At 49.6% G+C, this 71,345-nt stretch overlaps 1 protein-coding gene and 1 pseudogene across 2 annotated transcripts; both read right to left on the reverse strand.

The window, feature by feature from the left end:
* Positions 1-15,208: 15,208 nt before the first annotated feature.
* SSUH2 (ssu-2 homolog) lies at positions 15,209-42,402 on the reverse strand. Of its 2 annotated transcripts, XM_045991871.1 has the most exons (12): positions 42,375-42,402; positions 32,508-32,606; positions 32,032-32,113; positions 30,146-30,275; positions 28,890-28,950; positions 27,753-27,877; positions 26,684-26,746; positions 25,065-25,150; positions 23,619-23,711; positions 22,932-23,037; positions 20,550-20,657; positions 15,209-16,035 (listed from the first exon to the last, which is right to left on the reverse strand). In XM_045991871.1, the coding sequence occupies exons 1-12, from the start codon at positions 42,400-42,402 to the stop codon at positions 15,889-15,891; spliced, it is 1,128 nt and encodes a 375-aa protein (XP_045847827.1). In that variant the 3' UTR covers positions 15,209-15,888. The 2 variants fall into 2 exon arrangements, with proteins under 2 accessions (XP_045847827.1, XP_045847828.1); XM_045991872.1 differs by lacking the exon at positions 42,375-42,402 and having other exon boundaries at positions 30,146-30,278; positions 32,508-32,556.
* A 23,013-nt stretch (positions 42,403-65,415) lies between these two features.
* Positions 65,416-66,115, reverse strand: LOC123933076 (annotated as a pseudogene).
* Between the last annotated feature and the right edge of the window lie 5,230 nt (positions 66,116-71,345).

A 71,345-nucleotide genomic window follows, 5' to 3' on the forward strand; every position in this document is an offset into this window, starting at 1 on the left:
ATCTACCATCAAAGTCCAAGCTCTTTTTTTTTTTAAAGATTTTACTTATTTATTTGACAGAGAGATCACAAGCAGGCAGAGAGACAGGCAGAGAGAGAGAGAGAGAGAGGGAAGCAGGCTCCCTGCTGAGCAGAGAGCCCGATGCGGGACTCGATCCCAGGACCCTGAGATCATGACCTGAGCCGGAGGCAGCAGCTTAACCCACTGAGCCACCCAGGTGCCCAAAGTCCAAGCTCTTAATCAAAGGAACTTTTCTGCCTTTGGTGCCAACACTGACATAGCTTATGCCTTTAGTATTTCCTTCCTGGTTTTCATTACTGCTTAACCAATCTTCTTGCCTCTATCTTCCCCTAGCCCCAACAAGAACCAAGCCATCCCTTGTTCAGTCTCCAGTTTTGTCTATATAACATTCAAACATGTCCAAGAGACTCCCTCTCTCTCAAAGCATCTCCACCACCTAGATAATAGAAACTTCTTGTACCTATTAGGGCTCATTAATGAAAAGCAACAGAAACAAATCTGAATAACTTAATGTATAAAAAAGGCAAGGGCAGAGAATTTATTTAAAAGACAAGAGCTAAGTCACTTAAGCATGGAGCTGAAGATATGATGAATATTCATCTCAAGTTTGTGGAATGGATAGATGAATGAGAAACTAAGTAAATGAACGGGGCAGGTTGCTTGGTTTCTAAGTAGAGCCGTCAAGAGCTATGGAATTGCTCCAAAAGCCCCTGGTGGATGGGGCTCTGGGCCACACACAACCCCTCCTCACTACTTCAATCTGTTTAGGAATTGAGAGGACTTGCATCAGACTTGAAGAGTTCTACTTTGACAAAATGACAAGTGAAATAAAGGACCAGCCTGGAACCTGGTGACTGACGCTCGAATCCTGACTCCAGGGCTCCCTGGGTGGGCATTCTTGCTACACACGCTGGCTCTCTCAGCCTTGGCTTCTGTATCTACAAGACAATCACTCCAGCAGCTCTGTGTTGCCCACACTCAGGGAGAACGTGATGCAGCGTGACGGCATACATGCTGGGTAAGACCACACACAAGCTCTGCAGATCGGGCTTCTTAATCATTCTGTGTGTGCGTGCTAATACCAAAATGAACTCTACCCAGCCACAGGACATGATGGGACCACAGTGGTAGTGATGGGAAGAGGGCCCTGTCAGGGGCAAGGCAGACCCAGGTTTTGGTGGTGTTTTTTTTTTAAGATTGATTTATGTATTTGACAGTGAGGGGGAAAGAGAGAGCACAAGCAGGGGGAGCAGCAGGCCGAGGGAGAGGGGGAAGCAGGCTCCCCGCTGAGCAGGGAGCCTGATGTGGGGCTCCATCCCAGGACCTTGGATTTATGACCTGAGCCGAAGGCAGCCGCTTAACTGACTGAGCCACCCAGGCGCCCCAACCCTACTAAATGCATTTCCAGCATTAGGGTAAGTTGGAGGAAGCTGAATATTAAAGATGAAGGATTTGTGATTCACCATCCAACAAGTAGAGGATACAATAAAATGTATATTGTGTACATGCGTGCATGTGCGTGTGTGCGTGTGCATGTATGTGCACAAGTGTGCATGAGCTCATCGGGAAGGCCCTAGAAATCTTTCCGACACTAACCACACAATGAAGAAACGGATCCAGAGAGGCTAAATACCAGCTCCTTGTACCGCCGCTGATTTTGTACCAACGGTCTCTCAAGGCCCATGTCTCCGGATCCACATCGAGTGCACGCCTAGTCTTCCACCAACTCCCCATACATAAACCTTTTCTAAATACATCCTGCCTGCTTCCCTCCAGGGGGTCCAGCTACTCAGGCAGTCTCCTAGAGGAGCCGCAGTGACCTCCATGGGAGGCAGAGGCAGAAGCCTTCTTCCACATGAGCCCAAAATACAGTGTTTTCCTTCTAAGTGGGCTGGCACCAACCCACCATCCACCTGCCAAAAATTGCCTGTACTCTTTGGGTTCAAGCCCAAGGTCATCCTATCACCTTCCAGGGAGCTCTGGATGTGGTCCCAGAGAGAAGAAACATCTGGAAAGTAGAACGTAGATATATATTACTCTTGGAACCACTCCACAGCCTCCCTATCGGGGGCTCACCTTTGAGACTAACAGGGGTGGAAGTGGGACGTGGGGTGGGACAGGGCCTTGAAATGAGGCTCTACCCAACCCCATACAGGCAGAGCTATGTTGACGCTTGTGCTCTCCTAGGTGACTGGTGGGAGAAGTGGGACCAGTACAGCTTCCGCAATCATCTGCATAGAACCAGAGTCTTTAAAAAGGTAGGTATGTATAATGTCACACACAAACTTTGCACTCACATTTTTACGTTCATCTCTGATTCATTCCTTCGATCAGAATTTTGAAAGTGGGATCAAGGCCTGAAGGGACAGAAACATACATATAAATATAATATATTGAACAATACACATTATATATGTGTGTGTGTATATATATATACCATTATTATATACATTATATCATTTTATATAATTATATATTGTATATGTATCATTACATATACGCATTATATATATCATATATATGTATCTATAATACATATATTATATATTTGTATATTTGTGTATATATACATATATATGTATATTTGTATATTATATATGTGTATATATATGTATATATGTATATTTGTATATTTGTATATATACATATATATATATTTGCTATAATAGCAAAAGAAATTGGAAAAGAAAAAAATTAAATGCTCGCTATCATTAAGAATAGTTACAAAAAACAAACTATGACAATCTGTATGATATAAAAAACAGAAAGTTTTTAAAATCATGTTTCTCCGTAATGTTGACTCGTATTGCTAGGAGAAGGAAGTAGAATGCAAAGTTAGAGGAACAGAATGACTACTATATTGCAGACAACAACCCGGAAGAAAATATGCTTAAGTAGCAACTGAGTTCTAAGTGCTAAGAAGAATCTGTTATTTCTATTTTATGGTGTAGTTTTCAAATGCCCTGTAATGAACTTGGGTTACAAAAGTGTAGCGACAACACTAGGGAGCATCTTTTCAACAGCCACACACAGATGCGTCCTAGTCGCCCTGCCCGCACCGTCGCGGAAATGCTCCAGCCCTGCCCCTGGTCCGTCTGGCCAACTCCACTCTGTATCCTCTGCTTGACGTTGTGAACTGATCTTCAACCAAACCCTGTTTCTGCTCCGGTACAGCTCTTTCAACACTGCCCTCTACTTGACCTTGACTTGGAACCTGGAGTCACTTACAGTCTCGGTTTTCACACCAAGGAAATGATCACACCAAGCCATTCTCAGATTCCCCACTCCCGGTGTCTCAAGATCCTGGATGTCCCCACCCTCAGTCAAAAGAGGGCCACACCCTGATGGCCCCAGGTGCACCAGCCTGGGTAAGTTCCTAGGGCCACCCTGATTCTTTTGGAACTCACGTTTGTTACTTCTGAGCCACCAGAGCTGCCGGGAGCTCCCCCAAAGCACCTGTTTGTGACAACCCGACGTCAGGGGTCCTTTGCCTGAGCGCACTGCTGCCTCAGCCTCTCGCCCAGGACACTGGACCCAACCCTCTCGGGCGTCCGTGAGAAACGCGCTCCCCCAGGTGGGTAGTCAGCGTCCTGGCGGGGAACAGCCAGCACAATCAAATCATGACAATTTAGAGAGTGTTTAATAGAAAAAATTCCACAAAGGTGTGGGCAGGGTATGGGTTCCCCTGAGTAGCAATAGCCAACTCAGGCATATGAAAGCGGGAGGTAGGAGAACCAACAGTCCCACATGTCACTCTCTTCATTCCCTCTGGTACCCTGACCAGACATAGCTCCTCATCAGCCAAACCCACAGCTCTCTATTGGCCAAACCCAAATGAAGCCAGAGAGCCAGAGAGCCTATCCCAGATGGCCTCCCAGAGCCAGAGAAGCAAAGAGAAGAGATTCAGCCCACCAAGCATTTGGAGACTTCTTAATAATTTCTACTGGCTCTGTGTATGTTCCCAGGAAAGGCTCCCATCCGTCAGCACCCTGAGTTTTCTTGCAAAGCCCCCACCCAACACCCCAGCATTCCTCAGTTCCTTCCCAGAGCTGCTGTTCTCCCCATCTGCCTGTCTGTTGACCATCCTCCGTCCCAGTGGTCAGCTTTCCAAACTAGCCACTCCCTCCCCAACTTCAAACTTCTCCCTCCTTAATTACGCAGGGCTGGTGGGGAGCTGTCCTGCTCGTTGTTGCAAGAGGTCATCACAGCATTCCTTCCTGGCCACACAGGGCCCTCCAGCCTGGCACATCAGTTTCTCAGCTCAGCTCACATTTTTGTCATTCCTCTTGTGCCCTCCGGCTCACTATTAGCTGCAAAACCTTATTGGAACAGTGTTGTGCACGCACGCGCGCGTGCACACACACACACACACAAAATCGTCCTCCCTAATTCATCTGGATAAACAAGTGTCTGTGCATGCAGATCTCATCCCTTCACGGATCCAGCTCTCTGCTGGAGCGTCTCTCTCCCAGAGCATCTCCAGCCCTCTGTTCCAGCGCAAAGCGAAGGAGGCTTTTCTGCAGCTGTATGGGCTGCTTCTGAGGGACTCTTTCTATGAGAAAATTCTCTCAGAGCTGAGCTGGAGGGATGAGAAAAAGGAGTCAATGCCGGGAGGATGTTCATGTCTGCATCACGGGATCTGGTCTGGTCCCCTGCAAGAGACAAAATTCCCTCCTGCTTACCAACCACCACAGACCCAAAGCCACCTGCCCAGTCTGCCCATCGCTGCCCAGAGCCAGCCAGCGCCGGCCCCAGGTGTCCAGCCTGTGCTCATTCGCTCCGTTGTTCTAAGAGAGGAGGCTGCATTTGGCACCATCTGAAGACAGCATAGGTCCCTTGGAAGCAACTGGATTTTTCTCTTCCTGAACCAGCTCCCAGCTATGAGATGGGGCAGTCCTTCATGGGCAGTGCACCGCGCGAGGGGCTCTCCCCTTGGCCACCCAGCTCCAGACTGAACCCAGGCTGCTATAGACAGTTCCAGCCCAGTCCCTACACCTTCCAAGGAAACTGCACAGCCAGGTTCCTATCACGTGTGGCACTGAACAGGTCCAAGCTCACCGTGTCAGGATGAAAGAGGTCGGGTGGGGAATGGCCCACATCGAGAGTGTGTACAAATGTTGCCCCGGTCATTTCTTATTTGGCTGCCCAGAGTCCCCGCCCCTTCTGGGAACAGCATCAGATTATCCTAAGGGAACCAGCCTTCTCTCCTTCTCTCCTGGATCCAGGCGGGTTTCATAGGGCTGGTGCCCTCCCCAGATCAAAGCTTGGCTCATCAGCTCATTTCATCACCAGGGCCACAGCCATCGGCACTAAGCTGGCCCAAATCGGGCCATCTGGCCACATTGGTCTCAGAACTGGAACACTTTCTGGAGCAACCAGGAAAGCCATGGGTTCTTGGCTGCAAGAATTGCTGAGAGAGTCAGCCTAAGCCCAGAACGAAGGTGGGCAGCATGCCACCCAACTGGACAAGAGATGGAGAGACACAGGTTCCCCATGGCACTGTTTGAACCTTTGGGTACACCCAGGCCCCCGACCAGAAAATCCCTGAGGCTGTCCGGTTCTGCAGGCCAACAGACTGTTTCCACCAGGGTGAACCAGGCTTCTGGTGCCCACAGCTAAGTGTTCCAGTCCCCACACATACACCCATGCTGTCTTTCTGCTGGACCTGGGTCACTCTGCTGGTGGTGTCAGCAACAACTCCCCTCCGCACCCTTTCCTCTTCTGTCTTTGAGTGTCCTGCTTTGGCCTGGGGGAGGCAGTAGGTGAGGGGTGAGCATCCCAGCTGAGCTACATGGTGGACAGATGGTAGCAAGACCTCCCAGACCTGGGAGAAGAGCCTGGAAGCTGAACCTAAGGATGGGCAGCGATCGGATGGTGGGACAGGAGGCTCGGGATGTCCAAACGTGGTCTGCACCATGGGAAGTGGGGCAGGTTTGGGTTCTAGGACACAGCTCCACGGGAGTCATTAGTTACAAGAGGGGACAGAGCCAGAATCAGTGGCAAAGGTGATCAGGGAAGACAGGCAAGGAAGGAAGGACCAGGCCCGTGTTAATATGAGCTTCCTAGGACACTTGAGCCTCTTCTGATTTTAAAGGAACACTCTTCAATTCCGCGCTGGAGATGGAGAAGCCAGAAGATCCTGACTCTGGTCCAACCTGCCGCATGACTTTGGGCAGGAAGTGCAACCTCTCTGAGCTTCAGTCTTCCCATCTTTGAAATGGGTCTTCCAAGAAATGGGCCTCAAAGGACTAAGTGCATCAGACTGAGACTGTAGGCAGGCGGGTGTTTCCTAAATCAGCAGGTAGGAGCTGAACTGGTTTTCAATATAACCAGAGGATAGTTTAAAGGAATCTTTGATGCCTAAAAAGGACGTAAGGTATTGAGCCCAAATATTTTGAATTTCAGGCATGACTTTGACCCTTACTCTTTAAGAAATCTGGAAGGAGGGCGCCTGGGTGGCTCAGTGGGTTAAGCTGCTGCCTTCGGCTCAGGTCATGATCTCAGGGTCCTGGGATCGAGTCCCGCATCGGGCTCTCTGCTCAGCAGGGAGCCTGCTTCCCTCTCTCTCTCTCTGCCTGCCTCTCTGTCTACTTGTGATCTCTCTCTGTCAAATAAATAAATAAAATCTTTAAAAAAAAAAAAAGAAATCTGGAAGGAGACATTTTGCTTTTTCACTCGTCTCTTTGAATATTTTTCAAATGAGAAAAGGAATTCCAGCTTTCCCCTAGATCCAGAGTGAGGACCAAATGAGTGCAAAACAACGTAGTAAAAGAAAATAACAAAACAATAAACTGCCCTTCAGTGAGAACTTACGGTGTGCCATGCATTAAGTCATTGAAGCCCCACAATGATCTCCACAAGGAAGGAACAGGAAAAACAATCCTGATCACGGACATTGAATTAATAATAGTAATCATGATGGAGCGGCTGCTAGACCCATTCTCGGGGCTTTCCAGGCATTACATACCCTTAGTGCTCAAACAGCTCCAGGAGGAGGAGCGACTACTACTACCCCATTCTGCAGATGGGCAGACTGAGTTCAGAGAAACTGATGAGCCAAGGTCTTCAGGCTAGGAAGAGTATAGTTGGGATTGATTCAAACGTAGGGGTAATTTTACAGTTTTTCATATATATGTCATGTGTGTGTACTACATATATCATATATCGCATGATGTATGAGTAACTCTAGCCCCGTGCCTTATTGGCAGCAAGAAGGACCACACAGGGCTCGGTGACTCCCTTCCCCCCCACCCTCCCGGACCATGACACATACAGGAAGCCAAGGGCAGGACAGCTACTTGCATTCCAAAACAAAATTCCTGCTTTTGGGTGTGGCTAAAGAGGTGACCTGGGACCAACCCACCTCGAGAAGAGGCCAAGTCGGCATTGGCCACAGAAAAAGTTGGGCCCCAAATTTCTATCCAAGAAGAACAATGCACTTCCTTTCAGCAGCTGCCAGGCCGGGGCCTCCCAAAAGCCGCAGCTGTTCCAGCCACCCATGGGCCGGCACACTGCTCTGCCCACCCGGCCTTGGGCTGTCAGCTGCTCGGCACACTTCACCCCTGGAGGACTGGCAGTCGCCCCCTCTTACACACACACACCAGCTCACCATCTATCCTAGCACACGGCCTTTACACCCAAGATGGATAGCCGGGCAGGAGGGCTCTGCCCTTCTCTCCTCTGTGACTTTGCAGAAGCGATTTAAACTCTCCAAGCCTCAGTCTGCTTATCTGTAAAATGCGGATAAAAACCATTCTTCCTTCACAAGAGCCTTAAGAAGATATAGGGCCAAACACACTTAAAATGGTAAGAACAGCACCTGGCCCTTAGTAAAGGCTTAATAAATGTTCTCCATGGTTATTACTTGTTTCATTCAGTGAAAAGGGGAAACAGGAATCAGAAGGAATCAGGATGCCTTCTCAAGGCCAGGTTAGAGGAACCCCACAGAGCTTGGTAGTATACTACAGTGGGAGGAGATGAGGGTTCTATTAGCACAATCAGGTCCAGATGTAGGGCTGGGTCTCCTGGACAGAGTCTGGAGGATTGCTAATTTGGCCGTGTGTCCCTAATAGGAGATGCCTGGATTTCGACTGAGTATGGGGGGCATCCAAGAGAAACAAGCAAGCAGTAGAGCATCTCTCCTTCCGATTTCCTCCGGGAACCCAGCACATCATGAGCGAGGGCAAAGTTCAGACTGAAAGACTGGCACCTGGGGACCAGGGAGTAGATAAGCACAAGATGACAGTGCTGTGCTGGGAGTTCCCAGGGAAGCCCTGGAGCCGGCAGCCTGTCCTCACCTTATCCCACTGAGACTCGCAAGCACCTGCTGAGAGAGCATTACCATCCCTATTTTACAGATACGGAAACTGAGGCCCCAAAAGTGACCTGAGGCCCCAGATGACTAAAGAAAGCTAAGCAGAAGCTATTGATTGATTCACTGTGCTGATAAATACATGGGAAGAAAATGCTTTGAGGTGATAATGCAGGGCTCAGCAGGCCCTGGAATCTTGGGGGCGTGGGGGGGATCACGGCTCTAGGAGACCTCAGGGAAGCTTGTGGGTACCAAAGGTAAGGAGGAAATCAATGAGGGAGAATGCACTTTAATAATGAGATAAGTCAGGGAGAGGGGATCCAGATTCTGCAGGTCAAATGTCATCTCTTCCCAGGGGCCTTTACTACTTCCCATGGGGCCAAAGCGATGTCCCCCATGTCTCCGCAGCCTCCAGGTCCCCTCCACTCTGCCCTGGCAGGTTCTGGGCTGGGGCTACAGCTGTGAACTGGATCCAGCTCTCTGATCCTTAAAGGAGCAAACTTCAGGGAGATAGGTGTCCCGGACAGGGCTCCCTCCAGAGCAGGTCCTGGGCCAAGGCCTGCAACGGAGATAGTTTAGTTGGAAGGCGATCCCAGCAACCAGGAGGAGTGTGGAGGAATGAGACAGAGCAGGTAGGAAGGCAGGGAGCACGCACTGTTGAGCAGCTACGGCTGGGACCACTCAGAGCACAGTCCCACTGGGGAGCACCAGAGGGCGATACAGACACACCTCAGAGCTGTTCCACCCTAGGGAGCTGGGGTATTTATCCTCCGATCCCCAAGCCCCCCCCCCCCCGCCCCGGGGGCATCCTCTCCCCAGCCACTGCCTAGCTCAATGAGACATCATCTGCCCGCCCGGGAACAGGGAGTGACTAAGCCACGAGTCTCTTACAGCTCTCACTGTTAAATCATCATCATGTCTGCCTCCCCTGCTAAACCAGCCGGATCATGGGCTCTGGAGTCAGACTGCCCATGTTCAAATCCTTGCTCCTCCCCTCAAAGTGGGACCTTGATTTATTCTTTTTAAGATTTTACTTGCTTATTTGAGAGAGAATGAGAGAGAAAACACAAGAGGGGGGAGAAGCAGACTCCCCGCTGAGCACAGAGCCCGACGCCAACTCCATCCCAAGACTCTGGGATCATGACCTGAGCCGAAGGCAGACGTTTAACTGACTGAGCCACCCAGGTGCCCCATGGGACCTTGATTGAATTTCTCCGGACCTAAGTTCCCTCCTCCTTCCAGTAGAGGTAATAAGAATACCTCCCTGGCAGGACTCATATGAGTTAACACATAGTAAGAACGGAGAACAGCGCCTGACACATGGGTGATGCTCCAGTAATGTTCACCATTATCTTGAGAACAGTCCTCAAGGCTCGCTCAGTGCCTGATTCCCCTTCATCTCCCCTGGGCCTGGCCTAGTTAGTGCCCAGCACAGCCCAGGTGTCAGTTCCTGTCTGTTGAATGAATGAGTGGATGAGGCAGTGAGTGAATGAATGAATTGGATTCAAGAGCTAATGTGTTGACCTGGACCATTAGCTTCCAGTTTGGCATCATCTCATGCCTGGCTTCCTAAATGTCAGTCATACGACGTCCGTCTGGAAGGAGCCTCTGAACATTATTTAGTATAAATATACTAAATGCATCTCTGAAGAACTTTCTGGAGATACCTTGATTTCCCTGAGGCCCGGGCCTTGCGAGCATCTCCATGGCCGGAAACTGCTGAGAACAATCTTCCTGGAGTTCTGATTTCACCAGACAAGGAGCTTACTGGCTGGAGAAACTGTTCTAAGGGTTCCTGCGTGTGCACCTGCTGCCCTCTGGTGGACAGGGTCGAGAGCAGCAGGAAGCCTTGGAAAGCATCAAAGTTGTCTTTTCCACCGGTAATAAGAAAGAGATATATGTGGTGTGCTTGTTTGCAAAGTACATTCACAGTCCGTGTCTCATGTGAACCTTCCAACAACTCTGAAGGTAAGTAGGGCAGGGACTTTCCCCATTTCACAGAAGAAACTGAGGTTTAGAGAAGGTAAGTCCACAGTAAGCTAACATGAAATTTAAGATGGAGAATTTTGGTTCCAAAGCCCAATCATTTTGACTCCAAAGGTCAGTTTCCTGTTCTGACTGTGATCTGGAATCATCCTGGGGCATTGGTTAAAGCTACAGGACCTCAGCCATCAATATCCTGAATATTTAGGGATGAGACTGGGAACCTGGATCTTTGACAAACTTTCTGGGGGACGCTGGTACAGTCAGGTCCCAACACTCAGACCAGCATTTGGAAACTGCTGCCCTGAATCAGAGGGTACAGCCTCAGATTCTGTACTTAGACACCCACTGCCTTAGTCTGGGAGGCTATCACAGAGCACCACAGACTGGGAGGCTTAGAAACAAAAGAAATTGTAATGTCTCCTATTTCTGGAGCCTGGAAGTCCAAGACCAAGGGGCTGGAAGACCAGCGTGCTTCTTAGCTCGTAGACAGCGGTCTTCTCACTATATCCCACCCATGGCGAAGGAGCTCCCTGTCTCTTCTGTAAGAGCACTCTCTGCCATTGATGAGGGCTCTACCCTTATGACCTAATTACCTCCCAAAGGCCATATCTCCAAACAGCATCACATTCAGGGGTTAGGGAACTTTTATGAATTTTGAGGGGATACAAATCTTCACTCAGTCGATAACACCCTCCTTCTGATCTACCCCCCAAGCAAAGGGTCTGATCTCTTCCTCCCAACAGTTGCCTCTTCCTGTATACGCTCATACTAACCTCTTACACCACTGAGGACTCACATGCCATACAAACTATATGCACAATTCATTTTGTCTCCCACAATCCTAGCGGTCAGTGCACAGTGCACCCATCTGACAGATGGGACCTCTGGGCAAGCAAAGGTCCACAAGCCCACAGGGGTGAACTGTAGCTGAGCCAGAATGGGAATCCCAGGCTGTGACCACAGAGGCCACACCATGTGGCTTTGTCAACGTTGTGCTATCTCCCTGACAGGAGCCCCACCCTGTGTCCCAGCCCGGTGAAAGTCATGCCTGACTCTCCCACCATGGGACAAAAACTATTGTTACTAAAATGATAGTGGCTAAATTTGGCCTAAAGTATCAGCTCCCTATATCCAAGTCACACCTTTCTTTTAACTGAAAATCTCAGTTAGCTGAATGGGGGGGGAAGCATAGAATCCTCCAGGCTTGAAGACATGAGGACAAGTAGCAACCCTTTCTTCTAGCTTGGGGACCAAGGTAGAAAGAGGAGACCCCTTAAATCTGGATGTCCCAGGACCCTTCTGCTCCAGAAAAAATACAGAAGAATTATCAACTGGCTAGAGTACCAGTAGACAGAATATTCGTAGTGCTTTTTTGTCTATCTACATTTTTTACTCCAAGAAATCATCAGAAAACAAGCTCCCATCAAGGGCTTAATTCTCTTAAAAAGAAAAAAAAGACAAAGTTTCCAGAAGTGTCCTGTGGTCTGTTAGAGATGCAGACCATCTCCCAGAACATCATGAGAGACTCTGGCCTGGCCATGTTCAAGTGGGTGTCAAGGCCTGGGAGACTCAAGGTGAGGAGGGAGCAGGCACCAGGGGCAGCTCTGGGTCCCGACTCACACCTCAGTCACAGCAACTCCACTTGATCTGTGAGCCGAGTTTAAATATCTGGGCCCCACGTAAGATCTTATCTGGGGGAGAAGGAAAGGGTGCCATAAAAAAGAAAAGGAAAAACGGATCTAACCAACTCTTCATGGTACGAAAAGTGAACTGAAGCCCAAGAGAGAAAAGGACTTACTCAGCACCACACAGCTGCTGGTGACTGGAATTAAATATTCTTTGTGTTACATCCATATCCTAAACCTTCTCTCAGTCACTGAGTCACACTTGGTAGTATTTACTAAGGGCATTTGGGGCAACCAGTGACGAGCAAAACCCCGTCCTGCCCAGGGGATCGCTGGGTGGACCAGCGTGGGGACGGATACAAGTCAAAGCCTGGAAAAGACACACTTGTAATTTCTGCTGAGGTCCCAGCTCCGAGAGGAGGGGTAGCAGGATCTGGCCTGAGCTGAGGGTGAGGAGAAACACCTCTGCGGAAGGGGTGGAGGAGCTGAGCTGAAGGGTGAAGGAAGGGGTAGCTGCGGGAAAGACCGCTCGCACAGTCCCTGTGACACCTGGAGAGGTCCCGTGACAAGCGGTAGAGTACTGCCCCCCAAAGGAGTTTCCTTTGGGGAGGACGCAGCCTCACCCAGCACTGAGCAGCTACTGCCACTGAGCTTGGCACACCTCGTCCCTTTCCAGACCACCCTGCAAAGCAAGCGGTGGCATCCCCATCTCCCTGGCAAGGAAGCAGGCTCCGCTATGTTAGCTTAGTGGCGAGTCCCATGGCTGAGAAGAGGCAGGGCCAGAGTTTCAATCGGAGGTATAGGACCCCAATCCCATGCCCTGTCCACGATCCCTGAGCCCTCAGGGTGCCCAGTTGGCACAGGGAACTCTGCCGGGAGCCGGCGGAGTCCAGCTGCAGCCGCTGGAAGGCTGTCCGCTGCTGAGCAACAGAACCACCCCCCCTTGGGCTGTCTGTCCTGACTGTGAGGGACACGGCTCTCTCTTCAGTCTCCACATCAAGGGCTGCACGGGACCTAGAAACTGAAGTTGGCCATGGGTTTAACCCCGTGAGGAAGGCCAGGTATTGGGAACTCCAGAAAAATGACAGGGAGCTGGAGTGAAGGGAGGAAAACCAGGCCAGGGGATGATGTCCTTCCTGCCTTCTAAGCTGTGTCCTCCCCATCTGGCAAACACACACACCTACACATCCACACACACATGTGCACACCCCCGTGCACACACACAATACACACATACCTATGCACACAGATGTACACACGCACGCATACACATGTGCACACAAACAGACGCACACATATACCCTCTCTTACTCCAGGACCGTATGCCTCCCCTGACATCAAGATCAGTTCAAATTCTTACTTTAATAGCCAAACTGCAGAGGAGGAGCAGTCCTACAGCCCCAGCAAAAACAGGGAGAGAGGTGCAGGGCTGAGGCAGGGAAAGAACCTAGCCCCAGTCCCACCTCTTTGGCTTAAGATGTCATTTGGGGCAAAGGATATAGAAAACTCCTGAGCACCATCCCTGAACAAACTCAGCACTTTCTGTCTGTGCCTCTAGTAGACAGGTGCCCAGCTTCCCAGGCCCCTTCTGACAGCTCCAGGCTGAGCCCAGCATGAGGGGAGGGGTACCATATGACCTAGGCTGGCCTACTGAGTCATTGCATTTGCTGATCAGGGATTGGTTCAAGAATGGGCATGTGACCCAGAATGAGCGACTGATAACCTTCCCTGGATCTCTGCAGGAGTTTTTTTGGCCAATTAGCTTGCAGCCCCCTCTTTCCAGGGGTCACTGAATTCATATGATGAAATTCCAGGATGCTGGTAGCTGTCATATTGTCAATGCAGAGGGCGGGAGGGCCAGGGAGTCCATGTTGGAATGAGATCCTTCAAATCCCTGGATCCAGCTGTACCTGAAGCTGATGAACTTTATTAAGGGATAAGAACTAATCAGGCACCGTTTCTCCTTGAGTCAGTTTGAGTCTCCATCACCTCTAATCACCAGCACTGATTTGGGCGGGTATCCTCATCTTCTAAAGCTAACTGACTCTCACGTCCATGCTTTCATTTCCCTCTGCATACGTTCCCTCCTACTATCCTGTAGTCTTAGCACAGAGCCTGCCAATCTCCGTGAAACCCTCACAAAGCCCAGCATGGCTCTGGCCCCCTGGCAGACTGACCATCAGTGACTAGTGAGGAGTAGGGCTAGTGTTCTCCTTTGGCAGAGCAATAAAGACAAAGCAAATCACTTGGGTCCGATGTTCTTTCAAAATGAAACAGAACTGAGACTGGAGCCACAGGCTGTCGTGGCCAGTGTTGGGGTCAGGGCTGTCCTCATGTTCTACTCTCTATCCCCCAGTGACTTCCACTGGGTTTATAGCTACACACTACCAGCCAACTCAGTCCTGGAATGATAGAAAGAGACAGAAATAGAAAATTAAGTCATATCCTGGCTGCAGCGAAGGCCATAAAAATAGGTAACACCACAAGGAAAAAACACATAAGAGTTACGCAATGGCTGTAGGATCCAGGATTTATCTGGGATTTCTGCCAAAACCGAAGGGACTAAGTAAGGGCCCTGGGGCCAGTGACCCCCTGGTGCTGAACGGGAAGTGTCCCTTTGGCTTTACTTTATTCCCACTGGATCTTCTCTCAGGGTTCACGCATCAACAGCAAGCACAGGTCAGCGGGCCACAACCTTAACACACTTGAGGCTCCTTTATTTTTATCCCAAAATGACCCAAAATGACCCATGTACATACCATGTTTTTAAAAACACCAAACAAACAAACACAAAAGCAATTTAATGCCCCAGCTGAAAGAGAACAGAGAAATGAGAAGAAAGTAACGTTGTAATGCACCGATTTCAAGTTGTGACAGCTGAGGCGGGACCGTGTGAGGGGCTGTAACGAAGTCGGCAGGGAATTACTACTTTGGACTTCAGGGAAGAGAGAGGACTGGAGCAATTCCTAACCATACAGGAAAATCAAAGACCAGAGCTGAGCGCGGTCAGCAGGCGGCGATGAGGTTCGGGGTAACAAGCTCTCCGTGATTGTCAGGGGCGGATCTGCGAGGTGTGGAAGACGTTGAAACAGGCTTCGCTGCACAGAGCGCTAGCCAGCCAGCTTTCCTGCTCTCCGTCCACCAAACGCCAGGAGTGTCCCTTCCAACCACCGCAACAACTCAAACCCATGCCTGCCATCTGTACAATGGCCCCGGACACTGGACGCAGCAGCATCCTGCTGGAGCCCCACTGAGGTGGGCTGTAAGGACACCAGGCTCAGAGGTGCTGGCTTCCTGGACTTAGAGAGCTTCAGGAGGAACAGGACGAAGGGAGTACCGTGGTACTCTCTCTCAGTTTCCCCGTCACCACCGTCCCCAGGGGCCAGAGGAACTGGGCAGGCAAGGACAGACCTTATCCTGCCCTCAGCTTCCCGCACGTGCAGAGAGTGGGGCATCAGCTAGGGTCAGCCGGCATGGGAGGTAAAGTCCGAGCCTGGAAGGTTGTCCTCCTGGTTCACGTCCCGTTTCACATCTCAATTTCTCCTTGTCTTCCATGCAGTCCCAAGGGAGCGGGACACCTGTCTAAATTCTGCTGCTCCTGTGAGCACGACCCCACCAGCAGTTTGGCCAGACTCGGTGGGTGGGTGGGGAACAGCAGGAACTGAACGGGATATGCGGAATCCCGGGGTGAGGGGGCGGAGCGTGGCCGGTGAGGATGTAACTGCTCATTTGCATATCATGGTCCACAATGTTCTAAAGAAATGTGCCTAGCTGAATTCTTGCAGGTTAAATGCATGATGGATCCCACCAGAGAAGCTCTGGAAAGACCAGGGGCTTGACAGATGATAAGCTGAGTGTCTAGAAGGACACCGCAGGGTTTGTACAGGATTGTCCTATGTGGCCAATGATGAGTAAACTCCCGGCTCTGGAGATGGCTGGGTCCCATCAGATGATGGTGCAGCCACAGCAGCACCGCTCAGGGTAATCGACCACGTGCACTCTGTGGTCTGTGCCGTAGATGTAGTAGACGTAAGTCTGTCCTCGGTACCAGTAATGCACTTCTGTGAGGGGGATCAGCTCAATGGTCTGGCGCTGGGGAAACAATTGCCCAAGAAAAAACTTCAGTGCTCTAGTCAAGTCACTTGCCTGTTCAAGAACCTTCAGTAGCTCCCTACTACCTGTGGGGTGAAGTTCACACTCTGGAGTTGGCATTTCGGCTCCCATGTGCCTTTCTAGGTGTATCTCCTACTACACTCCTTCATGCACACTAAGCTCTGCTCCAAACGGACTTTTCAGCCGTAGCCACCATCTGATGCTACGTTTCACGAAGTGGGGGCACAGTCATCCCCAGGGGAGTCCCGGGATGTATGGTAAGCCTCCAGGCAAATAGGACATCTTTCAGGAGCATTACTTTTTGGGGGCACCTGGGTGGTTCAGTGGGTTAAGCCTCTGCCTTCAGCTTAGGTCATGATCCCAGGGTCCTGGGATCGAGCCCCGCATCAGGCTCTCTGCTCAGCGGGGAGCCTGCTTCCCCCCCCCCTCTCCGCCTGCCTCTCTGCCTACTTGTGATCTCTCTCTGTCAAATAAATAAATAAAATCTTAAAAAAAAAAAAGAAGTGTTACTTTTTAGATGGGGAGGAAGGGCGGAGAAAGGTGGAAGATAAAGTCATTTTAACCATCTCTATATTAAAACAGCCATGGAGATATTAGGGAGTAGATTATACAATTTGAATTAAAATTTTAAAATAAAACAATGACACCAAATAAATTCCAAAATCTGGTGGTCCACTCCAGGCTTTTTTTCTCAGGACACTCCCTACCTCACCATGGTCTTGCACTGACCTTCCTTTGAAGGCCTCTCGTGCTCTGGCATCTTCTCGGAGCAGTTACTCTTCCAAAACTGTGGGACCCCCAGTGGAATGTGGAAGACCACCTTGGGAGGAGAACGCTGGCAGCCTACTGAAATACCCTCCTTCCTCTGCATTGGGTGCTGCTGTGTTAGGACAGCTACGTGCAGGGGACACAGGAAAGCTACTCCTCATCACCGAAGCTGAGCTTCCTCAGGGATGTCCCGTGGTCCAGGCTCTGCATCAAAACCCCGAAGTTCTCCTCCATGAGAGGCTTCTTTGTCCCAGACCCACATCTAGGGGTCCACACACCCAGAGGGAGGTGGTGTGGATGGCCCAGGGTTAGACCTTCTTACTTCAAGAAGTTCCACTCCTTGGGGACAGTTCCAAGTCCTGTCACCATAGGTGATGGTCCAGAGGCCACTGGGAAAGGGGAAACAGACCAGGCAGGGGATTTTGAGAAGCAGGCTCCCCACTGGACAGGAGGGGCAGCCGAAGGGCAGTGTGACATTGTGGCAGGAAGAGAGGACTCAGAGTCAAGGACTGCCTCTTCCATGAAGGTCCCTGCATGACTTAGTGTTTGCTTGTTCTAGGAAATGGGGATAGAAGCTTCTAGGCCACAGAGTTGTTGAGATCACCCGATGAGATCTGGAGACTTCCCGTGTGCCAGAAAGTGGTGTCTAAGTGGTAATTTTGGAAATCAAAGGCAGAAGACCCCCTGTTATGGAAGACACAAAATGGGTACCAGGAGACAAGAGAAGGTGGGAGCCCACATCACTGCTCCAAGCATCTGGGCAGTGGGGTCTGGGTCACTCTCGTTTCCAAACTTTTCTACCAGGATCCAGTGGAAAGTGACAGTGGTTCCACCCCCTCCTGCTTCCATTTGCTTCGGATTCAAAAGGCCTCCAGGTCTGAGGCTACAGACTGGTTAGGACATCAGCTGTCATCAGTGACTGCCTTGTAATCAGCCACAGATGTGTTGGCACACATTGGTCATCCCCCAGGACGAGCAGTTTCCATGTCTGAGAGCACTGGAAGGGGAAGAGGGGGCACTCTGTCATGACAGGTGTGTGCTCAGGCTGACTCCATGTGCTAATTTCTCAATCCTGAACAAAATATCAGCAAGCATCTTTGTGTATAGATGCAGGACCAGAAAGATTCATAGAAGAGCCCTTTTCTCCCACGGCACTCCCTTTTAATAAAATCCATCCACCTGCCCTGGTTTACCCTTCCCCACTCCAGGACTGGTTCACAGTGGGGCTTGCATTGCCCAAGACAGGACTGTCCTGAAGGGGACAGTCCCCGAAGATCCAGGGCTACCATGGACACACTGCGTGGTCTTGGGCAGCTCACTTCCCCTCTCCAACCTCAGTTGCCCCAGCTGCCAAATCAAGGGCCCAAAAAGGACTCAAATGGTCAGTTTCAGAAGTAAAAGAATCTCAGAACAACCATCAGTGTCTGCAAGCTGCTAAAATCAAGCCCTTATCTTCTTCCCATTCCTGGAATCAATACCGCAATACTGGGGGCTCTTCGTGTGACCCACACCATTAATACTAATGAGGCAAGAGCAAAGTCCCACGGGGATGATGCTCTGGGGGTTTCTGTGGACTCTGTTCTTGTCTCACCCACATTCCTGCACATCTGCTTCTTCTCCGCTACTCACACCCCATCATTTTTCCTCCAGGTCCTGTCCTTGAGACACAGAACCCCCCTCACACACAAGGAGCACAACGTGCCTGGGAAGTTGTGCCCAGTGATTGGATGGTGGCAAACAACGTGAGGCCAGCCCCCTCATCTCCAGGCACACAGTTGCCTGGTACTCAGAGCTCCCATGGGATGGGGCAGGAACTGGACCTTTGCCACACTGCGCCCTTCTGTGACCTCTGCTCCCCCCTCCTCTGGCTCTGGATCCCCTACTCCTTTAAAAGTTTCTCCTGAGAGCCCTTTCTTCATAAATGTCCTGCACACGAGCTCTCATCTTGAAGCTACTTCTGCAGACCCTAACCTAAGACAACGTCCAACCCAGCTCATTTTAAAGATTGAGGCCCTGAGAAGGGAAGAGCTTGGCTTGCAGCCATGCGCATGAGCAAACCTGGGACATGAACGGTTCCTGTGGTGTGTCTGGCCCCAGTTCCCCCTGTGGACGCCCCCGTAAACCCGCACTGGCTTCCAAGGAGTTGTACATCTTGAACGCAGAGAGTAGTAACATTTGGCTTGGAGCTAGGAAGTGCCTTCTTCTCCTGGGCTCTTCCACTAAGCAGCTGTGTGGTTTCAGGTAAGTTACTTCCACTCTCCCAGCTGGAAACAGCATGGGTTGGGGCTAGGCAGGGCTAGCTGACTACAGCCCGCACGCTGGAGCCAACCCATCAGCCCATTCAGTATTTCCAGTGTTTTAAAATTTGTGTTGTCCGGGGCGCCTGGGTGGCTCAGTGGTTTAAGCCGGTGCCTTCGGCTCAGGTCATGATCTCAGGGTCCTGGGATCGAGTCCCGCGTCGGGCTCTCTGCTCAGCAGTGAACCTGCTTCCCTCTCTCTCTCTGCCTGCCTCTCTGCCTACTTGTGATCTCTCTCTCTGTCAAATAAATACATAAAAAATCTTTAAAAAAAAAAAAATTTGTGTTGTCCGTATTGAAAAATTGAAAGGTGTCATATAAAAATCTGGAGTTTCGGAGGTCTGAAATCGTTGCCCTGCGCCTACACCAAGATGAGTGGTGGCCCACCCCTTTGGATAAAATGGCTCTCCCTACCATGGTAGCACCGGCCGTGGCAGGCCTTTAAGTTTGCAGCGCCGCAAATCCATGATTTCTGAGCCCCACGGCCACTCCAAGATGGCTATCCTTACTTTTTAGTTAAATGCACCCTTCACTCTCCTGCAGACAGGGGAGATGTGCAGAGAGACAGAGAAATACTCATTGAAAAGGGACCAGAAGGAAAGACACATTTTGAGCACCAGGTTCCAAGCATTTAAAGCAAATTATTGCAGCTCTACCAAACCCTGAGGTGGTGCAAACATCTCTTTTTCACTGGTGAGAAACCGGACTTCGGGGAGGAGGAAGTAGCTGGTCCAGGACCACAGTGAGACACAGAAAACCAGGGTATAAGCCCAGCCTACAAGACTCCGGGAGCTCCAGCGCTGGCAGTTCCCTGGCCAACCCCCAGCTCCCCGCCCCAGCCCGGGCGCCCATGACCCCTCAAAGCCGCAACAGGCACCACCGCCATCTAGTGGCCATCCCAACACTGCACCAAAGCAACCCTTGGGCCTGAAGCCATTCCCCGGACAGGAGAAGGGGCTCTGAGGGGCAGGACTCCGGGTTCCAGACTTGGCCAGGACCCCAAGTCTTGAACTTTCCCTCTCCCTCTCTGAAGATTCGAACCCACGGGGTTCGAGTCAAAATCATGCTGAGCCACTCCTGCTTGAAACCCCACAGTATCTTCCCCTTGCTCTCAGGTAAGAATCCTAATCTCTACGCCCAGAGGTCCGCCCAGGGGTCCCACCTGCCCGCGGCCCCACACTGCTCCGCTCTCTGCTCTCCGGCCACACGGCCTCTGGTCAGTCTCTAGTACTCTCCCATCCCCCCTTCCGAAACCAGAACTCCTTTCTTCCACCCTTCCCCTAGCTGGCGCCTTTGCTCCCTTCTCTGGAAGGGGACCCCTGCTGAGGGAACAGCGCATTCCTTCATGTGACCAGACAGTCGACACCCTCAGAGCCCCAGCCAGGCCCCCAGAACCTCCCGACAGCCCCTAGTCCCCACCTCACTCACCTGCTGAAGGACTCGGGCGCGGGAGGCCAGGGCGGCGCTGTGCTCCGCGATGCCCCTCTGAGAGGCCAGAGAGATCTCCCGCAGCGGGAAATCCACAATGGGGTACACCTGCAGGAGAGATGCAGCCCACCTCGCTGGCTTGGCCCAGGGTGTCAGCACCTGGAGCCTTGCGGCTCTGATTCACAGGGGCTGGAAAACGAGCCCAGACAGGGTGGGGGGAGGGCCCGAGGCCACCTGGTGAATGGGTGGGGATTGTCTAACTTCCAGGGGGCTTTGATTACCACCCTGCCAGCCTCAGGAATTCCAACCAAGAAAGGGGGACTGTGGACAGAGCACTCCTTCACCTGCAGTCCACTCTCTCACCCAGCACCCCTCTGCTGCTGTCCCACTGGGGCAGGGGATGGGGCTTCCTGGGGCCAATGCCTGAGCTGAGCCTTTAGGAAGCCAGACTCCATCGTGTATATGGAGCACACCTTCCTTATCCATTCGTCCATTGAAGAGCATCTTGGTTCTTTCCACAGTTTGGCGACCGTGGCCATTGCTGCTATAAACATTGGGGTACACATGGCCCTTCTTTTCACTACATCTGTATCTTTGGGGTAAATACCCAGTAGTGCAATTGCAGGGTCATAGGGAAGCTCTATTTTTAATTTCTTAAGGAATCTCCACACTGTTCTCCAGAGTGGCTGCACCAACTTGCATTCCCACCAACAGTGTAAGAGGGTTCCCCTTTCTCCACATCTCTTCCAACACACATTGTTTCCTGTCTTGCTAATTTTGGCCATTCTAACTGGTGTCAGGTGATAGCTCAATGTGGTTTTAATTTGAATCTCCCCGATGGCTAGTGATGATGAACATTTTTTCATGTGTCTGATATTTTTTCATGTGTCTGATAAGCTGACTGGGGCAAAGAAAGGAGACTGAAGATGACTATTCCACCATAAAAAAGCAGGAAACCCTCCCCGTTGCAACCACAGTGATGGACACTGAGGCCCTTACGCTAAAGCAGATAAATCAGAGGAAAACAAATACTGTATGATCTCACTGACATGTGGAATCTAAAAAACAAACTCATAGATTCAGAAAGAGATTGGTGGTTGTGGGGTGTGAAATGGGAGAAGGTGGTAAAAAGGTACAAACGGAGTTATAAAATAAGTCCTAGGGATGGGACTGATGTACAACGTGGTGACTGTAATTGGTAATATTATGTTGTATATTTGAAAGTTGCTAAGAGTGTAGATCCTCAAAGTTCTCATCATGAGAAAATAAAATTTGTGTGTGGTGAGGGATGTTAACTAGACATTGTGGTGATCATTTCACAACACATACAAATATTGAATCATTATGTGGTACACCTGAAACTAATACAAGGTATGTTAATTATGCCTCAATTTTTAAAAATACAAACTATAAAGTCAAAGAAGCCAATGTGAAAAGGCTACTTATGGTTAAAACAGAGAGAGAGAGAGAGAGAAAAGAAAAGAAAAAAGAAAAAGGTAGCTGAGCACCTGACCCTCTTAGAGAAAACGCACCCTCTCAGACGTCCCAAAAAGACCAAGTTCCCTGCCAAGGCCTACAGCAGAAGTTGGCAAATCTGTAAAGGGCCACTTAGTAACTATTCTAGGCTTTGTAGGGCATAGGGTCTCTGCCTCAACTACTTGACTCTGCCCTTGCAGCAGGAAAGCAGCCACAGACAACAGGTAAACAAAGAGGTATGGCTGTGTTTCAATAAAACTTTATTTATAAAAGCAGGCCAAGGACCAGTGTTTGCCAACACCTGCCCGACAGGACCCTCCCTGATCTGACCACTGGCACCTCTTGGGTCTTATGTCCTTGCTCTGAGCAACTCATATCCCTCCTGTCCCACTGCTGCTCTTCAAGGCCTCCCTCTGCTGGACACCCTGGCTCCAGAAATTCACAGGGTCCACACCCCAACGGCACTGTCCTGGTCTTTGCCCTGTGTCACTTCCCAGCCCGGAGCCAAAACCATACACATTCCTGTCACTTTCCCCTGCTTGCATGTTTTCAGTGACCCTTACCACCGTCTGACATTGGAGTGAAACATTATTACCTTTTCCCTCACCAGACTATGAGATCCACGAGGGCAAGCGTTTGGTTTTACCGAATCCCCACGGCCTACAATAGTGCCAAGTAGGCTAGTAGGGGAAGAAGGTCTCAAGGTTTGTGTCAGGGTGTGGGGAGAGGAAGGGAAGGGTTGAGCCTGCAAACTCAGCAGCCCTGTTCCAGCCCAGCCTTTCTCTCCAAGAGAATGCGGCCCTCCTCACCCCCCCCCCCCGCCCCGCCCCACCCCAGGGTGGGGGGGATGTGTAGGTGGGAGGGGAGCCCAGCTTCCCTTGTGATGGTCTTTGAAGCCCTACTTACCATGGTGTTTTCATCCTTAAAGAGGCTTTCTCCTTTGGCTTTAGCAAGGAGTTCCCCAGGGCAATTCAGGCGGTGCTCAGACACAAACTCAAACAGGCTGTTCTTCCTAGAAGGGGAAAGGATGAGGAATGGAGTACACAGTATGGGGGTAAGAACATGGCTTCAGAATCAGGCAGACCTGGGCTGGAGGGTTGCATTACTACTGCTGGGACCTCAGGCAAGCTCATTAGCATCGTCCTGTACCACGGGGAAGGGGGTAGAGTACTGACAGCTCTGTTCTATGAGCTCATTTTGTCCTCACCTATGAGCGCTTCACACGGTGGCCCCCAGGAGAAGCCCGCAATGCATGGGAGCTTTTCCTGACACGGGGATTTAAGACCCAGGGACTCTCTTCCCAGAAGGGAAGGCCCAGGCGTTGAGTGGCTGCCTGCACTAGAAGGCGGCAATGGCAGAATTTGAACTCGGGTCTGTGTGTTGTAAAGCTTGCTAGCATCCAGCCACCCCATCCCCACCCCCAGCCTTTCCCAGGACCTCTCCCCTTTCCGAGGTGCCTGGAGCCCTTTTCTTCCTGCACAGGTCCCTGCATGGTGAAAGCCCCAGCCAAGTGGAGTTTCTCCACAGAAACAGTCCTGAGCAAGTCCCCCAGCCACCCCCACTGCGCCACAGTATAGAGACACGGCCGCATACCACACGATGACCAGCTGGATAAAGTGCAACAGCTTCTTCTCTCCTTTGCAGGTGGCACAGGTCTTGTTGCCCCTCCCTGAGCACGTGCTGCACCTGAGAGGGGCACGTAGTCAGCACCACGCCGGTAGTCAGGGGGCCTCTCAGCTTCTAGAAGGCTCAGGCCAAATCCTTCCTCATAGAGGTGGACTAGGGTGAGCCTCAACTGGTTTCCCCTGCCCACCATCTGGACCTCCTGCTTCTGGTGGCAATGCCCCAGTTTCCCTTTGCGACCACTCTTTTCCCACCTGGACCACAGGAACTGTGGGCCTGCCCCCACCCCTTCTACAACCAGCTTGGGACCTGGGCTTAACCCATCAGCTTATTCCATCTGTCAGGCCACAGTGGCTGACACAAAGATGAACACACGACCCTGGGGAGTGCAGTGAGATCTGCCCTCAAACTCTTTCATGAAACTATCAGAAAAGGGATACACTTATTGACTGAGATTACTAAGCTTGGAGCTGTTGGCTGTCCCCTCTGTTACCACAAGAGACAGCTTGCCTGAGAATGAAGACAACACAAAGGAAAGCAGGGTAAGGGTGGAGTCAGAGTCCTGGTGACATTGTTTAAGCATCTGGATCCAGCTGAACCTGAAGCCATCCCAGAAATCTAATACCAGAATTTTCTGTTACAAGGGCGGAATTTTTTTTTGTTAAGCTCATTTGAAATAGAATTCTTTCATTTGTGAACAAAAGAAACCTGAGCTTCTTTCCAAATCAAGGACTTTCTTTACCAATCACAGGTGGCAGGTCTGCTAAAGCTTTGCTAACTACCTTCTTAGGAGGATGGCCTGGGCCTCAATGAACCAAAAAGTATCATTAACCAACACAATTTTGTGTAGCCTCACTCTCTGGTTTCCTGTTTCCCTTTCAAGATTTACAAATACACTATGGACATGATTTACAAAATGCAATGAGCCACTATTTACAAAGCCCCGTGAACAGAGATGGAACTTTGTTGATTGTTTAATCAATCAACAAACTGTTCTTGACTCCTCCATGCAGGCCCTGCAGTGAGTTATAAATAAGGGTTTGCCTAGTTCCTGATCCTCAAAGAGTTACAGATCTCACCTTCAGGTGCTTTTCTGTGTTCATGTCCCCAGCAACATAAGCAGGAAGACATCTCCCCTCCTTAAAGCACCCCCTCCCTTCTTCTCCACAGTGACTCTTTCCTTAGTCTGACCCATAGATTGCCAGATGAGTTCTAGTCTCATCTCAAAATAGCGAGCCTGCAGGAAAGCTCACCCACTCTACAAATATTTACTGGGCACCCGCTAGGCACAGAGCTCCGGGGCACAAGAATGATACAACAGGGCACCCGATGCCCTCCAGAAAGGCAGACATTGAAAAGCAAGGAAGCTGGTAAGTGAGAGTCCTTCACCTCAGGGCTGGGGAGACCCGCTCCTACCTCCGCCTGCCAGACCCCGAGCACATCTGACACCTGCGGGACTGCTTGGCTTTGCGCTTGGCTCCGCTGCAGGACGGGCACCTCACCTGCGGACACACCACAGCCTCAGCCCTCGCTGGCCTCCCAGAGAAGATGGGCAAAGGGCACACTGAGACCCGCTTCAGATCCCAACCTGGTGACCTCCAACAATCCACATCCTCTCCCTGGGCCTCAGCTCATTCATTTGGAAGACGGGAGGGGTGACCGTTGTGTATCTTTGGGCCCCTCCAGCTGCAGTCTTCAGAGACATGACATGCTCACATCTGTGTTTCTCCTGGGACACCGTCCTCACCTGCTCCTCTCGGATCCCCACAACCCCGAGACTGCACCCTGACCAAATGGCCACGGCCAGAGGGACTGGGAAGAGAGGGGCAGGCTGGCTGAGCTGGGGATGAGGAGCTTGGTCTTGGAAAGTCTCCCAGGCTATGCTCCCACAGTTGGCTCGGAGTGGACTCTGGAGACCTTCCAGGAAAAGCCTGGGGGAGGAGGGAGAGGAGGAAGGAGAGCAGGAAGAAAAAGGCCACAGGTAGGGGTGCCAGGAAGGCCAGGAGAAGGCATATGGCAGGAGTGAGGGCACAGGAGACAGAAAGGCAGGGAGCCACCGGTGGGCCCCACAGGCCGCACGTGAGTAGGCGGAGGAACGCACACAGCAGGCGGAAGGTGGGCATCCAAAGTGTGGAAGGGCAGGTGGGCAGAGAGAAGGTGGACGAAGGTGTGTCTTAGCATGGCAAGAGGTCCATATGTGTCCAACAGATCAGAGCGAAGGGGGAGAGCTGAGGACATGTGAGGAGTGTGGGCTTCCTGCTGGGAGGGTCAGCAGGCCTGGAGGGTTCTGAAGAGAGTGCTTCACCGGAGAACCAGGGAACCTCAGAATGTGCCCTTATTTGGAAATAGTCTTGGCAGGTGTCATTAGTTAAGACAAGGTCATGCTGGACCAGGGTGGGCCCCCACAAGCAGGCCTGAGGAGACGAGGGACAAGAAGCTGGCAGGGTGGCTCAGAGCCTCCGGAAAGAACCAGCCCTGCTCACACCTTGATTTTGGACTTCCAGCCTCCAGAAACCTGAGAGAATAAATATCGCTTGTTTTAAGCCCCCCAGTTTGTGGTAATTTATTACAGCAGCCCTAAGTCACTGACCCAAGACCCCCGTCTATTCTGTCTCTCGGAGCCCCCTGAGTTTCACCTTCTTAGCCTCATCACCACATACTACAGGTGCTGGTCACCTGTCGGTCTTCCCCAAGGACAGACGGTCCCTGGTGGGGAGGCCCCCAGGTCTGAGTCCTCTTACAGAGGCCCAGCACTGAGGGGGGACTCGGTCTCAACGAATGTTTAGAGACAGATGAGAAAAAGAAGAATTAAAATCATGAACCATAAACCATCAAAGGGAACAAAGGCCAGTAGCAAACACCCAATCCAACTTTCCCATTTTACAGGTAAGCAAATGGAGGCCAGGAAGGGAGGATGACTTGCCTCAGGTCACACTGTTAGCGGAGGAGCCCCAGGCCTCCCAAGCCCAGCCCTCTGTCCCCGAGGGGACCTTCCTCCCACACATCATTAACACCAGCAGCCACCTGGGACTCACCATGCCTGCCCCATGGCAGCCGCTGCACTTGTAACGCCCACGCCCATGGCATTTGTGGCATTCCTGAAAGTGAAATGCTCTCCTTGGCTCCAGTTTCCCAAGCACCAATGCCTCCTGACCTCACCAGCCGCACACCCATCCCATGGCCTCACCAGTCCCAGGCCCAGCATGGGAAGACGGCCATTCTCATTTGCCTAGGATTCCAAAGGGCCTTGAATGCCAAGTCAAGGAGATCATGTTACCATCTTCTCAGGGCCACAGCCCCGTCAGTTCTCTAAGCTCCATGTCCTAACTCATGATCCCATGCTAAACAACAAAGGCCGGTGTCCTTGGCCCAATGGGTAGCTAAGAGGTCTTTAAGAATAGATGTCCCCCCCCCCCGAAAATGCACAGCAGTTCTGTGGAAGGCAACAAGCTAGCTATTGGAATCTAATCCCTGAATCACTCTGGAGAAAAGAACAGAACCCTCTCTGGACTTCACAAAGTTCTCCTTGTATGATGTTACAAAAACTCAGAGGGGAAAGTTACATGCTTGAATCAAGTTCTAAAGCGGCAATGAGAACATGATAGGAGATCTCTCTTCTGTGCTTCTCTAATCCGTTAGGTTAGCCTCACTCTGTGTCGCGATTATACTTCTATAAAACAGGACAGAAGTCAAATTCTGCCCCTTACTGACTTCGCTGAAAATCCAAATAATGCTTGAGCTTTATTTTGTATCTGTTTCATTCAGCACTTCCGCTGTTTACTGTCAGGCAAAGATAAAAAACAAAAATAAATTTAAAATGCTCCGCTGGTCTGGGAATGTGAACACTCGCTGCTTAAAGCTGCTGACAGTTTGGTAAGCAGAATCATCCTTTCGCTTGTGACTACTCCTTAACAAGCATGGAATCTTGTATGGGTCTGTAGTCCACGCTCTGGGTTTCCTTAGAATTTGATTTACTGATAGCCAAGGAATGAACCACCGGCCTGCATTCTGGGTTCCTCTCTAAAGAGTTAAAGTTTGAGGAAATATACATTGTCTAGCAAACCAGCTCAGAGAGAAGGGCAAAGATGCCAACAATCACGTTACCTTGACCAGTGACGAGTGAGGGACTTGAAACTTCCTCGTGTCTTCCTGAAACATCGGAGGGACCTGGACTTTGATGTCCCAAAGCCTGGGGGAGGTCCCTCTTTGTGGCCCATCCACTGACTGGTCTGACATAGAAAGGGATCATTGTAAGGCCGGTGAACAGCAACAAGGACAAGCTTTCATTTGTTTATCAAATAGTATGGAGCCTTGATTGATGCCAGGCATTAGGCAAGATTCTGGGCTATGGGACAGGTAGAGAAGGAGCCCCTCAGAGTCCATGCTTAAGCACCCAAGTGCTGGAGTTGAACAGACCTACCTTACCTCTCCAACCATCAACTCTCTCCTCTCCAAAATGAGGGAAATATAGGGTACCCGCCAGATAGGGTGGTAGTGAAAATTAAATAGAAGGCATAAAAATGCTTAGCACCAGACTGGCTCACGCAAGGGATCAGTAACAAGAACTACCATCACTATCGTGACCCTCCCCACCTCCTTCTTCCTCCCCCCCGCACCTCCATTCAAGCAGAAAGGGCACAGCGATGGCCACCATACGATGACCACCATACGATGTCACAAGCTATGAGGAGTGCTTTGGACCAGAGCTGCACAAACTCAGAAGATTGACTCCTTCTATTAGAGAAGTGGTCAGCAGGTGAAGAAATCCTGAAAGGCTTCATGAAAGAGGTGACACGGGAGATGAGTCTTCAAGGATGAACCGGAGTGGTCAGCAGAGAAGCAAGGGCATGGGGCTTCCCAGAGAGAATGCTCAGCCTCCAAGAGGGGTCCAGCAGCAGGCGGGATGGCACAGTGAACGGGGTCCTAGGGACTCTGGGAGGCACTGAGGGTGGCCTTGAAGGCTGGCGGATGTCCAAGCACACATGCTGTCTTTGTCTGCGACCAAAGGCAAGCGCCGGACTTCTTAAGGTCCTTCTGCAAACCACTTCCCAGACAGGAAGGATTTGCTGAGATTCTCACTGGAAAGTCCGAGATGAAAGCCCACCCTCTCCTGTTACAGGAGATGGGAAACTGAGGCTGCAAGCAGAAGGGTATCTTATTGGGGTTAGTGGCTAAGACGTGTCCTGATATTTTCCACCAGCACCTGTCAGATTTGCTCCCAATTAAACTGATTTCACTCACTAGTAAGGGGTTGAAATGTCCATTCACTTATTCTGGATTCGGTGAAAGTCTCTAGTCGATACTACAAAGGAAAAAAAAACCCAGCATGTTCACACTCATGCTCTATGGGAAGACAGCATTCTACAAAACGAGGAAGCTCCCCACCTGCCAAGCCTCGGAGGGGAAGTCGAAAGACCCCACTCCCAGCACCATAGGCTGCTGAGAACAAGCTGGCAAGAATGATTTCTGCTCTAGATATCCCCGGACACCTGCAGGGAGATCAGTCAGCCCCAGGAAGTCTCTCCTGACCGGCTCACAACTGCGGCGGTGTCAGCCTCGGATTTCTTTATACCCAGAATGTTCTACAAGGCGTGCTGTGGGGCAGCAATTGCCCTTTGATAGATGGAGGCCGATGGAGTCAGCTTCTCCAAATGTCTTCTTAGGAGGAATTTTTCTGCCCGATGTTAAGAGCCTCCTTCCTGATCTCACCCACAAAAATTACAAACAAGAACGGGTCTTGGACATAAGCTGGCTCCTCCTTTGACACTGGAGGAAACGGAGGCTCAGAGAGGCCGGTTGAATTGCCCAAGGTCACACAGCTCCACGGGAGCCTCTTCCCCCAGCCTCCCATTCTAACCATTCCCTGCCAGGCTTGTGTGTTTTCTGTGTGACTGCACACCCACCAGAGGATGGTTGTGCCGGTAGGAAGTGTGAACTTAAAATCTGTCGCATGGCCTTGTCTATCCAGATGGCGACATACGTATCTTTGTGGTCTCAGTACCAGACATGGGATTTCCCTGGAGCTTCAGGCCCAAGGGTAATGAAGAAATGATTCCTTGGCACAGATGGGACTTGGGGCATCAAGGAGACTAGGTGGAGGCTCCTCAGCCCACCCCTCCTGGAAGCGGGTTTAAGGACATGCACTTTGGAGCCAGCAAACCTGAGATAGAGTCCAAGCTCTGTCTCTTATAGCTGTACATTTGGGGCAAATAACTTCCAGTTTCTCCCCGTGAACAGGTGACCGTCCTATCTACCGTGTAGGGTAGGACTTCCTCAGACGAAGATGTGATGCGCCTCCCATGGCGCCAGCACATTTGTTCGAGCTTTTCAGTAGACCACAGACCGGAGAAGCAGCAAAAAGGTTTCAGGGTCACCCCTCTTTATAAGCACCACCCCCCAAGACTCCTTTCTCCATTTGACATCACACAAGCCACTGCCCACCCTGGACCTAACGTCTGAGACACCCCCGGGTGCCCACCAGGCCCAGGCCCCCTTACCCTGCAGAGAGTCTGCTGCTTGAGCTCCTGGATGATGAGGTCACCGGCGGCCGCGCTGCCGTAGCAGCATTTGGAGCTCACAAAGCTGAGAAGGGCTTCCCGAGCCACTTGCTCTGTAACCAGAGGGACTCTGCTGGGGACAGAGCACAGAAGCAGGGTCTCTGGAAAGGGCCTCCAGGCTCCTCCAGGCCAGCCAGCCTCCCTTGATGCAGATGGAAACTGAAGCCAGGAGACCGGAAAGGGCCTGGCTGTGGCCCACTGGAGCGGTCAAGGACTCGGGGCTCCATCTGGGGAGGGTGTCTCGTCTCTGGCGCAGGGAGCTGTGTGAACAGACACCCCCAGCGGGGACACAGTTCTTTCTAGAGGACAGCAAAACTGCTTTAGCTGAAGTTCAGGGCTCACAGAAGGGCTGAGAGAATCTCAGAACTCAAACACACACACACACACACACACACACACACACACACACTTAAAGATGGATTATACATTTTACATTTACATTTAAAATTGCCATTTCAGGGGCGCCTGGGTGGCTCAGTGGGTTAAAGCCTCTGCCTTCAGCTCAGGTCATGATCCCAGGGTCCTGGGATCGAGCCCCGCATCGGGCTCTCTGCTTGGCTGGGAGCCTGCTTCCTCCTCTCTCTCTCTCTGCCTGCCTCTCTGCCTACTTGTAATCTCTGTCAAATAAATAAATCTAAAAAAAAAAAAAAAAAAAAAATTTAAAAAAAAAAAAAATTGCCATTTCACAGATGAGGAAAACCGAGGTCTGCAGAAGATGTCCCACAACTAGAAGGAGGCAAAGTTAGACTAGACCACATGCCTGTCCTTGGAGACCTTGACCTCCACCAGAGAAGCTGTGAGCAGTGTTCATAGGAAGACCTCAGCTAGGAGCTACCTGACGGTGGTGCCCACAGTAACCACCGTGAGCCTGCTGGCTGCAGCGGCAGTGGGTGTGAGGGCACACAACCAGTGGCCCCTTGACCTTCTCTCTGGATGCCTCCCCTCCTTGAACACCCTTCCCTGAGGCCCTGGCGAAGTCCTCTCCTGCCAACATGTCCAAGAAGCAGGAGTCCTCTCCTCCTTCTTCCTCCCTCCTATCTTCATTTACTTCTCCACACTAGCCCGACTCCAAACAGTAAGCCCCTCTCATGCAAACGGATGTCACCAGCACCCCTGGCCTGGTGGACCAGAGGGACCTGTGTGCGTGCAGGAGGTGGCAGGCCCAGAATGGTCAAGGGGGTTCCACGGAGGAAGTGGGGTCTGCCCTGGGGACGGGAGGGGGGCAACCAGGTAGGAGAAGGGGAGGCTCTCCAGGCAGCAGTGGGGCCAGGAGCATCCAGAAGACGCCCCGGAGGCAGGACACAGCCACCCAGCCAAGAAGGGGACCCAGAAAGCGGGGCTCCACTTTCTCTCTGCACAAAGTGGGCTGGAAAGCCAGGGCTCTGTCCAGAGTCCTGGGTCTCTTCTTCTTCTGTAAAGGACTAGAATAAATATTTCCGGTTTTCTGGGCCATACAGTCTCTGCCTCAGTCACTCCCTTCTGCTGGTGTAGCACAAAAACAGCCCCAGAGAGTAAGCAAACAAATGAGAGTGGCTCTATTCTGATAAAACTTGATCGACGAAAATAGGCAGTGGGTTGGATTAGACCCAGGAGCTACAGTTTACAACCCCTGGTCCACACTCTGGTTCTCAACCCCAGCTTGATAGCCAAACAGCCTAGGGAGCTTGGTAAAATGCACATTCCTGGCCTCTGTCCCTGGAGAATCTGATCCAGCAGGTCTGGGATCCTGCGGCACCAGTAGGGTTGAGATCCGTGGACCCGAAAATCCCCAAGGAGGGCTCTCAGGGGCCAAGAGTAACATTCTATGCAATGGTACCCCCGCTCACCTGTGTTCCATGAATGAGGACCAGCACCTTTGTTCCAAGGGTCTCCCTGGAGCCTCCAGAGGTGGGAAGAATATTTGCCGTCCTGGGGGAGAAGGGAGGGGTCAGGGACTCAACAGCCTAGCTCCAAGGCACAGGTGTTTGTGGGGTGAAAGTAGGAAAGAAGGAAAGTGGCTGAATGTGAGGCTGAATGAGACAAAGGAAAAGAATCCCACACGCTAATGCATCTAATGCCAGAAGAATGGTTCTCAAAGCAGCATGATTCCGGTCTTAAAAGCACATGGAAATGGTCATAGAATGTTTGCGGACACAGGGCTGATGCCCCCGTCCTCCCATTCCCTCCCAATGGGAACAAGAGGCTTCCCAGGACCCCCACGGGAGAGGTGAGCTATCCCAGGACTGGGCTGGTCCAGAGACGTCTCCCCAGCCAGCAGGAGCCCCAGGAAGGGGCTGCAGGAACCAAGACCTCACAGACTTACCACCTCCTTCAAGAAGCCAGTCATAGCTGGGCAGTCTCTCCAGGAGCTCAGCGGGGGGTGCCAGCGGACTCTCGGCCTCAAAGCTGAGGTCCACCACACCTGTGGAAGGAAGGCAGTCCTGAGCCTCCGGGAGGGAGGTGGGGGGCAGCAGTGGTGACGTCACCAGGAGCTGCCGTGTAAGGGTGGGTGCATTACTGGAAGGGCTCACAGTTTCACCAAGCCAGTCTCCCTAGGCCACCCGTGGGACACAGAACACATCTGCAGGGCAGGCAGGGATGGGGTGGGGTGTGACAGAAGCGGCACAGATAATCCTGATAAGAAAAACCTTCAGAAGTCAGCTCCTGCTCGCTGGGTCCCTCCTCTGGGCTGGCCGCCGAGACAGGTGCTTTAGAAATGGGATGGTATGCCATGACCCCAGGGGACAGATGCTGAATTAGCAGCGCTCGCACTTCTTGGATGCTTCTCTCATCGAGACATGTATCTGTGTCTCCTCGCCTTGGCCCCGGGCAGCTTGAAAATGCTCCAAGCAAGGGAACATGGTGGAAGGAAGACGCAATGAGGAGACCATAGCTTCTACTTCTTGCCTCTGGGAGCAAGCCCTCTTGAGCCCCGAGCTGACGTGTAAGACATCAGGCTGCCTTAGTGGGGAGACCACATGGAGAGAAGCCCAGCAGAGCCCAGCCTTCCAGCCACTCCACCATCCTGCCAAGACACGGGGCACACAAGCAAAGCCATTGAGGCCCCACCAAGGCAGGCCAGCTGCCTGCTGAGTACTCCGGAGTGACCCTGTCATGGACTGCATGTCCGTGACCCCCCACATTCATATGTTGAAGTCCTGAACTCCTCAGGGAATGGGATTACAAACTGAAGCCTTTGGGGGGCAATTAGGTTTAGATGAGGTCATGAGGACAGAGCCCCGTGGTGGGATTAGTGCCCTGGCGGGAAAAGAAAGAGACTAGGGTTCTTTCTTTCTCTGCCCTGTGAGTATACGGTGAGAAGGCGGCTGGCTGCAAGCCAGAAGCAGGCTCACACCAGCCCCAGATCTACCGGTGCCTTGATCTTGGGATTCCCAGCTTCCAGCACCGTGAGAAATAAATGTTTGCTTTTAAGCCAGGCAGCCTATGGTGCTTTGTCGCAGCAACTCACACTGATGAAGACAGACCCTAATGGATTATGCAAGGAGCAGAAGACTCACCCAGCTGAATCCTGCCCAAATTCCCGACCCACAAAACCATGAACCATAATAAAATGGGGGCTGTCTTAAGGCACTGAGATGCTGAGTGTTTCTTTATGCGGCTTCCCCTAACAGGCAGTCTTTGCCCTGGGACTCCCCACAAACCTGAGCAAGACTTTCTTGGAGCCACACCGAGGCTCCTTGTTTCCCGCTCTCCTCTCACAAGTGTGCCCCTTGCAGTGTGGTCCTGCAGGCGGTCCCTGCCCACACCTGCTCCTGCTCCTCTTTTCCTGCCCATGTGTTTCCAAGGGACCTCTGACACATCGAATGCCATCTGTGTCCGCTTCTCAGATGGTCCAAAGTGACACTTGTCACCCCATTCTCCTAATGGGGGAATGGGGTTCAGAAAGGCTGTGGCTCACCCAAGATCACAAGGCCTGTAAGTGATGGAGTTGGCTTCAAACCAAGGCTCATTGTTCTCCAAAGACCGTGTTCTTCCCGAGTACTTCCCATGGGGCAGCCCCTGCGGAAGATCCCTCACTATTTACCTCCTGTGAAAACCTCATCTTCCACACCTGAAACTAAGAGAACACTGCAGGCTAATTATACTTCACTGTTTAAGTTTAAAAAAGCCCTCAACTTGATCTTCCAGGCTATGACAGAGATACCCATAGCCCTGAGACTCCAAGGAGGAGAGCCTAAGATAAGAACTGGCTCCTAAGGGTGCCTGGGTGGCTCAGTGGGTTAAGCCACTGCCTTCAGCTCGGGTCATGATCTCAGGGTCCTGGGATCAAGCCCTGCATCAGGCTCTCTGCTCAGCAGGGAGACTGCATCCACCCCCCCCCCCCCCCCCCCCCGCAGCTTGCCTCTCTGCCTACTTGTGATTTCTCTGTCAAATAAATAAATTAAAATCTTAAAAAAAAAAAAAAGAATTGGCTCCTAGAAGCCCTGGACAACTCATAAAGCATCTCCCCACCCCTGCTGCTACACCCCACCCTCCCACCTGGATACAGAAGGCAGGACTTTTAAGTCCACTTGACGTGAGGAGTCTGAGGCTCAGAGAAGTTACTCTAGTAGTCCTAGGGTGCACAGCAGTGAAGTCAGAGCAGGCTAGAGGCTCCCTGTTTCAGTTCCATCCCACTGGGCCACCCCTCAAACCCATTCCCTGTAGCTCCCATGTTGAGGGACAAGAACCCCTCAGCTCTATCTTTCCAGTGGCCAATTTGATTACGGGAAGTTGACTTTAAAGGGTAAGATGATAAATGGTCCGAGGAAAGTAATTCTGTCGGCATGAAGCCACTGAACACACTCTGGTCAACAGCTGACCCATCTCACCCCCTAGATCCCTCCTTTTTTAAAATTTGCTCCAGCTCTTTAAAGCCTAGAGCTCTTTCCCTCTACAAAAATAAAAATAATACGCCCTGTCCTTTCAAGGTTAATAAGAACAGAGGCCGGAAGAAGCAGCAGATCTTGTTCCAAGTTGGAGCCGCTGAGGCTATCAGGAAGTGGAATGGCAGGTGGTGAGGAATGCTGAAACCCGCGGCCAAGCACAATGGAGGAAGGAGGGGGTGTCATTTAGACAAATGAACCGTCTCCTTCTTCTACTCCCCCCAAATTAGAAATGTCTGAGTCCTCTGACAGTAAGGAATGCATACGCCTCTCTATGGTTTCTCCTTGCTGGAAATTTACAAAGGAAGCTGAAATAGAAGAATGTGTGCAGATGCAGAGAGGGCTCTTCCTAGCAGGAAAGCTGATCTCTGTCAGCAAATGATTCTGTGCAGAAACAGGTGAGAGACCTGGGGTGGAGATGGGTGTGATGCAAAGGGACGTTAGCCCAAAGCTTCACATCAGTGCCTGCCGATGTGTACTGAAATCCCGGAGGTGGTAACTCATCGGGAATTATCATTCATACTTGGTTCTGAACACTGTTTGTTCCCCCATAAGCGGATTAGCATTTTCAGCTATTTTAGCCACCAGGGATCGGCAAACTTTCCTGCAAATAGCCAGGTGGTAAACACTGTCGATTTTGTGGGCTCTATGGTCTGTTTCAATGATCCAACTCAGCTGAAAGCAGACACAGATAATGCACGACTGCGTAAGCATGGCTTTATGCTGATAAAACTTGACAAAAACAGGCAGCGGTCGGACTTGGCCTTTGAGCCGTGTTTTGCCCACCCTGCCCTAGACACTCATGGATAGGTTTGAGGGAGGGTCAGAAAGAGAGAAGCTGAAATTTGAACCTTTCTGGGACCAGGGCCCATGCACGTCATTGTAGTTCCCATGAGCCCGGTTATCAGAACTCGGGATAAGGTTCAGGGCTGGACTGCAGCCAAGCCAATTCCGGCACCAGAATTCCTGAGGCACGGTGGTCAGGAACCTGGGCTCTGCTACGTCTGAGTCATGGACTGCCTGATACCGTGCCAGCCACACAGCCTTGCAGAACTCCCAGCTGTGAAACAGAGCAGATGCTATTCGCGCCCATCTAATAAGACAATGTGTACACGGTCCACAGCCCTGAGCCCGGCGTTCAAGAAACGTTCAGTCAATGCCTTGGACCTAAGGAGGGAGGGTCTTTCTCTTTCTTTGTGCTGCTTTAAGTAGAGGTGAAAATGTCAAACACAGAAAGAAAGGCAAGACCTTCAGAGCCCTCTCCCCAGGGAGGGCCCCCACCCAGCTGGAGGGCTTGGGTCTGCTAGGGCATCCAGACTCTCCGCTGCTAGAAGACAGAGAAATGCCATGCGGCTGCGACGTCGGGCTGGAAACCAAACAAAGAGGCAGGAAGAGGGGAAGAATAAGAGGTGGGAAACTCAGAGCTCCATCCATCAACCAGGAGTCACCCTGACCTCTCGGGGCAGTCGTAATTCGTCAGAACTAAATTAATCTCACCATTATGTTATGGACAAAAGGAAAGGGCTCCAGGCTGACCTACAAGCAGATGTGTCATTTCCTGAGCCGATCTCAGCGGGCACAACAGGAACGTGGACGTCACGGGTCATTGTGTGACGCCCAGCATGGAGCACTCCGAAGGGGGTCCCCCCCCCAGCCGCATCACTGTTTCCACGGGTTTGGGGCTGAGTTGCAGCTGGACCATCCCACCTTAATACATGCCTTGTGTCCCGTGGCTTATAAAGGGATGGCGAGGGTGTGATCTTTTTCTGCACTTAACGACAACCACTGTTTTTCTGTGTTCCCCGTTTGTAGAAGCACATGAGGCTCAGAGGAGGGATCTGGGGCAACGAGCTCACACATTCACAGCAGAGCCAAAAAGAGTGCTTAAGACTCAGATCCTGGGGGCGCCTGGGTGGCTCAGTGGGTTAAGCATCTATCTACCTTTGGCTTAGGTCATGATCCCAAAGTCCCAGGATCGAGCCCTGCACTGAGCTCCCTGCTCAACAAGGAGTTTGCTTCTCCCTCTCCCATTTCCCCTGCTCATGCTCTCTCTCTCTCTCAAATAAATAAAATCTTAAAAAAAAAAAAACAAGTCTCAGATCTGAACTCTAAGCCAATGACCTTTCCACTTTGCTGAACACCCTATTGCTCCACAAATGGCATCAAGTGATGGCTGAGAAAGCTTTGCAAAATGTCTCTAAGGTAGTACTCACCAGCCACAAGCAACTTCTCTTTTGCGTAGAAAGGAACTTTTCTTGTGAAGCAAGTTATAATTAATGGACAACCTCTTTAACTTCTTCTTTTTGTAAAACGCCATTCCTTTTATTTCCAAGGATAAAAGGAGTCCACATCCTCTGCCTCTGATTCCAGTGCTAATCATCTTAAAAGCACTAAAAGCAGGCCACCTCTCCACTCAATGGCTCCCCACTGCCATCTTGCTTTTGTTTGTTTCCTCCCTTGTCTCCTCCGACAGGGGTGAGAGCCCCTTTCAGACAAAGAAACCCTCCCTCCCCACATACAGTCAGCGCACATAAATGCATCATGGTTGGAACGATGCTGAAGATGGTACGGGAGAGATTCGGATGGTCAGATCCACACATGCCTAAAGTAGGATGGGGTTGGCCAGGACCCAAGAGGAGAGGGAAGGGGGAATTGTTGAATGGGGTTAGAGAGGAAAGGATTCTGGAGATGGGTGGCGGTGATAGTTGCACAATAACGGGAATGCACTTAATATCGCCCACCAGCACAAGTAAAAGTGGCTACGAAGGCGAATTTCATGTTAGGTGTATCTTACCATAATGTAAAGCAATAAAAGCATGAAAGTCAGGTGATCACAAGAGAAAGAAGAGTCTTGGCTATATTGTTTAAGAGCCTCGTAGCAAGACCAGAAAGGTTGACCAGGCCATCCCATCTTTTAAACACCACAGTGACTCACTAAAGTCTAAAGCTTTCTTTTTCTTTTCTCTTTTTTTTTCTTTTCTTTCTTCTTCTTCTTCTTCTTCTTCTTCTTCTTCTTCTTCTTCTTCTTCTTCTTCTTCTTCTTCTTTTTCTTCTTCTTCTTCTTCTTCTTCTTCTTCTTCTTCTTCTTCTCCTTCTCCTTCTCCTTCTTCTTCTTTTTTCTTCTTGAGAGTGAGAGAAAGAGCATAAGCAGGGGAAAGTGTCAAAAGGAAAGGGAGAAAGAGACTCCCCACTGATCAGGAAGCCCAATACCAGACTCAATCCCAGGACCCCAGGATCATGACCCAAGCAGAAGGCAGAGGCGCAGCCAACTGAGCCACCCAGGCACCCACCACAGTGCCTGGCTAACATCCGAGCTCGGGCCCTTAGCAGAGAAGGCCCTGTATTATTAACTGACCCTGTATTACTCATGGAGTCTCCTCCTCTGCTGGGGGGAGGAAACCTCCCCACTTGTCCAGAACAGGGTGAGAGAAGGGAAAACAGTCCCAGTGGCTGGGGAGCTGTGGGGACAAAGAGCAGAGTAGAAAGTGGGGAGGAGAGAGAAAAGCCTGCTTGGGGCTTGAGGAGACAGACGTGTGGGAGCTTTCAGGTGGGAGACAATGAGAACGTATTTGGGAGAGCAAACACAAGGCCGACCGTGGGAGTGAGACCAGCCTCAAGAGAGAAGGCCAGGACGTGTGCTCGCTTCGGCAGCACATATACTAAAATTGGAGAAGGCCAGGACGAAGTTGTCCTCAGAGTTCTTTAGGGCCCTCTGGCATGCCAAGAGAGAAGCCGGCGAATGTTACAACAAACTTTCAGTTAGTTGGGATGTGGAAGTCTTGCTTCGCAGGAAGGGTCACCACGCCAAGACAGGGCCCCTGTGGGGGGTGGGATGTGCAAGGCTGGCTTGTCACTTTGGGACACGGATGATGGCCTTCATCCTGGCACGTACACTGTGCCATTTCTCCCAAGCCTTGTTCCGCTCTTCCTGCTCACGACACACCCCCTCATCTCCTTCAACTTGACTCGTCCCAAGCCTGACCTCCTGCAGAGGCTGCCCGGGTGTGCTTCCCTCTCCCTGTGCCCCTCCGTCCTCTGTTCTGCTCTTGGTTATTGTTTCTACCAAACAGCTTTCTAAGAATTATTTAGAAAAAGCCCAGCTGAGATCTGCCTCCTGCACAAGGCTTTGAACACCTGGAAGGTAGAGCGGTATGTCCATCTCTATTCCCCCAGCCATGAGGACGGCACCAAATAGCTAGCCTTCTGTGTAGTCTGGGGGGAAAGTCACCTTATTCTTTAGGGCCCTGGTCTTCTCTCCCTACAACAGGGCTCAGGGAATACAGTCACTGGGAGGAGCACTCGAGAAAATAAAAGAGAGAAAGGGACTGTCTATCTTCCCATTAAGAGTTTCCCCCAAGAGGTCAGGGCCAAGTTGGCAAGGAGGGCCTGTGCTCCTGGTGGCCATGCCTCCCTCCTGAGGTATGTACGCGAAAGCCCCATAGTCAGTTACCAAGGCTCTTGGAAGCTGGGCCCTGCCACAAAGCCCAGCATCTTTCCCATCAAGTTACCCTGATAGCTTCATCCAGTCTCTCTTCTCCAGCTCAGAGGTGGGCTGGGAGGAACACTAAAGACTAAGTCTTTGGGGAGCAGAGCTGGCCAGGGTACCAAGGGAAGAGTCCCATCTCTCAGCACTGAGTCACTGATGGTAACAGTGGTGTGGCTTTGGATCATTGCTCCCCCTCCCCAGCTATCAGCGCCCAGAAGTAAGGAGTTGCCACCTAGGTCCTATGGTCCAGAATCACAGCAGCCCCCTCCTCAAGTTATGGGGATGAGGCTGGTCTGACTTGAAGAGGCTCTCTCGCACACCATTTCTGGGAGGGAGTTCAGTCTGTACTAAAATAAGCTGTATTATAATGGATATGGTTTTTAGAAAAAGGGAGGGGATTTTTCTTCTTCAACTCTGGATTAGGACCTCTTAGAGAAGAGTGATTGAAACCACATTATGCCTGGGCCCATCAGAATAACAGGACCTAGTCATGCTAGAAAATTAAAAACCCTGAAGGCTTCTTATTGTAAACAGGAAACAGACCTGTTCTGAGTAGCCTTGGGGGGGAGTGGAAGTAAGACCAAAGAGTTGAAGTGCCAGGGAAAGAGAGATCAACTGGACATAGGAAAGAATTCCTGACCGCCTCTGCTATGGAAGGGGGACCGGCCCGTCACTAAAGCATCACCACCAATGGCAGGAGGTGCTGAGGGAGCCAAATGCCGTCAGAGCTAAGACTGAGTTAAGAGGCCTTCGTGCTTACTTCCACATGGACACCACATTCCAGAATGTCTCCATCCACGCCTAATTTCAGTCCCACACCGTGTCACTGGAAGAAGATAATCTCTCCCTGAAGCTGCCCACATTCCAGACTCGAAAACTGAGGGGACAGCATTTTTGTGCCTGAGGAGGGTAACTCAACTGGGACAAAGTGGGCAGCCATCTCTTGCCTAAGGAGGGGCATTGCAATTATGTAAGTCCCGCAGCAGGCTCCCTTTCCAAAACCTGGGCAAATACTGACCTGGTTTCAGAGTTCATCAGCATTGTTTCTAAATCTTTTCTGGACAATCCCGTCCCATGCAGTAGACCTGTGGTTTGATTATATTGGAAACCAGCATGTAGGATGACCTTATGACAGGATTAGCATTTCGAATTTTAAGGGAACTAAAGAGTTAATCTTAGTCTCACCTGACTTACCAAAAGGCACGATGCCAAACAGAAACACTGCAGGTGATAATACTTGTCATTAATAGCAGTTAAATTTTCAAGCTCTGACTGGGTGTTGTGCAAAAAGAATGAATACTGTTACGCTGAAAAAATAAATAAAATGGAAAAAGACAAAAAAGAAATTTTCAAGCTCTGGGGACAGAATCTGATAATTTTCTAGAATCAACATTTCTTCCATGCCTACTTGACTCTGAGTGATGCTGGAGGCACTTAACATCCAATAATTTTTTACCAATTCTTCCAGATGACATGATCTATATTTTTATTGTGAGACACGTAGCTCAGAGAGGTTAAGTGACTTGAGCAAAGTCAACCAGCAATTAGGAGGCAGAGCTTGGATCTGAATCCAGATCCGACCCTAGCCCATTGCTACCAAGAGACTCTTACTGTAAACTGCAAGACTGTAAATGAGCAGTGTTTCAACGAGGAAAAATTGTATTTCATTATTTGTAGAAGTTTATAAAATTATGACTACACAATTTCCAATATATCATAGATCAGATTAAGTCCAGCTCAAATACATGATATCCCTGTACCGTCTCCCAATTCAATACGAAACAGGATTCCAACAAAATTTTAAATGCGTTGCTGAGATTCGCATGGGGTTATTTCATATCCCACTTCAGCTCTGAAACTTAAAGCTTTCAGATACCCTCATTAAAGACAATGTAGGACCTTCACACAGGACCTTCAAGTCCCCAAGGTCAGGAGCCATGAAATGTACTAGTGTCACTAGCCTCTCCAGGATTCAAATGGAAGCTGAGGTCTGCACTCCCCCCCCCCCCAAACTACATTCATACATTTTTGCCCTCACCTTCATGGTCTTCAAATTAGGAACTCCTGACCCATCTCCTTTTATAGACGGGGAAACTGAGGATCAGAGAGGTTAAATGACCCGCCCAAGATCACACAGCCAATTCATAGCAGAGCCAGAACCCGAAACTCTATCCTCCCAATCCCCCATCTGACACTTTACCACACTGCCCCTTCCAAATTCAGGATCAAACTTTTTTTTTTTTTTAAACATGGCACATTTCTTCCTAAAATGCTATCTCTGTCTTCATCTCTTTCAATAGCCCTTAGGTTCCATTGTATTTCTGTCCCAGGAATGACAATGTTAGGCTCACCAGGACTGTGTTTTTCAAGCAATAATGAACACATGCCTCTTGGCAAGAGGAACGTCATGAATAAAGACTTTCCAGGAATGTCTTTCAAATTAAGCTCACCTCAGAACTGAGCCCAAGTGTGGTATTCAGGCTCATACACGGCTGGGGCGAGAGACGGGTGGGGAACGGTCAGCCAGAGAAAAGAAGATTGAAAGATACAAGACTGGGATGATATTACCGTGGGCAGGGTGGAAAGTTCTCGTCTTGCTTGTTACCATCCTCCTCCACTGCCCAGAGGCACATAATGGAACGAGAGCCAGCAGGCAGCAAATGGGCTTTCCACACGAAAGGAAGGAAGGAAGGAAGGATGCTCTCAGTAACACAGACCCAGAACCCAAGACAGCACAGAGGCCAGAGGGAAGATTTCAATCAGTGCTGGCCACAGATGTGGGCGCCCCAGAACCCCCCCCGCCACCGGCTGTACTTACTGTCGTCTTCACTCAGATCCCTGTCCATGGTGCAGACGTCCAGCCAAGGAGCAGTCTGACCTCCCCATGGGCTCCTCTGGCTGCTGGGATCTGAGGGACCACCCTCGGCCCCTCCCAGAATGCCGGGCCCATTGTTACCCGATTTGAATACAACAGCCTTCGGAAACATCTTGGGGAAGCACGATGTCCATCAGAGGTGCTGCTCCAGACCCCATCTACAGGGGTCCTAGGAGCTCCTACTCACAAGAACTTCTACTTGTCAGGCTCTGATGGGGTGCTTCTCGTCACCTGTGTCCTCTGTCACCTTTGTCCACTTTGAGGATGCCCATTTTCCAGAGCCAGGACTCAAACTCTCATTGATCTCACTCTCAAGTCGGAGCTCCTGACCACAGTGCTGGCTCGCTCATCAGTCGGAGGCAGGCTTCCCAGTGTTGCTGGGGCAGGCGGAGGGGATACGGAGAAATGTAATAACACAGAGGTTCCCTCCCCTGGGGGGAGAGATGATATGGGTGGGGTCTCTGAAGTCTTGTGCCTCAACCTCCTTCTCTCACTGGGGAAGCAATGGGGCTAGGATCATAAGGCCATGCTCCAAAGCCATGCAGCTCCTGGTGGGCAGAGCTGGCTCCCAACCTGGGGCTGCATGCTCCCTGCTCCCACCACACCAGCCTAGCACCTGTGAAGCAGCTGTGGGTTTTTCAAAGCCTTTTCCAAAGCCCTTTGCGTTGGAGTTTGAAACTCCTTCAACCCAATGCTTGGAGGATCACTCCTCTCTTCTGGGTGAGTCTAAACAATGAACACCTGGACCCGGGTCTCCTGGTGGTGTAAGCAGATGGCTGTGAGCCAGAACCACTTGCCCGGCATCCTTGGCAATGACCTCTCCCATCTCTGGCCAGGGCAGCCTTCCTCCACAGGGCGAAACAAGGACCCCATGCCTGGGCTTGCCTAGCTCAGCACTGGTCATGGGGCTGTCCCATGATTCTCCTGAGTGAGGACTGGCTGTCGCACTCACCCAGGGAAGTACAGTGACTGACCCGTCTGTGGCCTGTCTTGGATGTATGGCCACAACACACGCACACAGAGGGTCTCAAGAGGCCCCACAAAGTGACATTTGTCTCTCTGCATGGCTTTCACCCTCATTCACTGCCCACCCTCAACAGAATGCTAGTAGCAATAATAAAAATGAAAAAGCAGTACCAATAATTTGCAAACACTTCTTAAATACAGGCAGATGACTCAATGCCCACAAATAGGTTTTTATGGCTGATGGGAGCACTGGATTTCTTAAATTTGAGAGTTATGTAAGTTTCATTACTGCATGTTCATGAGAAAGACCCAGATCCTGAGGAATAAATATGGTCTTTTTTTTTTTTTTAATGGAACTGTGTGTGCCCTACTGGTTATAGTCTTTTAACACTTTTAGACTGTAAGCATTTTTTAAGCCATTGTAGAACCCTCTCCATGGTAACAGAATTACCATGAATGTGTGTGCCTGGGAGTGTGTATATTTCACTCTAAACATAATGTGTGTGTGTGGATGTATGTGTAGTTGAGCCTAAGCATGATAGATAGATGATGGACAGGCAGACAGATAGATAAATAATAGATAGATATATAGGTACTGCTTGTGACTTAACTAAAACAATACACCCTTATCATACCTCAAGTACTTTTTAAGCTGCAGTATATACTTGCCTATATATAATATATAAATGCCTCGGCATTTGAAAGAAACAACCATTGGGAATTATTTAAACACCAACAGAAAGAACAGAATGTTAAACAGAGCAGAGTATGAAAGAAACCAGAAATCTGGAGCCTCCTCCAAGCAGAGAATCCTGAGCGGTATCTTAAGAACCCGGAGGGGCAGATCAAAGCGGATGAGAGTCCTTGCTGCACACGAGTTAGATCTCACGGCAGTAGGTTAATAAACAACTCTTAAAATATGAGGGAGAGGAAAAGACCAACTGCTAGACCTTTCTCATCTTGCTTAAGCATCAAGACAGGAAAGCTGTCTGTAACGGTGTGTGGAGTGACCAAGGGCCAGGAATGTACCCACCCCCACCTAGAATTCGTGGTGGCAGCAGGAACAAGCATCAGTCATTCAAGGACCCAGATCAGCACGAAGCTAATACTGGTCCCCACCTCCCATGAGTAGCAAAGGGGCTTTGGGTGGGAGAAGAGAAGCACCAAGCAGGCTTCTTCGATTCATTCTGTATCATTGCTGTTGATGTCAGGAAGTGGTTCCTTCAAGCTCTTCTTCCTGAACCGGTCCTCAGCGGTCCATGGATATGACCCATCACCACACACTCTCCATGTGGTAAGTACTCATGAAACACCTGCTCAGTGAACACGCCCTCCCAGAGCGGACTCTACTCACCGGCCTCTGACTGTGAAGCTTGTTTGTTCTTGGAGATAAACACCGTGTAACCTCACTGGTTGGTCTCGGGGCCTTGAGGGTATGTCGTGCCTGCAGGAAACACGGCAGGGTGTCGAGGCTTTAGAAGGAAGTCAAGAAATCACACTGAATGACTGCGGTTGCATACAATGGTAAGAGAAATAAATGCCTACAGGAAGGGTTCAACAAGTGCTTTCAGGTATTTCAACGGCTCTCATGGGGCAAGAGGAGGCAGAATCGAATCTCAGGACACTCACTGGTGAGCAGGCATGCGGTCCGCCACAGGGGACCACTTTCAACTTACCAGAGAGAACCTCTGTCTCGTGAATAGAGCTTCTTTCCATCTGATTGAGCCTCTCCCCAGAAGACTGAGGCAGAAGCGTGGTGATCACACCAAGTGGGCAGTGAGTAGTACAGGGTAACAGTTTACAGCCTCAGAGTGGTGTAAACTGTGTTGGAAGGCCAAAAGTGGACACGGAAGCATGGCAGTCCCTTTCCGGAGCATCCTGGGAGGACAGGTGAAGGACAATCCTCCCAGACACAGAACTGGGAACAGGGCACCTGGTTGTGCATTTTGCCTGCAAGAAGACATGGCCACAAGGTGAGGGTCTGTACTGATTCACGGGCTGTGGAGCATGGTTTGTCTGGATGGTCAGGAACTTTGGGAGGAACATTACTGGAAAACCGGTGCCAAGAAGGTTTGAGGAAGAGGGATGCTGATGGATTTCTCGGGATGGAGAAGGAACGTGAAGAGATTTGTATCCCGTGTAAATGCTCACCAAAGGGTAACTTCAGCAGAGGGGGATTTTAAATAATCACGTTGACGGCATGACCCATTGGGGGGCACCAGTCAGGCTCTCTGCTCCGCCACTGCTGCCACGGCCTGGTGTGTGGTCGGAGCAACAGGAAGGGACGCTAAGCCTGGGCTTCCACTCACCGACGCTGGCCTGGCTACCCCTGAATGCTCAGCTGGCCGGCAGCGAAGACCGAACCCTGAGTCCCGATGTGGCACTATTCTCTGAGGTGATCAGCCAGCCACCTGGCAACAGGTTGATCACATCTAACCACTTGCATCACGGAAGGCGTAGCAATTTGTTCTTCCGAAACAGATACTCCGAATGTAGATTTGCCTTCCCTGCACACCATCTGTCGATCACCACTACCATCTCTGGATTAGCAAAAAGGGAGCAGATTCTGCCCCTTCTGAGACTAAAGAAATGATCAGGTTAGCCACACCTCCTGCTGGCCAGTTCCCTACTATCATACCTCAGTCCCCTGCTGGTCAGCACTGGTTTTGCACCCGCCGAAAGGGTGGCTACCCAAGATGGCCACCGTCTGTCCCAGGCTTCCTAATGAATTCACTCGGGCTGGCCCCGGACTCTTGCTTCTCAGTCAGTCAGTAGGAGTCATTAAGGGGGTCTGTCAATAATACAAATTCCCAGGTTCCACCCCCAGAAATCCTGATTAAGTTTGTCTGAGGTAGAACCCTGGATTGTGTCTCTTTTTACAAGAGCCTGAGACAATTGCAACTCAGGTTGTCTACACTTTTTTTTTTTTTAGATTTTATTTATTTATTTGACAGAGAGTGTGAGAGAGCACATCAGGGGGAGCGACAAGCAGGGGAGAGGGAGAAGCAGGCTTCCTGCTGGGCAGGGAGCCCAATGCAAGGCTCTATCCCAGGACCCTGAGACCATGATCTGAGCTAAAGGCAGAGGCTTAAATGACAGAGACACCTAGGCACCTGGTCTACACTTTTAGAAACACCAACATAAGGAACCCACTCAGGACAATTTAGCATCCCTAGTTCTTTCTTAGACGAGTTATTTCAAGAATACAACCAACAGATATTTAATGTGATTACCCTCCCATCTGTCTTAGATTTTCTTTTTATGGGGGCAAAGGGTACTTCCTTGGGCTCAAGATGAAGACATAATGGTGGGTAAGATACCACAGTGAGGTCATTCTCTTGTCAACCCATGGGTTTTCATGATCCTCCTTCAAGGGCACAAATCTTATGAGGGTAACAGTAATGACCACAATGAGAATTAGGGGAGCATTTTAGAGTCACAGATGTCTCCGTTGGTAGCATTTCCATCTTGAATAACCCTCGGACATTCAAATATAAAGATCAACTATTCCAATATCTCCTCTCCCCTTCTGATCCCAAAGTGCCGCCATAACCATACATGGATGAGTTGATGGCACCAAGCATTCACCCAGAATTTTAAATTATTCAGGATTCAGCCGTTTTTCATGTAGGCAAGTGAAAAGGCTCAAATCCAGTCAAGGCAAGTTGTTGTCACGAAGATGGTAGTGGTCGCATAGCACTTTGACTACCATGAATCCTGCTGCTAATGGGTTTACAGATATTTCCTCAAGACCCTACCTTCTGATCTTTTGGGTCTATGCTCAGAAGCAAAATTGCTGGATTGTATGGTAGCTCTATTTTTAATATTTTGAAGAACCGCTCTACTATTTTCCACAGCAGCTGCACCATTTTGCATTCCCACCAACAAGGCACAAGGGTTCCAGCTGCTCCATATCCTCACCAACACTTGTTTTTTCTATTTATACAGCCCTTGACAGTTTACAAATTGGTATTCCTAGTTCCACATGACACATGTTTTTAAAAGGCTCAAAGAGATGAAGTGAGTTGCCCAGGATCACACAGTCAGCAGTCAGTCTGGAGCCTCCTAACTCCCGGGACGGCCTTGTCCCCTTGCACCCACACCCTCACACCATGCCACGCAGGGATATGTGAGTGCCGTCTTTTCAGGTGACATTCTCATCCACCATCTCATAGAGCTCTCCATCACTTATTCGTCCAGTGAACCCGCACTGAGCATCTACTAGGAGCCAGGCCCTGTCCCAGGCTCTCTCAGCCCTTCATCTAACCCTGGATCCACCCAGAACCCCCGCAGGAGCCAAGACTGCCCAACAAAGGAATTCTGCCCAAGAGAGCCTGGCAGCCGCGATAACATTGTTCCTGGCTTATCTGCAGGCTGGGTGGCTGGAGACCAGTGGTCTCCATGGCAGGAATCAAGGATGGAGTGGAAGAGAATGGTCTTGACACAAATAAGAAACTTGCCCAAGTGGGTGGTTCCTGGAACACGGCACCCAAGCCCCCTCCTGGGAAGCTGACGCATCAGGTTCAAAGGCATGGGCTCCTCAACGCAGAGACAAGTAAGTGAGGCTGTGGTCTACTGATGCCTCCCAAATGCCAACAGTGAAGGGAGATGCTTTCATGGGTGCCTTCCTGCCCCACCCCTTACCAAAACCCCTATCTACCTTAGCTCCTTATGGATAAAAAAGCAGGGGCTCAGAGAGGGTAAGGTGACTTAAGCAAGGCCACACAGCTCATGTGTGGCAAAGCCAGGATTCGAGCAAGATCTGTTGGCAGTAAGGTCCTAACGCAGAAACTACAAACACTTCTGTGCATTGTTATATGTCCTTGTAAGGAGCTGGGGGGAAACAGAGCCACGTGGTTTGCAAAGACTAAGCTAGAAAACAGCTTGGTCCCTGTAAGTCTGGCTACCCAGTGTTTTTCCTGGCTGACCAGGGAAACAATGGAGGAGTTATGAAATTGATGGCTGTAATTCCTTGGCCTTGTAGAAGGTCAGCCTGCCACCCTTCCCTTCTCTGACTGAGTGATAATAGTCTGAACCGCTGTCTCCTTACAACAGGAGAGCCACACTTCCACCAGCATCCCTTCCAGGTCTTTCTGGAAGTTCTGAGGAATACTCAGCATGGCACTAATATTCACTGAGTGTGTTGTCCCTTGCCACCTTGGTCTGACCTCTCCTTCTCTCTTTTACCGCCTCCAGGCTTCTGCTCCTTTTTCCTCCCCCTCCCCCCTGGGGACTTAGTGAGGGGGGCCTGTCGGGGGCCTTTAAGTCTCTAGAACCAGGCAGACTCACTTCACAGAACTCAGCTGGGGAATTATAGAACACAAAAGAAACATAACCTGGATCATGGGCACATCACAGCTCCCAGATTCCACCAGACTTGACTCCCCAGGGAACCCCAAACTCACCAACTTCCTGAACAGACCCTGGCCTGCTCCATCTTATAAGATCTGCTCCCTTCCTGCAGAGGGGTGCTTCAAGGGGCGGGTGACAGGTTGCACCCCCCAGGGTTCCCCAAGGACCCAGCTCAGGTAGCACTGAGCACTCAAGGCCTAAAGCCCGGACCTTCTCCAGGTCACCGCTGAAGGGCTACCTGACTCCCAAGCTGCTCCTGGCATTGGCTGAGGCCTCTGTCAGGACTGCCCTGCAGCTCGACTTTCCCTCACACAGCTTGATCCTGAGAGCACTCCACTGACCTCCCACACACAAAGAAGCAGCCTAGACAGGCTTCCTCACCATGTCACCCTGCCAGGGCCCCACAGCCCCTGTGGGTCATGAAGATGGCAGCAATGCTGAATCCCTTCACACACAGCCGCACCTGGGGGACAACCTCGTACAGCTTCACGAACCCCAGACCCTCTGCCCCACGAGGGTGTCTAAACGGATCCACTCGGATGTCTGACAGACGTCTCAAAGCCAGCTCGCACGTCCAACACTGAACTCCTAATGCCCATTCCCTGATTCCTCTCTTTTCCTCACCCCCTCCCCCACAACCCTGCTGCGTCTACAGGTCACATCCGTTGACTCAGCAACATCACCCTCTCATGGCTCGCTCCCACTCGTGTCCGAGCCCCCTCTCCTCTCATCTGGGTCATGGCAGGGGCTTCCTCTGTGGTCTTCCTGCTGCCCTCTCCTCCCCTAAACCCCAGAGCCCGTGTCAATAGAGCCCTCAGACTGATGCATTGATAACAGCCAGTCACGGAACAGCTGTTCTCTTTCAACACCCTCCCTGGCTGCCATGTCACCGGTACTGAAAGCCAAGCCATTGCCATGGTCTTTGAGGGGCAACCTCTCCCTACCACTGTCACTGCCCTGCTCCCTCATCACCCCTACCCCAGCCTCACCAGCCTCCTTTCTGCTGGGAGCACACCAAGCACACTCCCACCTCAGGGCCTTTGCACTGGCTATTCCCACTACCTGGAATTCCCTTCCAGATATCCATAAAATTCACTCCCTTGCCTCTCCCATCCTTTGCTCAAATGTCACCTTCCCAATAAGGCCATCCCTGGCCCGCAATTTAAAATCGAACACCCCCTCACACACACACACACACACACACACACACACATATACACACACACCGTCACCACCAGCAAATCTCTACCTCTCTATTTCCAGTTCCTGGTTTGTTTCTCTTCATAGCACTTTTTTTTTTTTTTTAAGATTTTATTCATTTATTTGACAGACAGAGATCACAAGTAGGCAGAGAGGCAGGCAGAGAGAGAGGAGGAAGCAGGCTCCCTGCAGAGCAGAGAGCCCGATGCGGGGCTCGATCCCAGGACCCTGAGATCATGACCTGAGCCGAAGGCAGCGGCTTAATCCACTGAGCCACCCAGGCGCCCCTCTTCATAGCACTTTTGACTACCCAACACATCAACCATCTTACTATTTACTCTGTTTAACATCTCCCTAATCACCCTAAAATCAGGGTGTAGGCTCTGTGAAGACAGATTTTTGTCCGTTTTGTTTCCTGCTGCCTGTTTAGCACTCCGAACGGGCGCTGGCAAATACCAGGTGCTTCAGAAATACGTGATGATCGTGATTCACAGTCTACATTCGCGCGCAGGGACTTCATCAGCCTGATTCTGGACTTCCGTGCAGACTTCTCCAAAGATGAGTTTGTTCCATCTGTGAAGAGAAAGAGGGAGGCAGAGACAGAGAGAAACAGAAAGACCATCAGTAATTTTTAAAAATCCATTTGTTTCTTTTTCTCGACTTTGACAATTTCAAGAACAGAGGAACCCAGTCTCTACATGCCTCATTAGAGGGATGGCAGGAGGGAATTCACCATGACCCTGAGGCTGGCATGCTGAGCTAAGGGTGCTTCCTCAGAAGTGGGCAACAAGGGGAGCTCTATCCGCAAAGGGCCAGAAAATTAACGGGTAACAGCTGAAGGTCCAGCCCCCTCCACAAGCCCTGGAAGGCACATCTCACAGAGTTCCCAAGCAGGTCCAAGGTGATGCCCACCCCCAGGTACGTCAGGTTCAACAACGAGGACCGTTTCCGTGATCTGACTGCTGGCCTCTCTGGGCTAAAACCTGGGGGAGGTTTTCTTTCCTGGCTCCTGGAGGGCAGGAAGGACAAACCAGTGTGCTTCCAGCAAGAATCAGAGATGCTGGGGCACCTGGGTGGCTCAGTGGGTTAGAGCCTCTGCCTTTGGCTCAGGCCATGATCTCAGGGTCCTGGGATCAAGCCCCTCATTGGGCTCTCTGCTCAGCAGGGAGCCTGCTTCTTCCTCTCTCTGCCTGCTTGTGATCTCTCCCTCTGTCAAATAAATAAATAAAATCTTTAAAAAAAAAAAAAAAGAATCAGAGATGCTAATCTTCTAAGGAGCAAGGCTGCCCGCCAGCAAGTCCACACATGTTGAGCCATTCTTCTGTTTCTTCCTCTCTTCCGGCTAACCCAATCCATTGGTCTCCAAACCCAATTTGGAACTTGAAAAGGCCAGTCTATCTGGCCACTGCAATTTTCAGACATAAATTCGATTTGCTTTGCAAGGCACCGTCAGCCTTCCCGGGCCTCGGGACAGCACTAACCCCTAGCCCTGGGACACAGAGGGGTGCTCGATCATCAGCCGATGCCCCCCTCCGCCACCCAGCAAGGAAGGCAAGCAGCCAGCAGCTGGTGGTGAACACGTGCCGGCACCTCAGAAATCCCTTTGTCCTACCTCCACACCGTACACCTGGGGAAACCAAGGCCAAACTAAGGGAAGGGACATGCCCACAGTCACACGGCCGTGAGTAGCAAGTCCCAGTCTAGGATTTCTTCCATGACAGATGTGCTTCACGCTTGGCACTGAGGATCCCAGATGTGAAGTAATTAATTGGGCCTTCGTTGAGTCACACTGGAAAGCTCTGGACCGGGAACGTGTGGGACCTCATCAGCTCTCCATTTCTCCACATTAAACATCCACAAGACAGGCAAACCTTTCTGTCTGCTGCCTCTCACAACATAATCCTGACGATTTACAATGTCTACCAAGACTGTCTTTTATTCCTACTGGTCAGAGGCTCCCTCTCTAGAAGGAAGGTGTGAGCGAGAAAAGAAAAGCTCCCTCCTTCAGAGTGCATAAATCTCCTGCTTCAAATCATCTCTGGCTCCTTATTACCATCACAATGAAGCCCAAATCTTCAGTCTGGCTCCAAACAGCTTTTCCAGCCTGAACTGTCACACTTTCCCCTGATCCACCCCTGTCATGAGTTCTCAGCTATCCTACGCTCCTACATGACCCCAACATCTAGGCCATCATGACTCCCAACCCTTGTGTGCACTTCCCTCCCTTTGGAACATTCCCTTCCTCTGTTCTCTGCCTGTCAAACTTCTACTCATCCTCCAAGGACCACCTCAGATGCCCCCTCCTGTGGGAAGTCCTCCCTGATTTCCCTGGGCAGAACCAAATGTTCTCTCCCCCATGTCTCCACACCACTCTTCCGACAGCCATTATTTATGGATATGAGCATGTGACCAGCATCTATCTCCCTGAGGTGGAAGTGGCGGGGGGGGGGGGGGGGGGGGGGCGGCAAGCTGGGAATTGCTCCCTGAAGGGCCGTCCCGAGGCATGTCCATTATACCTTGCTTTCCGGTCTCCATCTTGACTTGGCGAAAGCATCCACAACAAACACCTAAAAAAAGAGCCACAGGAATGGACAAAGCTGAATGCCTTTGTGGATCTAAATAAAAAACCACAAATAGAGATTCAGTGCCACACAGTTCAAACCTGGCCATCAATATTGTTGGACACATGGGCGTTCAATGTTAATGTTCAATGTTAATCACAGACCCCAGAGCAGGACGAGGGGATCTTAGACATCACCTGCTCCAAACCCTTCACTTCCTTTCACCCCTTTATTTCTCCCCAACGATCTTTTTTTAATATTTAAAAAAGAAATACCTTAATGCTATGAAAAAAAATCTAACCCACAAAAGATAAAAGTGAAAAATTAATGCCTCCCCACCTAAATGTCCCTAGATTTACATAGAGATATGCATATTCATGTACATACACTGAGGATTTTTAAAACCACAAATGAGATCATACAATACCACTATAAATATCACTCAACACCTTTTATTAAGCACAAAACATATCATGGATAGCTTTCTGTGTCAGCATACATAGTTTTATTATGTTCACTTTTATAAATTTTGTAGCAAATTTTACTCTTAGTGTACACGTAAGGGGCTTGAGTCCAGGTACTGGTCTGGACACCAATAAGAGAAAAATGACTGAAATATTGTTCATGAGCCTTCGTTTTTTATTGATAATCATTATTTCTTTATTTGAATGGGTTCTCTTCTTTTCATAAATTTTATTGAAGTGTAACACACATCATAAAAATGCACCAATCTCAAGCATGAATGATAAGTTTTCACAGAGAAAAGGCACTCCTGTGATAACAGTAAGATCAAGGACAGAACGTGACCAGAGATCCTGAAGCCCTCCTGTGCCTCTTTCCAGTACCGACCCGCTGCCCCTGCTCCCGCCCCAAGAGCAACCACGCCCCTAACTGGTCCAGGGATCAGTTTTGTTTGTTGTTGAACTTGATATACTTGGAAGTTGCTGAACATCATAGACTAGATACTTACATTAGTCAGCTCGAGCTGGCCTAACAAGAAGCTGGTGGCTTAAACAAGAGAAAGTTCTAGAGGCTGGAAGTCCAGGATCAGGGTGCCAGTATAGTGGGCTCTGGTGAGAGGCTCTCCCTGGCATGCAGACAGCCACCCACTTTCTGTGTCTTCACATGGGGAGAGGAGAGAAGGCAGGGAATGAGCTCCAGGGAGCTCTCTGGTTTTATGAGGGCACTAATCCAATCACGGGGGTTCCACCCTCAAGGTCTCATCTAGCACAGTTACCTCCTCAAGGTACCACCTCCCAGTACCATCACACCAGGGTTAGGGCTTCAGGGGATGGATTTGGGGGGCTATAAATAGGTAACGCACAGCTGCCTTTCTTGTGTTTGGCTTCTTTCATTCAACATTACATTTATGGGACTTGTTGACCATGTGCCAGCCCCACCCCTTCCAATATGCCATGGTAGGAAGGTGCCGAGACACATTCAACTGTGCTCCTCTTGACGGACTCCTAGATTGTTTCCTATTTTTTGTAATTACAAAAAGCATTGTGATTTTAAAAAAGAATTTCCTTGTGCATATGCCTGCAGGTGTGTGTGTGTCTCTCCAGGGTAGATCCAGAGAAACAGGACTGCCGTAACTGCCTCATTTTACAGACAGAAGCCGGAGCTCAGAGGGAGATGCGAGCACTCCCTGTTCCAGTGCGTGACTTGCCCACATTCCCAGAGGCTGACATGAGTGAATCGTCTCCGCGGGGTCAGCGAGCTGTCACTCCAAGGTCACACTGAGTGGTCTCTGCAAGTTACAGTGAAGGGTCTGAAGGTCACTGGGTGATGGCTTTCCAAGGTCACAGGGACTGAATGGGCTTCCCAAGGTCACACTAAGTGAATGTCCTTCCCAAGGTCACACTGAGTGTCCTCCTCAAGGTCACAGTGAGTGGGGAGCAGAAGCAACACCAGCAACATGCTTTCCTGACTTCCCCTGCCGGCCCCATGAGTCCGCACTCCCTCTATCTACCTTGAAAATAGTCCCTTGGAATTAGTTATGCACACCAACTCCTGGGAATCCCAAACATGCCTCAGGCCAGGTTCCTAACTGCCCCCTCAAGCTGAGTGTGCCGAGAGACAATAGGGCCGGCTGGCCCCTTCTTTGTTGGGAGCAAATCAGGCGGCCTAATGATACAGTCGCAGCCCCATACAGCGTCTGTCCAAGGTAACACTTGATGGTTTCTGAAGCCCAAGACTTGGATCACTGGCTCATGGTAGGGCAGGGGAGGCAGACAGACACAGACCATGGTTTTGAAAGCCCTTCTCTGTTCTGTTTCAAGTTGTAGATGCTGGGGAACGTTTCAGATTTGTCCACTTTTCTCCTTCCCCTTGCACCACTGTGGAGCAGGGGAAATTAAATTCCAAAGGAATTTTTTGGTAACTAAATATAAGCCTGTGCTGCTATGAAAGCAAGGTTTTGTTTTTGTTTTTAATAATCTGTGTCGCACTTCAACGATGACCAAGGAAATAAGAATTGAAGAGAGAGAAAGACGGGGTTAGTGCAAATCTCAAACAGAACACACAACTCAAAAGACTTCATATTTAGGCTCAGAACTGAGAAGCCCAAATCTCTTGGCAACACACCCTCCCTCTTTTTTATCTCCTACTAAACAGCTAATTTTCCCACCAATAAGTCTGCAGGAAAGGGAACAAAAGGTCTGGCGCAGGACAGACTGTAGTATTTGTAGTCTTACAACACGTGAGGAATGAGACCTCTTGCAGCGGGGTGTGCAGGCTGGGGGAGGAAGGTCCTTTGGAAAATGGGAAGGTCGGGGATGCAGACAGCCAGGCCCCATGCCATCTTCATCAGTAGAGCAAAAGCAATCAGTTGAACCAAGATTTGGATCCAAACTTGAAACGTGACCTGGTTGGCTCTGTTCACCTTCTCTGGCCTTCAGTTTCTCTGCTCAAGGGACAAGGCTGGGGGCTGGTCCAGAGAAAGGAGACCCCAAGAAACTGCCCGGAGAAACATACAGAAACAGTATGCCCCCATACAGACCAGAGGCGGGAGAGAAATGGAAAAGGTCAAGTGATTGGAAGTTTGATGCAGAGCCCATTTAGGACCAAAGTGGCACAAACCTGATCATGTCAGCTGCCAGGCTCTCCGCTCTCCACGACCAGCAATAGGCACCCAGGGACGCAGAAAGGGCCATTCCAGAGTCGACCGGCCACCGCCGCGGCCCTGCCCGAGTAGGAGAGCTGTGACAGAGAGGGGAAAGTGCCGGGTGCCTGACACACACCATCTCATCTAGTCCTCACTACGACCTTGTAGGAGGGATTACGACTGTCTCCATTTTATAGAAGCGGAGGCGGAGGCACACAGGGAGGAAAGTGACTTGATCGAGCTCCCACAGCTGGGAAATGACAGAGCCATGACTGGAATGTGGGTTTCTCGGCCTCTCCAAATCTTTCTACTTCCTCTTTCCCCAGATTTACCACTCTGTAGGACTATAAGTGCTTCCCTCCTAAGCTAAGACGCCTCCATATGTGCTGAGCGGGTGGACGGACCCCGGAGCCCATGTGCAGGGGAGTGAAGCGAAGTGACGTAAAGAAGCACAAGGCTCCGGGCGCCTGGGTGGCTCAGTGGGTTAAGCCTCTGCCTTCGGCTCAGGTCATGATCTCAGGGTCCTGGGATCGAGCCCCGCATCAGGCTCTCTGCTCAGCAGGGAGCCTGCTTCCCCCTCTCTCTGCCTGCCTCTCTGCCTACTTGTGATCTCTCTCTGTCAAATAAATAAAATATTAAAAAAAAAAAAAAAAAAGAAGCACAAGGCTCCGCCCCCACCATCAAGCAGCTTCCAGCCCAGGTGGGTAGACTCGGCGTGGACACCCGAAACGTCTTCTAACACTGACAAGCCGCTTATGCTGAGGGACCCCATATTCACAGACAGAACGAGGGAGACAGGAGGTCGGACGAGAGGCATCCCACGTGGCTCTGGGCAGCAAAGGAAGTCATGGAAAGCTTCTTGGAGGAGGAGGGCCTGGAGCTGGACACAAGGATGGGGAGAGTTAGATGGATGGAGAGGAGGAGGGAACAAAGGCTGACAAAGACCAAGCTCTTTCTGCTATATCCTACCAAGAGGTGAGTGCAGAAGGAAGAGAAGGAGAGAGACAGAGATGGGCAGAAGGAGAGAGACAGAGATGGGCAGAAGGAGAGAGAGAGGGAGGGAGGAGAATGGGAGAGTGGGAAGGAGGGAACACAAGCTTCCTCTAAGGTAACTTCTGGAGGATTCAGCTCTGCATGATCCTGATCCCCAGCCTCCCCCTTGCTCAAGGGAGAACTGGCATGGTGACACACTCAGCCTTGAGTATGTGGGCATTACGGGCTGGCATGAACTTACTGTCGGGGTTCTCCAAATCTCTTTCCATCCTCCCAGATCTCACAGGCCTGCATAGCCAATGGCACAGGCATGATTTCTCCCCTAGGAACTCCAAGGCTTGAAGGAGCCACAGATTTGCTGTCCAAGCCAAAGGTAAGACCAAGACTCCCTGACTCCTCCCCGTTCTTGTTCTACTGTGTGGACAGTCAAGGAACCTGGTGATAGGTGGGTCTACTGTGCAACCAGTAAGCTTGAGATCCAAACCACTTCCCAGCTGGTTAACCCTGAGCAAGTCACTTAACCTTCCTGAGCCTCAGTTTCCACATCTGGGAAATGGGGCCATTCCTCATGGAGATACAACAAGAGCTGGTGTACGTAAAGAAATCAACACAGTACCCAATATCTAATAAAGTCTCAGAAAGCGGAAGTCATTCCTATTAGCCATAGTATTGCTTTCATTCAGATTATATTAGAGGATAAAACTAAACCCTACTATTACTCGTCTGATGACTTCAGAAACTCTCTGTGTGAGAATTCTGGTCTCCTACTTCCCAGCTGAGAGAAGAAGGCAGGGGCGGGGTGCTCCAGGACTTTCTGGGACACCTGGCCTGCCTGCCATGGAAGCTGGTCCGCAAGGGGCCCAGCTGTTGGTTTCCCAGTGCCACCTACAGGAGACCATTCTTTGCCTGCAACTGGCTCAGGCCACCGCGCCAGGTGGGGCTGCATTCTTGCCCCCCCCCCCAGGTAAAAATAGTTCTGCTTTGTTAGGGTGGGTGGTTGCACACTCCTTGGCCTGGCAGTCTGCCCACTGGAAAGGCAAATGCCAGACTATTTCAGGCTGTAAAAACAAGCCCCGCCAGGCCCCAGCGTCAAGCCCCCAGAGAGCGGTATTAATATCCCACTATCTCGGGCTTTCAGGCCAGAAAAAAAGAGAGAAGAAGAAACAAGAAAAAAAGCTCTGTGGCTGCATGATTCGTCCTTCTGTTACCCACAAACACAGCTGGCAAAACCACCACAGACAATGCATATGACCCTCAAGGCCAAGTTCTCGCAAACAAAACAAAACCCAAAAGGCTGCCATAGGAATACTAATTAATAGTAACAATAATAATAGAGTATTTTCCACACACAAAGCAGTGTGATAGGCAGGTTGCTTTCATCTCGTCATTCGCAGCAGCCCTAGGAGCTGCCTATTACAAGCCTCATTTTTCAGAAAAAGAAACTGAGGCTCAGAGAGGTGAAGTAACTTGTCTAAACTCACACAGTTAGCCATCAGGGAGGTGAGGATTCAATCCCAGGTCTACCTGACTCTGAAATGCCCTTTCCTCCAGATACTTGTCCTAATGTGTTACTTAAAAAAAAACAAAAACAAAAACAAAAAACAAGCATGACCTTTCATTGGTTTTCCTTGCTTTGTTTTAAGAAACCCCACTGGGGCCATTTCAATGGTTTTCCAGGGCCTTTAAGATAAATTATGAACTCCTGAGCATGACTTCAAAGCCCTTGAAGTCTAGCTCCCCCTACCTTATTTTCATCCCCCGCCAAAATCCCCAGTTCAAAATCCTAACCCCCAACATGATGGTGTTAGGAGATGGGGCCTTTGGGAGGTGATTAGATCATGGGATTCATGCCTTTATAAGAGATACCATAGCTCTCTCTGCTCTCTGCCATATGGGGACACAGGCAGGAGGAAGGCCTCACGAGACACCAGATCTGCCAGTGTCTTGAACTTGGACTTCCCACCTTCCAGAACTGTGAGAAATAAATATTGTTTAAGCTACCCAGTCTATGTTTTCGGTATAACAGCCTGAGCAAACTGAGGCGCCATTTTTTGGTGCCCAGCTCTACCTTGCCTCTTCCAGGCAGCCTTCCCTGATCTCCCTGTCCAGAGCAGAATGAGCGCCCTCCTGTCTGCATCATCACACCCACTGTCTGTGGGCCCAGGGTACCTCTGCAGAGGTGGCCTTTTGGGACTGGAGACGTCCCCTGTCCATGTTGTATTTTCCCACGTGGGTTAGAAGCTGCTGGAAGGCAGGGGTTCTATGTGTGCTTCTGCCTGTTCTCATCAGTCCCTAGTCCCCAAATCTTCAATGGCATGGGATCACATTCATCCCTCTATTCAGGCATCATCCATCCCTATTTTTATTCACTCATTCAACAAATATTTACTGTGTGCAATGTAAGAGATACGGAAGTCAGTTAGAGACCCACGGTCAGAGGGGCGAGACACAGGGAAGGAGACACGTGGAATAAGGCACTCAGTGCTATGGAAGGGGAGTCTCAGAGGTCCTGGGAGTCTTGCCAGGTAAGAGGAGACCTGAGTTGGGCCTCAAAGGAAGAATGGAGGCTCATTGGATGACGCTCAACCAGTCTCACAGGCTTTAGGCACTCCCTCCACAGACTGACCTGACATCTCGCCCCCGTCAGCCACTGTATCATTTGCGTCCCAACAGGGAAGGCTGGCTCACTCAAGTCAGGATCACACACAAGAAGTGTTTCTTTTCATGGGAACAGTTACACAGAAAGGGACCACATGGGTCTGTGTGGTCACCTGGCTAGTGGTAACGGAGCTGTCACCACCCCCTAGGCCTGAGAGGGTGAGGACAGGGAGAGTCCGGAAAAAATCTAGAAGCAGAGACTTGGGTAAAGGCCCGGAAGAGGAAGAGTGACTTTTCTGAGCAGGGACAGGCAGCCCAAGGTCACCGCATAGCCAGGGAGCCAAGAGGAGCCACCCCCTGACCTTACTCTCCTCCTACCCACTGATCTCCTACAGGTACCTCCCGCTGGCCAACCCAGCCAGAACAAACAGCACCATGGGGAAGGGTGCAGGGGATTCCAGAGGGGCAGACAAAGCGTCCAGCCCAGCCAGCCATGCATCTCTGTCTCCAGCACACTTGGAATGATAGCTATCCCCCGAACCACCCTTGACCTTCACACCTCTGTGCCTTTGCTCATTCCGTTCCCTCTGCCTAGAACTCCTAGCTCAGCTTCTGAACCCAACAAAATCCAATGCCTCCTTCAAGCCGCACTCACAGGCTGTGTCCCAGACAGTGTTTTCCTTATCTACTCAGAAACTGTTTGCCTTTTAGCACCTGCATCATTCTCTCATGCATCTTTTCCCTCTACCCCTTAAAGGGCAGGGCTTGTGGCTGATTCATCTTTAAAACCCTATATCTTTGCCTCCTCTGCATCATGAACCTGAAATCTTGCAAGCACTGTGAAGGGTACGCTATCTACAAGTTCACGAGGTAGCCCTCCAGTTTCATGGATGCCGGCAGAAGACACAAGTTTCCTGGATCAGCGACAAAGGACTTTGTTACTCACAGAAATAGTGGTAACCAGACAATCAGCATTTTTGCCCCAGTTTCCAGAGCCCCAATTCCCACAGGACCACATAAAGAGAACCAGGTAACCCCCATTCATGCACTGGGTTGCATTTCTGGAGAGCAATGCTGAGTGTAGGTAACCCAAACGTTTTATAGTGGGCAATAAGCTCTTTGTTCCCGAAGAAGACGCCATCTCTGCCTCCCAAGGAAGTCTACTGCACCAACATCCTGGGAAAGACAGTCCAGAATAAAGCACAAACAGGGCCTCTGCTGGCAAAGCATAAGAAAACACTGGCGGCCCAAGGAGAATCTCCCCACAGCGAAACCTGGGGGATGCCCACTAAATGTGACACGAGCATCACTCTGCCCTCCTGCTAACAAACACCAGGGTTGAGTATCCAGTTGGAGGCCTGACCCAGTCCTTCCTGGGGGCTCCCTTCCAGTGGTGCCAGGACTCACAGTCATACTTTGATACTGGGTTGGGGGGGGGGGGGGAGTTGATTGGTAATAGAGAATCTGACTGGTTCCCCCAAATCCAGGGGGCTCTCAGCCATGCGTGGGGGTGGAGACAGGATCAAGCAAAGGCAGAAGACGACGGAGGACCCAGAGAAGCCTGCCTTGGTCCAATCTTACCTCTTACCAGCTGGCTGCCTATGGCAAGTCATGGAATTCACTTCTGGGCCTCTCTTTCCCCATCTTAAAAGGGGCCCAGTAGCAGTAACTAGCTCACAGGGCAGTTGGGAGAGTGAAATGAATTCATTCATGTGAGCTGCTCGGGCTGATACACTGTAAGCACAGTGTTAGCAAAAAAGAACAGTGTGCAGAAGGAGGGCAAGGCTGAGCAGGTGGGTTGCAAAGGTCTGCCCTGCTCCTGAACAGGGAGCAGAACCTTGGCAGTGAAAGGAGACAACATCATTACCCACTGCCCCTCCTATCCCCCCAGGCCCTGACTGCACACTCAGGCGATGTGATTTCCTACACCATTGACTCTGGTCTCCAGCCCGCCTCTTCATCCACAGATGGGGCTTGATGATATCCACATGGCAGAGGGTGGCCCCAGGCTCTGGAGGGGGCTGGCTTGGGACCGATTATTACCCACTAAAAAATAGATATAAACAAATCATTTTCTAATCTTTCCAAATGCAAAATGAGTACTGGGACAACATTCACACTATTATTTTAGCAGCTCTCACTTAGAAACTGATTGGCTCCTTTCAGCAGCCATCCCATGGACCAAACTTTGGGGAGATCACAATGGTATTAATGAAGATAGCCACAGAGAGTGCAAATTAAGTGCCAGGCCCTGAGTCAGGCCTCTGCAAAGATGCTCCTATTTGAAAATGAAACAAGATGGGATTGGGAGGGAGACAAACCATAAGAGACTCTAAATGTCACAAAACAAACTGAGGGTAGCAGGGGGTGGGGGGGTGGGTAGGGAGAGAGTGGTGGGGTTATAGACATTGAGGAGGAGGGTATGTGCTATGGTGAGTGCTGTGAAGTGTGTAAACCTGGTGATTCACAGACCTGTACCCCTGGGGCTAATAATACATTATATGTTTATAAAAAATTATTAAAAAAAAAAAAGATGCTCCTATTTGAAAGTCACCTGAACTCCAGGGACTGCTATTATCATCAGCCCCAATTAACAGATCAGAAGCTAAAGGTCATGGAGATGAAGGAACTTGCCTCAAGTGTGAAGCTCTGCTGCAAACCCAGACCAGCCGGACCCCGAAGCCCAAGCTTCAGCACACGGCACCACACTGCTACAAGGAGCCTTGGAAATCACCTTCGCCCTCACATTCAACAGACGGAAGAATGGAGGCCATCAGAATAGCAATGGCACTTGCAGAGTCCTAGAAAGTGCCTTCACTGAGCACTAATTCCAGGTCCAGACCTCTGTACTCCGACCCTTTGTTCTCTGCTAGCATCACCGTGACTTTGTGAGAAACACACACAGAAAAGAACATAAAATCAAGAGAAAATTAAGCAGAGGGGCGCCTGGGTGGCTCAGTGGGTTAAAGTCTCCGCCTTTGGTTCAGGTCATGATCCCAAGGTCCTGGGATGGAGTCCTGCATCAGGCTCTCTGCTCGGCAGGGAGCCTGCTTCCTCCTCTCTCTCTGCCTGCCTCTCTGTCTATTTGTGATCTCTCTCTTTCTGTCAAACAAATAAATAATTTTTTTAATTAAAAAAAAAAGAAAATTAAGCAGAGAAAATGAAGAAGGTGGTTGTGGAGCGAGAACCATGGCCATGTGGCGGCAAGGCGACAACTCCAATTCAGCTGAATCCAAGATATTCCTCAGTCAACTCGAGAAGCAACTTCCACCAGGGGGCGCTATGAATTTGTTAACCGGTCACCTAATCCTTGATCCAAAATTCTGCAGGAAGCCCTTGCTCTAGGACAGTTTCCCAGACAGTGGCTCCCATGGGTACCCCTGGGGACGCATGAGGTAATCTATACAAGACACACAGATGAACTTATAGAAAATGTAATAATTGTGTATCTTCTGAGAAAATTTAGTTTTCTTCTAAATGTATTTGGCCAAAAAAAGGGGGAGGATTTGCTTTCTGACTAAGCTGTCAATATTTTCCTTGGTTAGAAAGTAAGGGACTCTTTAACTTCTGAAATATAGCTTCTCACAGAAGAAACTGAGAGTCAGATTATTTCATAAGCTCTTCTGGCCTGTATCAATGCGAGGTCTGTGTTCATCCAGCTGTCCTGTCATGGAGCCCCATGCATGGCTGCTGCTAATCGAGAAAGCATTCAGGAGCCTGTTTCTGTAAGGTGAGAGAGATAAAGAGCCCAGGTGGGTGGTTCTGTAGCACCTAGAAAAGGAAACTAGTCAGAGGGGCATAAGGGGTGTTATATTTTCTACGAGTCTCACCTTCCTGACAACTTCAGGTCACCGAAAGCTTGTCCACTGGGGAGCAGCCCACCATGTTGCCCAACTACAGGGACCCGATTCCTGTCATAGCCTTCATGAGCGGTGGCCCCCTTCCCTTGGAGTTGTGTATAGTACAGCCATACTTGGGGTCCCTGAGTGTGAGCATTCATTCATTCAACAATATTTTCAAGCAATTCCTTTTTTTCAGATCCAATGGTAGGCCCTGCTTTTGAAAAACATATAGCCAAGAGCACTAATGATGGGGAGACAGTTTTCAATTGAGGAAGTGCATCCCATTTTGAGAAACCCAACCTTCCCATTTCACAGATGAGGAAACTGAGAGCTTCAGAAGCTATTTTCACACTGATGATGACAAACCAAGAAAACAGCAGAGCTGGGACTAAAGCCCAAGTGTTCTGGCTCCTGGCACAGTCTTCACCATGCTGCCCTCCAAAGGGCCATTGACTCTCATAATATCTCTGACCTGAGGAAAGGAGCCAAGGCCACTGTTCCCATTTCACAGAACAGCAAATTATGGCATCCAGAAGAAAACCTGGACAAGTTGTCACATGACCACTCACTTGACTTTTCAACATTTCTCAAGAAAGACATATCTTCTGATTCCTGCAAGTCCTCTCTAGATGCAAATCACCAAAATACTGAGCTTGTACTCTCTCTAGCACCTAGCACCTATGACCCCACCCTTACAGGCATGTTCTTTAGGAACAGCCCTCACACGTGGTCCCTGCCTCCACACCCACCCCACTCCCCACCACTCACCCATGGATATTCTGATTCACATCCAGCTGAGGGGAGGGGGAAGGGGATTTTTTACGTCAATGTTCTGGAACATTTCTTATCAAAAAGGGAAGAAGCTGGCTGCAATCTCTTCAGTTTGGGTGTGTTTCAGTTGCCACAACAGAAAGGGGGGGAAACAGTAAGAAAGAAAAATAAATCATAAAGGAAAAGCCACTGAAAGAGAGGGAAGAGGAAGAGAAGAAATGGGGTGAAGGAAAAAGGGAGAGAAGGGAGGATCGAGGGAGGAGCAGGGAGGAAAAGGAGGCAGGGAGAATGGGTTGCTAATAAAGACCACACTCTTCTACTTAGTTTCCATCCGAGGGATCCAGAAGAGCCAAAGATGACAGTGTTTGTTGGTAATGTCTGTTGAAACAGGCGGGTTTTCACTCTGCGGTCTCTTACCCTCCGTGTTTGGGCCTGAAACCAAACTCTAATGGAACTTCCACAACATCCCCTAATTGGGGAAAAGGGGATTCTGATTCAGAGACAAATCTTAGCAATGAGAAAGAGAATCTTATGATCAGAGGACATCAGAGCAGGGCAAGACCACAGAGATGCCTACAAGAGTGCTCACAACCTTCAATGCTCATGTTCAAGCCATTAACCAAAACCAAACAAACCAAAAACACCAGCTTCTTCTAATGTCACCTGGAATATATAAAGAGAGTACACATAAAGAGAGCAAAAACAAAGCAAGGCTATGGCCTTGCTGATGAAAATAATTTGGTTTTCCCCCGCAAGGGAAATTGAATCTTCATTTTATTCACATGGTATCAATCCACTTGCCTACCCCAGTTTTTCCCTCTTGGGTCAAGAATGGCATCAAAACAAATCCAAGATCACTTGCAACATCAAGGCTGTCATGGTTTGTTTTTTTTTTTTTTTAATGAAAATGGAAAAAAATTTACCAAAAATGCTTACTTGCTTTTAAGAAATGAGAGAGATAATTTGCTCCCACAAATCTTTAAAGTCCATTTGATGTAACTGATGGACTTGGCCACTAAGTCAAGCTTGACTTCCAAAAACACCTTTGGAGATCTGGCAAAGACTGAGCACTAGGGAGGAAAGTTTCAAATGTGCTTTTTAGCCACAATATCAGAAAAAAAAAATTGTGTATATCCTGAATTTACCAGCAAACACATTAGATGCAATATTGTTTTTCTTCGAAAGCAAGCATATCACTTCAAACACTAAATATCAATTCAAACACCAAAAAGGAAATTTTAACACCAATATAATGTATCTATAGATAAATTTTGGCTATAACTTTTTTAAGGGATGGGGAGGGGCAGAGGGAGAGGGACAGAGAGTATCTTCCCCCTGCCCCCAGGCAAAGAATTTTATTCACCTTGTTTCAAACTTTATTCCCAGGTTTCTTCAGCTTAATTAGCTGCAAAGAATGAATTGTGTATAAGCAAAAACTGAAAAGAGCTGCAGTGTCCAAGGGGCTTGGGCTTAAAAATATTAGAGATCTAGATTTTATTAGATCCATGAACAAAATTTTTAAAAGCAGTCATAATATAAAATAGCAGCTCCCAGTAACTTCTTCAAGTTGTATCTTCTTCAGAAGTTGACTCAATTCAGTTTCCTTCATTCTTAGAAGCTTCATCAAAATTCTCCACAAGACCTGGAACTTCATCATCATCCTCCTCTCTGGCAGCAAGTGGTGCTTTTCCATCCGCAGATTGTGTGGGCAGAGCTTCAGCCAGGCTTCTTCAACTAGTCAGACTGCCCGCACCAAGTTGGTGTAAGATACTGGGTAGCATTGGGGTGCCTGGGTGGCTCAGTGGGTTAAGCCTCTGCCTTCAGCTCAGGTCATGATCTCGGGGTCCTGGGATCCAGCCCCGCATTGGGCTCTCTGCTCAGCAGGGAGCCTGCTTCCCTTCCTCTCTCTCTGCCTGCCTCTCTACCTACTTGTGATCTCTGTCAAATAAATAAATAAATTTTTTTTAAAAAAAGAGAGATACTGGGTAGCATTTCCGTCAGCTGCTTTGTCTCAGCATGGCCTGTAATGGTCAAAGTGCTCGCTGCCAGCAATGCCTGAACTTTAGGGCTGTTAAAGTGGATCCCTGTTCCTTGGTTTGTGAACATATTCACTTCTTCAAAACCAGAGATACTGTTCACCCCTAACTTCTTTAAGAAGAACTGAAGTGTTTTATCATCTGCTGTAGCCGTTCTGTGAACCACCTTCTTCTTCAGGCGAGCAGCTCCTTTCCCACCAATGTGCACCTGTGCTTGCAGTTTGGCGAATTTCTTCTGGTTCGTGATAGTTTCTTTCATCTTTTGGGGTGGAAAAGGGACCGCACAGGGGACTAGGGTTGGCATTCAGGGGGTCTCAGGTGGACCAGCTGAGATTAGGTGCAAGATGGCAGCTCAGACAGAGAGAATCTTTTTTTTTTTTTTTTTAAGATTTTATTTATTTATTTGACAGACAGAGATCACAAGCAGGCAGAGAGGCAGGCAGAGAGAGAGGAAGGGAAGAAGGCTCCCTGCTGAGCAGAGAGCCAGACAGGGCCCGATCCCAGGACTCTGGGATCATGACCCGAGCCGAAGGCAGAGGCTTTAATCCACAGAGCCATCCAGGCACCCTGGAAAGAGAGAATCTTAAGTGGGCTCCACACCCAACACAGAGCCAGATGCAGGGCTCAATCTCAGGACCCTTGAGATCATGACCTGAGTGGAAATCAAGAGTTAAACACTTAAGAGACTGAATCACCCAGGTACCCCTTGGCTTATAATTTCTTGACATACAAAATACTGACAAATGAGGCAGGTGCTTATTTCTTTGAGTTGCATGATCAATGTATTCAACGCTTCAAATGTCTCTGCCAAGTATGCCAGGCATCTTAGGTCAGGGTCCCAAGAAGCAGACCCTAGGAGAGGATGTGTGTTCAAGGGAGTTATTAAAGAGAAACCTGTAATGGAATGAGGCAAGCAGGACAGGCAAAGGGGCCTTTCAAGCAGTTTCCAACCATGGCCTTGTCTTCTGGGGACCTCTGAAGAATGAATCACATACCAGAATTGGCCACCACACCAACACAAGGGAGAAAGACTTTTATACCCAGCCCTACAGTCACTGGCTACAACCACCCAAGTACTACAAACTCCCAGAGATACCTACACTCTCTGCTCCTGTGGGCAGAAGTCCACAATGGCCCAAGGGTGGTCCTGGAAGAAAAGAACAGGCGCAAAGCACAAAGAAGCCGTGGCATGAGTGTTTTAAACCCAGAACAGATACCCAGGCACTCCAGGTGAGGCACTGAGAGTGTCTGCTATACCAAGGTATGTGGAAAGTTAACATTTTTGAAACTGAAAAAGGTTTTCTCCAGGTATTCCAAAAACACAGCCACTGAGCCCTTCATTGATCCTGGCCAGGTTAATTTCCCTACAAATCAGTATTCTAGGATCGGCTCTCAAATCTTCACACAAAAAAGAGAAATGACCTGATATTGTAACATACTATTTTCCACAACTTGGCTATCTTGATATCTAGACCAAGTTGCCCTCACAGAACCGTCCAATGCAATGCTTGGCAGTGATAGGACATCCTTGAAATGTTCATCTTCGGGGCCCTGGGTGGCTCAGTGGGTTAAAGCCTCTGCCTTCGCCCAGGTCATGATCCCAGGGTCCTGGGATCGAGCCCCACATCGGGCTCTCTGCTCCACAGGGAGCCTGCTTCCTCCTCTCTCTCTGCCTGCCTCTCTGCCTAGTTGTGATTTCTCTCTGTCAAATAAATAAAAATATTTAAAAAAAAAAGGAAATGTTCATCTTCTCTTGGATTTTTGCCTCAAATGCTGATCTTAAACCAGGCATTGCTGAAATAGCATCAGTAGACACCCAATATATTTTTTTTTCTTCAAGCTCATTAGCTTGAAGAATTTTGACAGTGCTTCAAAGACATCATCAGCCTAAAAGGGTCCTTTTCCAGGCTCTTCAATGCAGCATGGGTAAAGAAATAATGAGCACAGTTTTCCTTTACTGATGAGGAATTAACCTTGAAATTGATTATCTTTTTGGCCTTTGACTATAAGATCAGGCAAAAAATACCCTGCAATTTATTTGTAATTTTCTAAGTGAAGTTTTGGCAACACTCAGAACTCCTCAACATGAAATTCCTGTCATTTCTTTGTGATTTTTAAAAAATCCTCTTTCAGATGTTTATAACCTAGATAGATTCCTGATTTTCTATTCTAGGACCATCTAGCCTCATATGCCAAAAAGATTGTCACCTTATGATCCAAAAGGAAGAAAAACTCCACCATCTGTTAAAGGTCTGTCTGTGTAACTCCAGGAAAGCCAAGCTGCCTCACCGCTAGTCTTTGCATACTCTCCCATTCGAATAAGAGAGAAGAAAAAGCAGGGGAAAGCAACATTAATTATTTGTACTTCCTTGTACTATTTAAATGATAAAAGTCACACATCATGTCAAAAGGACACAAGCGCCACCCTGAAAGAGCTCCCACTAGCCAAAGCTGGGACAATTTGGGCAATAAAATCAGTAGCTTTAATATTTTACTACAACTCCCCAAAATAAAGAAATTAAATTAAGTAACCATGAATTAACTATTTAAAGAAGTATCCATAAGCCCATACTGATTTTTTTAAAGATTAAGTAAATAAATAAGGTGAAGTGAGAACCTTTCCCTACAGAAGAATTCCTAGCAAACAGAAAAAGAAGGAGGGGAAAGAGGACACCATCATCCAAGCCCTTGTGTGATGATAACTGCTGTCAGACCCACCAGGGAACACTCAGATTCATGGGTGATAGTATTCAAGGAGAAACAAGATATTAAATAACTTCAAAGAATCCCCTCTCCCAAATGTTTATTAATTGCGAAAGGGAAACTGGCAACTTTCTGGTGGAAAAAGCCAGCAGACTGACATGACGAAGGTTAACATCAGCAGTTAGAGATTCAGTCTATAGAATTGTGAGAAAACATCATACAAAACCAAGTTGGGGGAAATTCTACAAAATACCTGACCGGTACTCTTCAAAACCATCAAGGTCATAAAAGACAAGTAAGACTGGGAAACTGCCCCACACTGGACAAAACAGAGGAGACAGGACGGCTGAATGTAATGTGGGGCCCTGCAACCAATAAGGACATTAGTGGGGAAATCCAAGTAAAGGCTGAGTCTGGAGTCTACTTAATCGTCTTGTGCCAGTATCCACTCTTATTTAGGAAGAAATGCACCATGTTAACAGTATGGGAAGCTGAGTGAAGGGTAGCTAGGAATTCTCCTTGCACCTCTCTTGTAAGTCTTTATTAAAGAAAAAAAAAGTTTTTAAGTAGTATGTGTTTATTGTAACAAGCCAAAGAGAAAAGGAGATTAAAAAGAAAAACTTTAAGGGCTCCAGGATGGCTTTGTCAGTTAAGTGTCCGACTTTTGGTCTCGGCTCAGATCATGATCTCAGGGTCATGAGATCGAGCCCTGCTTCAGGCTCCACGCTCAGCACAGAAGATGTTTAAGTTTCTCTCTCTCCTTCCCTCTGTCCTTCCCCTCCACCTCTTACTCACTCAGGTGCTCTCCTTCTCCCTCTGAAAGAAAGAAAGAAAGAAAGAAAGAAAGAAAGAAAGAAAGAAAGAAAGAAAGAAAGAAAGAAAGAGACTTCCCTCTCCCCTCCCTATCCATCTCACTCCTTGAACTGACCAGTTTAGTGTTAACTTTATGGCTCTTTTTGCTCACAAAAATACATATGGAAAATATAAAATATATGTATTGAGGTTTTCCCTTTGTTTTTTATATGACTGTTTTTAAAAATGGGTTGTTGTGAGGAGCAAGGTAAATATGTACTGATTTAACCTTCACAGAAATCTCTTCAAAAGGCTCCAAAAGGACACTCTGTTGTAGGATGTCCAACAAAACATATGGGGATGCTTCTTCACCCCTGATTTATTTCTGGGGCCCTCCCTGCCTAAAAAACTTTCCTGTCTTTTCACTGTACTCCAGGCTCTAAATCAACTCAGTTTATTCCCTCCCATGTGGCTACTTCCCTCCCTTTCCAATGGAAACCAATTCAACCTTGCTGGCTCCTCCTAATGCCCCAGTCCATTTGGTAGCCTGAGCTCCATTGCCAGAGACCAAAGTGAGTAACAGGGGATCCTTTGAGATGGTGGGGAAGCAGCAGGTCTATCAGTATCCTTGTTCCTGACACACTATATCTGACTCAAAGGCTTTTCAAGCTGAGAGGGCTATCTGGCGGCATTACTCAGTGTTTTAAGACATAACACATCCCGAAGAAATTTTATCCAAATCTTCGCAATGAACATGCATCTGTACTTCAGAGGAGCCATAGGCATTTAGAAGGGGTGTCTGCAGCCATAGTCAGCAAGCAGCACCCCAAGATAAGAGGGGAGGGACCTAACAATGAGGACTGGTTGCACTTTGAGGGTGACGAATGGTGTTAGTGATGACCTGTGGGGGGCACAGCTATCCTTGGGACCAGTTCTTGTTTGTCTCCCTGCATAAGGACAGCCTGTGATTCCACCTCACCTTTTAATGGAGCTTAAAGGCAGATCTGTGTGCCCTTACCCTGACTTCCTCTGGACAAAGGTAGAGCATATTCTAACTTAGGGTACGATGTCATCCAAATAATAGTTTTTGCTACTTTATTGTGGCAAATACACAAAATCTACATTTGTCTGGCACCAGTCGGTTACTGACACATCTCAGTCTTCCCACTTAGTTGCTGTGTGACGCAGAGAAAATTACTTCCACTCTCTGAGCCTAGCTTCCTCCTGTCTAAAAAGGTAATAATATTACCCATCTTACATGGTTCTTGTGAGGGTTACGGAGCTAATGTATATGAAGTGCCTACAGCAGACCTTTGCATTTAAAATCCTCTATCTTAAAAAATGAATTACACAAACCATTTGTTGACATATAGAGATATGGACATAGACATAGATACATTTGGTTATCTGACCAGATCATTTATATGGGAGTGCTAACCTGCCCAATTATGCTAGAAAAACAAGTAGAAACCACATGTGTTAAAAGAGAAAACTCTCAAAGTTTCTCAGGGGCCAAGCAGTGGCTGCAGAAAGCAGCAGGTGGGACTAGATTGTTCTCAGGGTACACCTGGAGCAATTTTCCAAAGCAGCATATGGGCCGGATTTTACTTCCCATTTGCAAACCATCTCAGTGAGGAGAATGAGCTTCCTCTCCTTAAGAAACCAAGAAAGGAAAAAAATTACCTATTTCGAGTAGTAAAAAGGGGGAAAATAGATATTTTGATTAAGTAATTTATTCTGAAAAAAAAAAAGTAATTTATTCTGTTCATGCCATCTATTCAGTCTCCTTGAATTACTGGGAACAGGTTGAATTAAACCTGAAACTCACCCCGGAACTGAATGCAAAGTGCTGTTTATCGGGTTCTGTTCTCCAGGTTACTTAGATTATCTGAATTAATTCTCACAAGGACATTTTGAGAAAAGGAATATGATTCTCCCTTTTGTGAATGAGGAATTCGGCTCAAGAAGGTATAATGCCTACGAAGTGCTTCACA

This window comes from Meles meles, chromosome 20 (assembly GCF_922984935.1).
Source record: "Meles meles chromosome 20, mMelMel3.1 paternal haplotype, whole genome shotgun sequence".
Lineage (NCBI taxonomy): Eukaryota > Metazoa > Chordata > Mammalia > Carnivora > Mustelidae > Meles > Meles meles.

Bases quoted from the DNA above. Each gene is read 5' to 3' on its own strand.
- SSUH2 (XM_045991871.1), bottom strand. From the start codon at position 42,402: ATGGACAGGGATCTGAGTGAAGACGACA. The intron at 32,114-32,507 runs GTAAGTCTGTGA...CTTCTCCCCCAG, and splicing joins CTGGCTTCTTGAAGGAGGTG to GACGGCAAATATTCTTCCCA. The intron at 23,038-23,618 runs GTATGCGGCCGT...TTCCCCTTCTAG, and splicing joins ATCCAGCTGGTCATCGTGTG to GAAGAACAGCCTGTTTGAGT.